The sequence below is a fragment of the Elaeis guineensis genome, chromosome 2, assembly GCF_000442705.2.
Source record: "Elaeis guineensis isolate ETL-2024a chromosome 2, EG11, whole genome shotgun sequence".
Lineage (NCBI taxonomy): Eukaryota > Viridiplantae > Streptophyta > Magnoliopsida > Arecales > Arecaceae > Elaeis > Elaeis guineensis.
This window is the reverse complement of record NC_025994.2, coordinates 76,815,721-76,887,809: the sequence shown is the minus strand read 5'-3', so window position 1 is coordinate 76,887,809 and position 72,089 is coordinate 76,815,721. Positions and strand designations below refer to the sequence as shown.

Sequence of the window (72,089 nt, the reverse complement as noted above, 5' to 3'; positions counted from 1 at the left end):
GCTTCAGGGGTCGACTCATGAGTCGACCTCTGTTTTAAAAACCAGAGAATGCGTTTCTGGAAATTCTTGGCTCAAATTAGTAGGGGTCGACTCATGAGTCGACTCATGCCTTGTGGGTCGACTCATGAGTCGACTCATAGGTCGTGCCAAGCCAGAAAACTAGTGTGCCAAAGAGAATTTTTGCGTGCCAATCAGCTCATAGTGCCATGAGTTGACTCATGAGTCGACTCATGCACTTCAAACCTTCATAACTTCAAAAATATAAGTCCAAACACAATAAAATTTTTACCAATAGATTTCAAATCATTTGTTCTACAAAATGGTACTATCAAATCAGGATTTTAGTAAAATTATGATTTTGCCCTTGAAGAGCATAAGGACTTTTTCATTTTAAAATTATTTGTATTCCTTCAATCTGCTTTGTGATCATCAAAATCAATCTAGGAGCAACATATATAAAGAGTAACTCTCTAAGATTTCTAGCTAAATTAATTTTTGGTTAAAGTTCTCTCTCTCCCCCTTCTCCATGCCTCCTCTCTTCTCTCTCTTCTCTTCCACATCCAAGAGTTGGGCGTTCTCTTTTTTCACATATGCTGCTTTGTCTTCAAGAGTGAAGATCGAGGAGAAGAAGAAAAAGGCTGCTGATTAAGGAGTTGATCCCGCAGTCCAGATCAAGGAGTTGATCAAAATGCTCAAGACTAAAATTTTTTTTGGGAAGAAGAGTCTTCTACGAGAAAAAATCAGTTCGAGATTGATCCCGATGGATATCCGTAAAGGTCAGACATGTATGCGGCTCGAGCGTCTACGAATCTGTGATCATCAGAAATGATGAATATCTACCCGTACCAAGGTAATGAGATCTAATCTCATATTTATTTTTAAATTTCAGATTGTATATATATGTATTTTTTTTTGAACTTGGGTAGGATTAGATTTGATCTTTTGCATGTGGGGTTAAAGAGTTTAACCCATTTTATTTTTCACTGCGTATTTCAAAAATTTTAAAATTTACACATGCTGCTTACCTAGTTTTTTAATAGATTAGTATAATAACTAGCTGATTAATTGAGTGACAATAAAATATCATGGCCATACTATTAGTTAACTGTCACTTATAAGAATTATCTGACAACATTATATGGACCAAGTGGGAGAATGTTGGATACATTATTTTGTAGCCTACATATAGAGTTTTGTTATCAGATATTTTTGGGTGATATATAACTACCCACTAACACTAGTTATGTTTGAGGTAGTTTTTTTGATGGAAAGACACCATTGACATTTTAGTTATCTGATAAGGATCTTTAGCCTAGCCTATTAAAAAAGCCTATGAGATCTATCAGTAAATGGCTAATACAGAGTTATAAATTAGAAGACTCCTTCTACTTCAAGTTTCTTTGTGGATAAACTCTATATAAATACTTAAACAATAATGGTTGGAGATATGTATTGCTAACATTTTCGCTGCATAAGATTATTTTAGTTGAAATATTTTTCTCACAAGACCTTGCATATTGAAAGTAATAGCTGCAATTTTTCATTACTAATGGCAATACAACAATAAATTGGAATGCTACTCAAGGGATTCATTATGACATATTAATCACCAAATCTGGACTGATTCTTGTTCAGTTTCAAAGCATTCTACGAGCAGATGCTATAGGTGTTCTTCTCTAGTAGATGTAGTTTTTCTTTTACATTGTTCTTTTGTCTCTCTGTAGCTACTACTACTGTGACTCTTATGTGTCTTCCCATCTTTACCCAAAATAGAACTAAAAATATCAATTAAGGATAGGTTTTATTAAGTAATTATGGAATATTATGCAAACAGGAAACTATGAGAGGAAAAGGATGGCAGCATGTGAAAATCTTGCATTTAGCCTCATGGTTCAAAACACAATTGGACACAAGATATTCATGAAGTTTTATCCTATCTTTTTGCTTTTTGATATATCAAGCTTTATCATATCATATATATTTTTTATTAACTAATACATTTGGTAATGTTGAATGATTCAGTGCCAAATGCTCATCAGTTAAACTTGTCTCCCTACAAGCATGCATCATGTGTTGAGTTTATGAAAAGCACCATCTGGTGAAAAATCCTCATTCAATCTCATATGGCCATGCTCATGGACTTTTCGCATTACATATTAAAAATGTTGGAAGATATTGTTTCCAAATCCAAAAAACATATGCTTCTCGAGTTCCTTTCTTGACAGTATAGGTCGAGGACGATGGACTTATGATTAAAGAGGATAGTGAATTGCTCAAAAAAAATATAAGTCAATAGAATTATGGGGCTTAACTAATTATAAACTTGCAAGAAGAAGTCTAGGCTCGAATTTGGATTTCAGCACATGCACTTTCATAGTTTGAATATGAATTTGTATTTGATTCAACACACAAAAAAATATCTTGAATTAGGAGATCAAATTAATAAAGTATTTATCTAAATTGTAACAAGCTTAATCTAATTGTACATATCGTGATTTTTTTAAAAAAAATTTTAAGCGAAAAAGTAATTATGGTAACACTAAATGGCATGTATATTGGTTATTGGAATTTGCTTGGATCCAATGATTTTACCTCAGCTAGTATCATAGATTTAATTAGAATTTCAAATACTTCAAAGTAAATGGTTTTGACTAGTATATAGCATGAGCGGCTGTTGAGATAGAGACACTAGATTTGTATGCTTTTAAATAACTTTCTAGCTTTTACTTTTTGGGCCTAGATCTATCATGCTAGTAGATTATATGACATCCTACAAATCTCAGATTCATCCAAACATGAAATTTCTTCAGATCTACCACCATGACTATTGTTGGGGGGTCATATGTCATCCATGCTGAAGACACATGCTAGGGAGGACCCGTGACGAAGTATGTAAGATTGTCACCATAGTACCGATCGGAGATAAATGAGTACTATTATAGTGATAGATATATATTATCCTAGAATGGTGAAAAAGCTATGCTGAAGTCATTCGGTATATAATGAAGCAGTGAAAGATCTCACTTCGAACCTCACCGATCCTCACTCTTTAATTGGCAGACCTTGCCGTTTCCATTATAGCTGCCGATCCTAGCTTTCACTGCCAACCCTTACTTTGGTCGTCAATCCTAACTTCGGCCGCTAAGCGTGGCTTTGGCTGTCGATTTTAGCTTCAATTGTAGGTCCTTAGCCACTAGAATGGCATCCGGATATTGGATGCCAATCCTAGAATGGTCCTGACCCGAGCATTGTCTCTAACTAGAGGATCCCTCGTCGATCCTTATCTCTAGCCACAGGCTGCATTCCCTTCAACTATTATTGGCTGCCATATTTGGAAAGATTAACCCTCTTGCAATCTCATCAAGTCACATCACTCTACATCTGACCATGCCACTCTAATAGCTGGCTGTGTGTCAGGTGAGGATATGTCAAATCATGCTCCTCTAAGAGCAGTTGACAGAGTCTTGGATAAGGTGACGTTCGTCGCTAAAATCCAGACCAAACATCATAGAGTTGTACGATCAGAAAGGCCAGAACGGTCTTCCATCACTTTTCTCCCATGGCTCTCATCCCTTTATAAATAGAGATATAAAAGAGACCCTTCAAGTATGCACAATCATGCCCTCTCTCCCTTTCGCACTCTTTCTCATCTGTTCCAACTTTCTGACTTGTCCGTCGGAGGGTTTCCATTTGAGCCAATGTCGTTCAGGACTTGTTTTGTAGGTCTCGTTGTGCCCGTAATTTTCGACCAACTTCAGCCACTTCGATCGGAGCTAGAAATCTACAGCAATAGATTAGCGTTAGAGGAAGAGCCAACACAATCCATCTTTAAGGAGGAGCGAGAGGTCCACACCATGGCACCGCACAAAGGAGCATCACCATTCCAATGCTGTCAACTCTCGCTCGATGAAAAATTTTGCCAATCAACAGGCTTTGGTGACGCCTTCGGAGGCCCCACCCCCATTGGGAGTGGTGGTCAATGTGAAGCAGTTCAACTTGTTAGTCCAATAGGTCCGAAATTTGGTTGCTGCTATCTAAATAATGTAGTGAAACAATCCCGCACTATAGGCCGCTCCACAATCAGGACAACTTTAGATCCCTTCGCATGGCCCTGAGTTGAGAGGATAGACTTGATAAAACCACCCCTGAGAGCTAGAGCGGAGGATCTAACGATCCTCGAGTCCTCGCTCTGGACATGACTCCACCTCAGGCCGATCCCACTCATTGTATTTAGAAGCATATATTACCCAAGATGCGAAAATTGACTACAGACTTTAGAACATGAACCAACAGATTGAAGTCCTTTATAACCAGGCTCTGGTGTGAGACAATGGCTATAAAACCAATCCACCATTTAGCACCCAAATCATGTAAGATCCACTCCCCAGCTACTTCAAGATGTCATAGCTGGAGAGCTACGATGGGGTTACCGATCCCGTAGACCACTTGGAGAACTTTAAAATCGTGATGCTTCTCTATAAAGCCGCCAATGCCACTCTATGCTAAGCCTTTTTATCTACTCTAAAAGGTGTGGCTTAGCATTGGTACTCGAGTCTGAAGCCCAAGACCATCCATTTGTTTGACCAGATGAGTCATTTGTTCATGATTCATTTCGTCAGCAATAGGAGATAGTGTAAAGGATCGGATTCACTGATTAATATCAAGCAAAAGGAGAGTCGCTGCGATCCTACCTCAACCATTTCAATGTAGCTATGCTAGACATTCGCAATCTGCATCAGTAAATCACCATGACTGTCCTACAGGGTGGACTCCTGAAAAATGGTCTTCAATAGACCTACCCCCGTGACTTCATTGAGATGTTAGCTCGGATAGAGAAGTATGCATGGATGGACGAAGCTTTTGAGAATGAGCCCCCGATGAGTGCGAGCGTTGAAGAAAAGAAAGAAGAAGAAATTAAGAAGTCTCTGCTCAAGGACCATGGAAAGAATTGACGGTGCTCTCAATCTCCATCCAGACATTAGAGGTCTTGAATCTCTCCACAGAACCATTGGTAGAAGAGCCCCTTTGGAGGGGGGCAATGTGCGTCTCCACCAAGAAAATTCACAAACTACACTCCGCTGACCACTCCCCACACTCATGTGCTGATAAAGATAATGATTCAACTGCCCAGGGTAAGGAGGATGAAAGCAAGACCGAGTTAGCATAATCTACATAGGTACTGTCTCTACCACAGCGACCACAGCCATGATATGAAGGAATGCATTCAACTCCAAGATGAGATTGAGTAGCTTGTTCACTGCAAGTACTTGGATAGGCTCATTAGGCGTCGGTGTGAACAATGCGACAAATGGCAAAGGGAGCCCTAACAGCCTAAACCACGACAAGGAGAACCCTTTGAAGATCGGCCCCTAGTTGGAGTAATTAACATTATAACTAGGAGGCATCATGCCAGCGGGATAATTAGAATTGCCAAACCTTCCAAGAGGTGGAGAACTGAAGAGCCCATTATTTTCATTGAAGAAGATGCACAAGGAGTTCAATTCTCGCATAACGATGCAGTGGTTATATCTCTTAACATAAAAAACTATGATGTACGCCACATATTAGTTGATAATGAAAGTTCAGCTGATGTATTATTTTATGAATCTTTCTCTAAAATAGACATACCTTCTAAGTAGCTAGGGTGACTAGACTCCCCCTATGTGGGGTTCATCAGTAACAGAATATCCATTGAAGGAGTTATTACCCTATAAGTGGTCGCTGGACGAGCCCTTCGATGATCCACAGCTCGGTTGACTTTCTTTTAGTTCAGGCGCCATCAGCCTACAATGCCATCATCGGATATCTCGGACTTAATGCACTTCAAGCTATAGTGTCTACATACTACTTGAAGATAAAGTTTCTAACTAAGTTTGGGGTTGGTGAGGTTCAGAGAGATTCGGCCCTGGCCCGACAGTGTTACACCATCGTGCTCCATGGTGTAAGACCTTTTGAGGTGTATCCGGCTGACAGATTGGACACCCATAATGACTGAAAAATATGGAGAACCGATGGAAGACCTCGAGATGATCCTACTGAATGATGGAAACAAGGAGCATATAATCTAGATTGGGTCAAACTTAGACCAAGTAACTAAAAAATGTCTCATTTTTTTCTTATAGGAGAATGCAGACGTATTCATCTGGACCCCAATCGATATGCTGGGCATCGATCCAACGATAATAACACATCGATTGGGCATTAAACCAACCTATCGATCTATCAAACAAAAAAAGAGAAGCTTCGCATCTGAGCGACAAAAGATGATAGCCGAAGAAGTAGACAAACTGCTCGATGCTAACTTCATCCGAAAAGTGACTTACCATGATTGGATCACAAATATGGTTCTTGTGAAGAAGGTGAATGACAAGTGATGCATCTGCATCGACTTTACTGATTAGAACAAAGTATGTCCAAAGAACAGCTATCCACTAACTCTAATCAATCAATTGGTAGATGCTACTTGGGGCATGAACTCCTTATCTTCATGGACACCTTCTTCGGATATAACCAAATTTGGATGGCGTTAGAAGATGCGGAGAAAACTATCTTTATTACTAATCGAGGCCTCTTTTATTATAGGATTATGCTCTTTGGCCTAAAAATACAGGTGCAACTTATCAGTGCCTCATGAACAAGATCTTCTAGGGCCAAATTGAGAGAAATATGGAAGTCTATATAGACAACATGCTTGTTAAAAGTAGGACCTCGCAAACCCACATTGAAGACCTCGAAAAGACCTTCGCCATACCTTGAAAGTATTAAATGAAGCTAAACCTAGTGATATATACTTTCGGAGTCACTTTGGATAAGTTTTTGAGATTTATGGTGTCAAGCCGAGGGATAAAAGCTAATACTAAAAAAATCCAGGCTATATAAGAGATCAACTCATCAAGGATTGTAAAGGAGCTTCAACACCTTATTGGTAGAGTGGCAGTAAGCTTAGCAATGGGTCAGGTTAGGTGCAGGTTTGGATCGATCCGAATCCAATCCGATATCCCAGCATTTTGATCCGAATCCGACTCGTGACCTAACGGGTCAACACTTTCTTTATCCATACCCTATTCGATCAGGTATCGGATTATCCGATCAGATATTCATCCCATCTAAATGAGATTTGTTAAATTAAGATAGAAGTATTAAACAATAGTCCACTATCACTTTTCAGCCCTCGAGACCTTAACCAAGCTTAAAGGCCATAAGATTCACATTTAATATAATTAGCCCACATTTAAATAATATATATACATAAGATCGGATTGGATAATGTGTAGGGGCGGCCACTACCTGTACTCAACCTGATCCGAGATATAAATTTATTGTGTTCGAGTCGGGTTAGGTCAAAACCCGATCAACATGTTGACCAACCCGATCCATTAGGGTCGGGTCAGATCAGGTATAATTATCAAGTCTAAGTAGCAGCACTGAATAGATTTATCTCCAGATTGGTCGAGCAATGCCTTCCTTTTTTTTGAGTCCTGAAGCAATCAAAGAATTTTCAATGGACCGAAGAATGCCAGCACACATTTGAGGAGTTGAAAAACTACCTCATCTCCTCGACCACTCCTCAGCAAGCCAAAGTCGGATGAAGAACTCTATGTATACCTGGCAGTCTCTCTAGTTGCCATAAGCATCGTACTAGTTCGGGAACAAGACAATGTTTAGAAGCCATTTATTATGTCAGTAGAACTCGTTATAATGTCGAGACTAGGTACATCGAGCTAGAGAAGCTTATCTTCACCCTCTTTATTGCAGTTCAAAGGCTTCATTCCTATTTCCAAGCACATGCTACTATAATCTTAACTGATCAATCACTAAAGATGGCCTTGCATCGGCTTGACACCTCCGGTCAATTGGCTAAGTGGGCAATTGAGTTTGTAGAGTTTGGAGTGGAGTTTAAACCTTGACCCTCTATTAAAGTCCAAATCTTGATGGACTTTATCATAGAATGTACTATCCTAGAGGACCAAGAAAGGCCCAAACTAGTCTAGGTTGAGACCGAACCTGTTAAGCAAGGCTCCTCTGGAGAATCGGATGGATCTTGGGTGGTGCACATGGATGGATCATCCAGCTTTGTGGGATTAGGAGCATGCCTATTACTCCTTGGATTAGAAGGATTTGTAGTGAAGTATGCCTTGTGGTTCGACTTCCTAGCCACTAACAACGAGGCTGAATATGAAGCTCTCATCGTTGGACTGAGAATTGCAAAAGAGCTTGGAGTGCAGAAGTTGTGGATCTACACTGATTATCAACTGGTGATGGGATAAGTAAAGGAAGACTACAAAGCACGAGAGGAGAATATGAAGAAGTATGTCCAAAAGATGCCTTGGTGTTCACTAACTTTGACATTCAGTAGGTGTCCCAGTTAGAAAACTTGAGAGCTAATCTGCTGTCTAAATTGGACACTTCAGTGCTAAAGGACCTATCCCGAAGATCATTCTTTAAAATTTTGAAGAAACCTAGTACTGAAGAATCAGTTTTCATCCTGCAGATTGATGACGAATCGAGTTAGGTGAACCCCTTCATCTACTTTCAATGGGATGAGACACTATCCCCAGATTCAAAAAAGGCATGAAAAATCAAATATTAAGCCCTTCGTTATGTCCTCCATGAAGTCAAGCTCTGCAAATGATCTTTCTCCCTTCCTCTCCTCATATGTCTTCACCCTTCTGAAGCAGACTATACCATATGGGAAGTACACGTGGGTATATGTGAAAATTACTTGGGTGGTAGATTGTTGGTCTACAAGATACTTTGGCTAGGATACTATTGACCCACGATGCAACAAGATACAGCTAGCTTCACCTAGTGCTATGATTGATTCTAGCGGAACACTAACATCCAACACCAACTAGTCATTCTGCTAATCCCGATCAGCACCCCTTGGCCGTTTGTGCAATGGGAGATGGACATCTTGGAGCTTTTTTGATAGGCATCGGGCCAGAAAAAATTTTTGCTTGTAGCTATCGACTACTTTACGAAGTGAATAGAAGCTGAACCTCTCATTAACATCATTGCAGTCAAAATAAAGGACTTTGTCTAGAATTTTATCATTTGCCGTTTTGGTCTCCCACGGGTGTTGATCACAAATAATGGCTGCTAGTTCTCTGATTTTAGATTTGTCAAATTCTGTCAAAGCCTTGGCATATTTTATCACTTCACATCGGTAGGGCACCCATGGGTCAATGAAGAAGTTGAAGTTACTAATCGCACCTTTTTGCAAGAATTAAAGATCAGGTTAGATCAAGCCAAAGGGTTGTGGGTGGACAAGCTCCATAATATGCTTTGAGCTAATTGAACCACCCAGAGGATGCTCACGAGGGAGACTCTTTTCAGCCTTTCTTTTGAAATGAAAGCAGTCATCTTGATGGAATTTGGACTCCCATCTCTGTGGATCGAGAATTACGATGATCAAAATAATATAGAGTTGCTCCGAGTCAATTTAGATCTGCTTGAAGAAGTTCGAAAGAAGGCACAAGTGAGAATGATAGCCTACCAGCATAGGGTGGTGTGATACTACAACTCTCACATCCAATGTAAGAAATTCAAAATCGATGATCTAGTCTTACGACGTGCCAAAGTATCGCAACCTATCGAACGAGAAAAGTTATCACCAAAATGGGAAGGCCCCTATCAGGTAGATGAAGTTATTAAATCTGGAACCTATCGTCTAATGCAATTGGATAAGACATCCTTACCTCAGCCATGGAATTGATAAAACCTTCGGATGTATTATGAATAATGTATTAATTATCTCTCAATAAAATGATCCTTTTTCAGGACACTGTCACTCTCCCCTCAATTTTCGATAAAGGCCTCGACAGTCGCGAAGCGTGGGGTCACTCAAAGAGGACCTTTGAAGGCCCCTCGTTCTTCAATGAGTAGAGGCTAAGAAGACCTCGGTTGATCGAGAAGCGAAGGATAACCCAAAGAGGACCCTTGAAGGCCCCTCTTCTTTAACGAGTAGAGGTTACGAAGACCTCGACTGATCAAGAAGTGAAGGCTAACTCAAAGAGGACCTCTGGGGGGCTAACCTAAAAGGATCTCCAGTACCCGCCAATCCAACCTACATGGGTTGAAAAGCACGGTGATCAAGAAGCAAGGGCTAACCTATTTAGGATCCTCAAAGATCCCTTGCTTTTCAACGAGTCGAGTGTCAAAAGACCTTAGTCGCATGGAAAAGGAAGGCTAACCCAAAGAAGACCTTCGGAGGACTAACCTAAAAGGATCATCAGGGCCCATCAACTCAAGCTGCATGAAGAATAAAGGCAAATATTAAAGAACCTTCGGAAGGCTAATCTACAAGGACCTCCTTTCGAGGTTTATCAATCCCAATAGTATGGACCGAAGGTCTCAGAGACTAAGGGGTAATCTATGAGAACCCTCAAAAATCTCATATATCTCAACTAGCTATGCTTGGGGGCTTTGGCCCTTGGCCATCTCCAATACAAAATCAAAAAATATAAAAGTTTAGGCCATCCAAGTAAATGAGCCAAAGAAAAGGAAAGGAACAGGTGAAACAAAAGACTTCAATTTAAAAATATTTCATTAATAAACTTGTTCAATTACAAAAGTAAAGTCACGAAAGATAAGTGACCAAAAAAATAATAAAAAATAAAATATACATATATCAACTACATAGGAGATCTGTCGAAGGCTGATGGAGCTTCGATGCATTGCAAACCTGGAGCATCCTCGATGAACAGACATTCAGAAGTGGTGTCACCAACATCAGGTATCTCAAGAAGGCTGACATCCACTTTGAGGAAGAGTTGGGTAACTTGAATATTGCATTGTCCAAAACCAACTTCAAAGGCTACAATGGATGCCTTCCTGGTTCGGAGGGTCGTCTCAAGTCAGATGATAGCAAGTAGGGACTTTTTGCACTTGATCTTGCCTTCGGCGAACCTCCCCGTTGCCACCCTATCTACCAACTTGATCTGGAGATCCACCATCTCCGATCTCTCTTATGACCCAAAGGAGGTCATCGTTAGCCTTTCGGAATAAAGCAAGTTCACTCTGAAGCTCGATGACTGTTGATCTCTCCTTATTGATCACTCGACTGAGATCATCGATCATCCCTTAAGTCGAACGAAGCTCATCTTGAAGTCAACTTATCCTATCAATCAAACTCCACCGACTTCTTCGACGATTCTGGATGATGCAATGGCGTATTTTAGCTCGGAGACCTTATCCTAGGTGTCTTGAAGCTCCTCTCGACAAAGAATGGCCTTCGCAGCCATGCCTCATCTGGCTTCACTCGCTACCCAGATGAGCTTGTCATGCTTTTTAGTTCCATGAGATGCTCTTTGTGAGTTTGCTTGGAGCATACCCTCAAGCAGTTTATTTCTATTGAAGCCTTCTCACATTCCTCCTTCATTTTTGAGTTTTTATCTTGCTTCGATTGCCTCCTTTTTGGCCTTCCTGATCCCTTTTTGAGGGCTTTGACTCGAGGCCGAATTGGCATGGCTATCATTACAAATGAGGGATCAAAGCAATATTTACATCGGCTAGATTGAGACAAACACATCATAATAACTATAAGTCAAAGAAGGAGGTAAAAAATTATTTTTTTTATTATTAATGTAAAGATGGTCATTATATCGATAGAAAAATAAAAAAAAGAAGTACAAAACTCAAATGTTAACAACCTCAGCCTGAGGATTGGTGGAGGAACTTGGGGTAGCTTCAGTAGGCTCCGACAGTGAGGAAGCTTGGTGGTGGTGGATGTTGGCACATCCCCTGGTGCTGGACCAGACCTTGGCCATTCTCTAACTATAGTAAGGTCAGGACCTGATCTTCTATGGCTCCTTCTTCTTCTTCTCCTCCTCCATCTAGGAAGGTCAGGTCCAAGTCCAGGAAGCCTGTCGCTATCTTGCTATGGCAGTCATCTTGACCGACAGTGTAAGCTTCCTGATCGAACTCCACCTTCATTCAGGAGAATTCTTCCAACTCCCAAAAGGCTTCAACTACCAAACACCCAGCCTCAGAAATTTGGCTCTTTGCCTTCTTCTTGACCTTTATGGCCTTGGCCTAGGCTGTTCGTCGCTTTTTCTTCTCTACGACCAGGTCGGTCTCGACTTTTGCCTTGGTAGCTTTGACCTTGTCTAGCACCTCTTTTAGGCACTTGGCTTTGGCCTCAGCTGACTCAATCCTTGACCAAGCATTGGTCTCCATAGCTTCCATCTTCTTTCGAGCTTCGATGGTCTTTGACTCAGTGATCCTCAGTGAGTTGATGAAGGTAGCGACGTGATGGCCTAGCTATATCTAAGAAAAGAAAGAGTCAACTATCAATACAAAAAAGAAGAAGAAAAGAGAAGAAAAAGGACTCATCCAAATGAAGGAGGTCACAGCCTCCCTTTGTCATCTTCCGATGCTCTACTGCTCGATCCTATCCAGATCGGTGTCAAGGAGCATCCCTTCGATCGTGCAGTGAGTAGTCTTCCAATCCTCAAGGGTCGCATCCATGGGAAATGAGGATGCACCCTCTCTGCACCCGATAGATGCCTTGGTGGAGTTTGGGCTCGACTGATCAGCCTGAGCAGAGGTCCCCTCGAACAAGGGACAGAGAGAGCTATTGGCATCGAGGGATAAGATTGGATCGAGCTGATATAGCTCTCATCTAGGTGGAAGAAGCCAGAGGGAGCGCCTCTCTTTGACCAACTTTGGAGGGCCTTTGTTTCTTCTGGGCCCTGGCAACAGCTAATGAGGATGCCTTCTTCTTCTTCTGCACATTCTTCCTCTTTAGCACATCAAGCTCTTTGGGCCTCATATCTGCAACAAGCTGAAATAAGTCAAAAAAAAAAGAGAGAGAAAAAAGAAGATAAACATCAAAAAACTACTAAATGATTTTTGGGATCGGTTGGACTGAGACCGGCATGAAAGAGGATCTACTCTGACAACAGTTCCTTTAGAGAAAGAATCTTATACCTCCATAAAATTTTAGAGCATTATGTATTCTTTCTTTCCAATTTTGGGATCTGAAAAATAGAATTCCTCGATCGATCCTAGTAGAAAAATCTAAGACTCTCGATGGAAGGATCCGAAATGAACAAAAATTGATCTTTTCACCCATGAATTGAAGAAGGGGCCCCCTCTATCAAAGTAGGGACCCCTCTTGGAGGAGAGATGTACTACAGGAGGAGAGATGTACCATCAATCTGTGGTACATCTCTTTATAGTATAGATGTTAGTTTTTGGTATCTCAAAATTTGATCCATAGCAGAAAAATCACAAGTTCCCACAGACCAGGCCTGCAAACACATTGTAGCGCGTGGCCCAGACATGCGAGATGTGTAGTCCACTGCACGGTCCAGGATAGCACAACGTGCAGTCCATGCATGGCAAGGCAGTCTTTGTCACAGTCTACACGATCTAGGTGCTGTGTTTTGCATGATCGAACGGTTAGGAAGGCGTGTGGGCTTGATTAGATAGTTTTTTGGATGCGATTTGGATCTAGAATCCTAATAGGACATGGTTTTAGAATTTTTTAAGGGGCCTAACGGCCTGTGGATAAGTGAGAACAGCTTAAAGCATGAGCAGAGAGGCTAGCAGCGGCCAAAAAGTCTTCTTGGGGGATTTTGAGAGCATTGTAAGGATTTTTTTGTGCTTCTTATTGAGAGAGATTTTGATATATGAGGGTTGAGAGGGTGTGATCTCCTCTTGTATTTATTTTTCCTCATAGTAAAGCTTGCATGCCCTGTGGAGGTATATCTTGCGCTAATTCACATATTTGATTATATTTTTGTGCACTCTCTTCTTTCTTCCTATTGTGGTATCAACATCATTATCAGTGTTTGCGATCTTGGGTGGGGGGATCCGTATTCTGCACTCGTGAGGGATCCTTTCTAATAAGTGGTATCAGAGTATGCGGTTGTCCATATTATGGCAGTGTTGATCGAGATTGAAGAAGATGAAAAGAATATATTCAATCAAGATAAAGATCAATTAGTATGATGGGAAGAGCAATTTCTTTCTATGGCAAGCGAGGGTGAAGGATGTGCTCATCCAACAAGGATTGATTGATGCTCTTTTGTGCGAGGAGAAACTGACTACCATGGAGAAGAAGGATTGGGAGCGGCTTCAGATGCAGGTGGTGAGTATGATCTGCTTGTACATGATGGATGATGTGGTGATCTATTTACTTAGTGAGACTTTTCTAATAGTGATGTGGATGAAGCTCGAGGAGATGTACAAAGTGAAGTCACTCACCAACGCTCTCTTCCTTTGAAAGTAGTTTTATTAATTACGGATGAGTGAGGGGCAAAGCATGCAGGAGTATCTCAGTAACTTTCAAAAGATTCTCACTGATCTCCTCAGCATTGGTGAGAATGTTAAAGAAAAAAATAGAGTATTGGCCTTGCTTTCATCGCTTCTCCTTTCTTTTGAGTCTTTGATGACTACTATTGTTGTGGAAAAGAGCACCATCAAGATGAATGATGTCACTTTTGTACTTCTCTAGAATGAGATTCTCAAGCGAGAGAATCGAGCTTGGAGTTCAGATGGCGACTCGGCTTTGGTAGTGACTAAAGGTGGTGGTGGCAGCAAAGGATGAAACGATAAAGGATCGCAAGATGGACGGTTCAGATCTAAGTTGAGGGACTTCAGCAAGATCAGATGCTATCAGTACAATGAGTTGGAGTATTGAGTCAGAGATTGCTTATAGCTCAGAGATCGGATGAAAGTTACTATGGTGGCGATCCAAGATAGTGATACAGAAGAAAGTGATGATGTTCTTCTGGTATCTGATGAGATATCTACTTCTTTCCTACAGTGGATTTTAGATTCTACATTTTCACATTATGTTTGTTACAGAGAGAAATTGTTTGACTCTCTAGAGAGCAGTGAGGATACTATTCATCTATCGAACGGATCGAGTTGTGCAATCAAGGGTATTGGGACTGTCAGCTTATAGACTAATGATGGAGCAGTGAAAAAATTAGGTGAGGTCTGATACATACCTAATTTCAGAAGTAATCTAATTTTACTGAGCAGATTAGATTTAAATAGCTACAGATGGAGAGCTGATGATGGAATCCTGAAAATTTTGTACGACAGTAGGGTTATGTTGAAGGAAAAGAGGTATAAAGGATACTAACTCTTGATAGGAAGCTCAGTGCGAGGTGGAGTTTCAGGAGTTAATGGGAGCTTAGAGTAAGATGGAGCTCTAGGTATAGGTGGATTGGATACGAGACGGGAGACTCGGAAAGATGACAAGTGACGTCGCAGGGTAAAGTTCTTATTGCTACAGGAGGCTACCCCGAGCAGATCTCAGGTCAGACAAATCTCAGCATATGATGGAGATGGGATCGAGTGGCCTGCTTCGACTTCTATGTTTACCCATCTATGAGCAGTTAGGTATTTGCCCCAGGGTATGGGGGTGAGATTATTTAGAAGCTCTCAAAGTTATGTGGAGGCCAAATGTCGAGTCGAGATGGAGATTATTAGATTTTGATGCCTTGAAATTTAATCCATAGTAGAAAAGTCCATAGGTTCCTACAGACTAGGCCTGCAGACCCGATCCGTAGGCGCTCGACCTGCAAGCATGTGCGGCCAAGACGCATGAGATGGGTCCACATGTGGTGAGGCGATCTTTATCATGGTCTATACGATCCAAGTACTGTGTTTTGCACGATCGAATGGTCAGGAAGGCATGCAGACTTGATCAAGTGATTTTGGATGTGATTTGGGCCTAAAATCTTAATAGGACATAAATTTAGGATTTTTTAAGGGGCTTGATGGCTTGTGGGTTAGTGGGAGTGGCTAGGAGCGTGAGCAGAGAGGCTAGCAGCAATTAGAGAGTCTTCTTGGGGGATTTTGAGAGCATTATAAGAATCTTTTTATGCTTATTGTTGAGAGAGAGATTGATATATGAGTGTTGAGAGGGTGTAATCTCTTCTTATATTTGATTATGTTTTTGTGCATCTCTCTTCTTGCTTCCTATTGAGGTATCGACATCATCACTAGTATTTGCGATCTTGGGTGGGGGATCCGTATTTCACACTCGTGAGAGATCCTTCCCAACAGCAGAAGGATCAGAAGAGAGGAATTGATGGTTGGACTTTGATCAGGACGCAAATGGCAACCAAGTTGATGATGAAATGGAAGGAATTTGGAATGACGGAGCAAAGAAAGATGTTGAAGAAGCGGAAGATTCTACAATGACGGGATGGATGAGCAACATAAGTCCGACACGAAATGCTTCTTTGTATAAGCTGATCTTATTAGGGGGAGGATCATCGATCCTACCACTAGGCCCAAGAGACTTCAACTCGTATGAAGAAGGAATCCTGTATTGAGCCTATATCAGACTTAGATCTCCTGAGTCCAACACGGATCCAGTGGTGCCTGGCATGAAAGATGGTTTGACTTCGTATCCGACATCGAAACCAACAGGATTTTCCCCCGAAGAAGAGGAGGATCTGGAAGATCAACTCTCACTGGAGCCCTCAGAATCAGCCATGGAAGGGTGGAAAAAGGAAAAGGAGAGAGATGAAGGAATAAAGAAAATAGAGAGGGAGTCAAGAAGAACCGACAGAAAAAGAAGAGAAATCAAAAAATCTATAGGGGAGCAAGGAAAACCACTATGATTGTGTGAGAAATGAGGATAGTTGTCCAGAGAAAGTCGTCGTTGGAGGTCACCACCAAACCAAGGATACTGAAGGAGACTGTCGGAGGAAGAGCTTCTCAAAAAGCTTGGAGAAAATCGGAAACTTGTTTAGGGGGAGAAAGAGAACTCTGGAAGCATAAGTTAGGAAGAGAATGTGATCCCTTTTTATGGCACAAAAATGTTAGTACGGTCCAAATATCGAATCCCCTTGATCCTCGGATGGTTGACAACTGACGCACCCTCGTTGGCCTATAGAAGCCGACAGATGGCTCATTTATGGGCTATGCCTAAAATGAAGTGCACCTTCCTTGAAGTCTCACAAAACTTCTCATTTTTCTCGATCATGATTAACCCTTGACATGACTCTTCCTTTCTTCGAAAAAGCACAGACACATCATTGCAGTTGAGATAGGGGCATGTCATCGACAGCCATGGATCAATGTACTCCCTTCATCTGAATTCTCTATGATCCGAACTTGGGAGTAGGGGGCATGTGTTGGGGGGTGATATATCACCCATATCAAAGACACATGTCGAGGGGGACCTGTGATGAAGTATGCAAGGTCGTCGCCACAAACTGATCGGAGATAAATGAGTACAATCCCAGTAGTAGATATGTCATCTCAAAAATATAAAAAAACTACACTGAAGTCATTCGGTACATAATGAAGTAGTGAAGGATCTCACTTTGGACCTCATCGATCCTCACTCTTTAAATGACAGACTCTGCCATTCCCATTATGGCCATCGATTCTTGCTTCAACCACCAACCCTTGCTTTGGTCGTCGATCTTAATTTTAGCCACTAAGTTTGGCTTTGGCTGTCGATTTTAGCTTCAATCGAGATTTTTAGCCACTAGCATCAGGATGACACGGGACATCGAATGCCAATCCTAGAAAGGTCCTGACCCCAGCTTTGTCCCCAACCAGAGGATCCCCCTCTTATCCTTGCCTCCAATCACCGGCTACATTCCTTTTAACTATTGCTGGCTACCATATTTGGAAAGATTGAACCCCATGTGGTCCCATTAAGTCACGTCACTTCACATCTGACCATGCCACTCTAATGGCTGGCTGTGCATCGGATGAGGACACATCAAATCATGCCTCTTCGAGAGTAGTTGATTAATTGTCGAATAAGATGACGTCCACTACCAAAATCCAGACTAGACATCACACAGTAGTACGGTCAGAAAGGCTGAAATGGTCTTCCATCACTTTTCTCCTATGGCTCTCATCTCTCTATAAATAAAGGTAAACAAGAAACCCTCCAGGTACGCATAATTGCACCCTCTCTTCCTCTCGCACTCCTTTTCGTTTGTTCTAGCTTCCTAACTTGAGCATCAAAGAATCTCCATCGGAGTCAACTCTGATCAGAATTTATTTTGTAGGTCTCGTAATGCTTGTGATTCTCAACCAACTCAGCTTCTCTGATCAGAACTAAGAATCTGTAGCAGTAACTACTATTTTTGGAATGTGAGAAATTCATAAGTGCTGATTTGATAACTTTATGGTCCATAACCAATCAACCAAGAGCATGTTTGGTTAGAGAAAGTTAGACTTTGAAATAGCAACAGAAATGGATAACTTCCATTCCATCTATTTAATTGAAAGGAGTCTTACTCTCATTCTAATTTCAGGAAGAAATGAGAATATGTCTCAATCCACAAAATACAATCCCCACTCTCTCTGGTATTCAAATTCCATTATGATTTCTATATCGGCTCCGGTCATGGATTGCAGGAAGTAGCACAAGCCCAAATAAATGGTCTGGAATGTCAAAACAAGGATCTAAATTTTAAACGACCATAACTTTTGATCTAGAAAGAGTTATGAAACATATAATATATCAATGGAAAGCTCGTTTCGAGCTCTATAATCGTGAATTAGGTTACCTGTTCACCATAGTTTTTGAGCCCAAATTTCATCGTTTTAGTAGGTTTTGAGGCCGTTTTATGTTTGAAAGTCCATTTTTGATTCAGTTTCATATTTTTATCTTTTATTTAATTTTTAGTTGGGTTATTAGTTTTATTTTGATTTTACTATTTATAAAACTATCGAGATACTATAAATACCTTTGTTTGATATTTATTTGATTATTATCACTAAAAATCGCAAATTATTATTTCAATTAGAGTCTAAAGTTTTTTTTTTGATATCTTAAAAATTTTTATCTTGTGTGAATCCTTATTTTTATTCGCCAACACTGCATCACAAACACATCAAGGAATAAAATTATTTCAATTCATATTCCAATCTAATCTGATTTTCATTACGAACCAAGCGCACACGATAAAGATTCGTTTAGGTCACAATTGAAATCAGAAATGGATTTTACTTTTTTTATAGGTAGAAATGGTACTTTAAGCTTAGGATGGTACAAACCATACCTTATGCCAGGGAAATCATGGTGCATGCAAGCAACGGTTTCAATTATTCTCTTCACGTGTTTAGATGCTGATGGGGATAAGAAATATATTTAGATGTTCTTGGGATAAATAGATAAAACAAGAATTTTTTTTACTGAAATTGGATAAGTTTGCCCTTCCAATTCTCACTATTGTAAATCCAACAAGTCAAAAAATATGTTTGGACATTTTTCATGATGGTGGATACACTTCTAAGATAAAACAACATACACATCATGTCAATATGGGTATACCGTTGAAACCTGCTAAAAATCTGCTGAAGTACCATCTCTAATTACCAGCTTACTGATACAACAATTTACCAGTATTATTCTAGTACATTTGCAGCCAATGCACTCGAAAATTTTTCCCAACTTATGAAGCAAGCATATTTCACACGTAATGCAAAAACTTAAGGTGTATGGAAGTCTGTGATGCCTGCAAGCCTTCGACGAATGGCAATCTGCTTATCATACCACCTATGATCTAAATCAGTTAAGGTGTATGGAAGTCTGCAATGCCTGCAAGCCTTCGACGAATGGCAAGCTGCTTATTATACCACCTATAATCTAAATCAGTAATCGGAGTATCGTTTTCTTGGATTATGTTCATCTTCACCAAGCTCAAGAAATCACTGTTAGGCCAATAAGCAGTCATCCAGGCACCAAGAGGAATGCTACATATCATAACAGCTACGAGAATAGCAAGCCACTTGCAGTTGGAGACAACTGCAACGTACACACCAGTTGCAAATGCTACAAACATTCCTCCAAGTGCGACCCACAGCAGTTTCATTGCAGTGATAAGGGAGTATAGCCGAATGTCATGGTCTAGTGATCCTGTGCGAAGGAGTATAATTGCCACAGAGATGGAACTGATCATGGCTAAGCTATCTGAGACCAAAAATGCTTTGAACGCAGCTCTGTTTGCTAATATGGCACTGCCCGCATTAGAGCTAGAATCGCCCTTGTATCCTCCAGGTAGAGTAAATGCTGCAGCAAAAGTGACCGTAGCAATGAGGACTGCCACTATTATAAGATTATTAGCGAATGCCCTGTACTGGTTTATTTCTGCTTCCTGGTTTTTTTGTAGGCAACATGTAATGAGATCCAGTCGTTGTGGACTTAATCGTGAGCCATGATTTATCAACTCTATTACGATTTTGTACTGCAAAATCCCACAATACATTAGCATATCAGGCAAAGGGAAATTCAAAAAAGGCGCAGAAAAGAAATGAACTATGAAACAAATTTGTACTACCACACCAATGCAAATATATGTATGACAATAAAATGTTATTAAGTTGAATGGTAGGACTCAAGCTAGGCAAAAAAGTGCTCAATTTTTGTGTCATAGGTTTGTATTATCCTAAATTTTGAGAAAATTTGAAACCTAATAATGATCTAATAGTGAAAAGATACAATAATGTACAAGGCTTTTCAAGGATGTCATCCACAGTTTCCACCAGTTCCAGCAGGATTGAAGGGGAAGGGAGCACAAGAGAGAGTAGGAGCAACAGAGGGAGGGCATGAGATTGCGATGCCTGGTCCCCACCAATTATATAAAAAAAAAAAAACTAATTTTTTTTTTTTTTAAATTCCACCAGACTGGTCTAACCACTTCCATGACCTCCCTCTCTCTTCTCCCTTTAACTCCCTTTCTCCATTCCAGCACTCTTTTCCCCATTGATCCTGCTCGCTTCGGTGAGATGTTGCCATGTAGGCCCTTGAAGTAAGTCCTAACCAAGTATGACAAAAAAAAAAAAAATTTCTAACCAAGGATAATTAAATTAATATATACCATTCTAAGAGCAATTTCCCAATTCCAATTGCTGGCTAAGGAAGCAAGATCAAGAGGAGTATGGCCCTTGTTATTCATGATGCTGGTGTTTACTCTTCCATCGGATGATAAAATCTGGGTAATCTGCCTGCTTCTTGAGATGACAGCTAAATGCAAGGGTGTATTGCCTTCATTGTCTGGCTCATTTAGAAGGTCTATAAAGACTGCTGATTCAAGCACGTACTTGACAATTTCTAATCTTTTGTTCATGATGGCAACGTGAAGGAAGTTCCTGCCTTGGTTATTTATCAACTCCATGCAATCAGGACAATGCTGCAAAAGCTCTGCTATTATGTTAAGATGGCCTGCACTGGCTGCAACATGAATGGGTGCAAAACCATCTTTGTCCCGTAGATAGGATGCTGAGTTGTCACTATCAAGTAGAAGTTGCACCATTTTACGATCACCGCTGGAGGCTACATAATGAAGAGGTGTGCTGTTGTTGGTGGCATCTCCTCGTTTGATGAAGACTGGCACTTGTTCTAGTATCAGTTCTGTAATATCTATTCTTCAAGAAAAGAAAAGTTACAGAATATCAAATTACTTTTTCCAAAAGTATTAGCAAGTTACTGTGATTAAGATAGTGGCACCATGCATGGCTATCCATCTAACCTTCCCCAATCCAATCCCACGATACGAGTACAGAATAGGGAGATACAAGAAACAAAAGAAAGAAGGGAAGAGAGAGAAACAAGAGTGTTAGATTTCAGATTGATGTTTGACTCTACCCAAGTAAATTAGCATCCATATCGGCTCTCAAATTTAGCAGGAGAGGACTTTGCTTACTGAAGGTTTCCCCTTGACCAAGCATTGACGGGGAGCCGAGCCAACAAGAAACACAGAGCCCCTCTCAAGAAAAGGCTAGAGATAGACAATGAAAGAACCGGACCACCTTAAATGTCATATCTAGTGAAAACTCGCAAATTACCTTGACTATCAACCTAATTGCGATGTCCCTCTTCCAAAAAAAAATTCAACCTTATCAAGTATTTTGGAAAACATCCTTTATGGATTTGATACAAGGACAAAATTTAGAATAGGACTGCTGCTAAGATCATATATAACCTAGTTTCATATTTATTTGTTAGTAATACAAATAGAATGCCATCTCCGAAAATTAAATCTTGGTTATTCTCCCCAGGTGGAGAGAAATATTGACCACTTGCCCTAAGCCCAGCCGCTGATTTCCTGCTATGTTTCTATATGACTATTAATCCAAACATAAATTATTTTTCTTCAACAAAAAAAAATTCTTAGACTCCAAATTGATAGAGCTTGGCCATATTTAGCTTTTTCTCCAGTGACTTATTAACACGAGTGCAATCAGGTCACGTTGGATCTAGATTTTAATAATCTAGACTCAAAATCTGTTGAGGTTTCAAGTCTAAAAGGCTGATCCATTGGTGGATTGGGTCAGGTCGATCTAGGCTCAGGTCAGGTAGAGGTCAAGTTTGGCTTCTACCATGTGTCAACCATTATATCTTGAGGAGTTAGTCAAGCTAAAACAATCTATACGATGAGATGATTATTAATGTGATATCTAGTACATACTATGAAGAATAAATCACAAACAACAAGAACTTGATAATTAATTATATAGCAATAATTGATCAAACATTGAAAAGACATATGCTTTATTAAATTAAAGCCAAGTATAAACACTCAAACATGTTTTAACAAGGCATTATTTTTATTCTTTCTGCCACCTATAAATCATGGAATAAAGTTTCATATGCTTAGAGTTTGGAAATTGAAAGATATACAAATAAACATATAGGCATGTATGTATCTGTGTGTATACACATGTCAAGGCTAGACATAGCTATTAAGGATCCCTGTCGAAAATGTCATTGATTTTACAAAAGTTATAATAGCCATCATTTATCTCAAAAGTAGTATCTAAAATTTTTAGTATTTAAATAATAACTATTATAATGGGTGTTGTAAGCATATTATAATGAAAAATAATAGACAAAAAAATAGAAAATTAATGGCATTACTTTGACTTCACTTTTCAATATATATATATATATATATATATCTTTTGGCCTACATTTATTTCATAGGAATTCTTTTGCAAATTTTGAGAAACTAATATTTTATTTATTTAAAGCCTTTATTTTAGAGCAGCGTACCGTAGCTCCTGAGCACGGCTGCATGCAGCGCTGTCTGCCCGTTTGGTCCTTCGTAGGAGCACGCCTCGGACCACTGCAATGAGCGCACAATGTTGGATGACCCCCTTTCCGCGGCCATGTAGAGCGGAGACACGCCCGCCTGATTCACCACAGCCGCCGAGTCTGGATCCACGGACATGATCGCTTGGACCACCTCCAGGTGGCCGTTCTGAGCCGCCTCGTGAAGGGCCGTGTTTCCCACGCCATTCCTCACCCTGAGCAGCCGTCCACGCTCCTCTCCAACTTGCTCATCAACGATTCGAGTGGAGACGAAGGAGGTGACGATCGCGTGATGCCCGGCCCGGGCCGCACAGTGCACCGGAGTGTCTCCTTTGGAGTTCTGTCTGGTTAACAGTAAGGGCTCCAGCCTGCGGATGGCCTTCGCGAGCTCTGCATGACCCATCTTGGCTGCTATGTGGAGTACGGTGTCCCCCCCCCACCGTGACATCGTTGAGGTGGGTGTTGTTCCCCTCGGCTATTTGTCGAAGGCGAGCAGCATCCCCTGACCTTGCCGCCACCAACAACTCCAGGAGCATTTTGATTCACTTCCTCTCTCTCTCTCGTTGCTATTTTGATCCACCAAAGTCTCGATATAGGATATGCGATGCGGTTCAGCTAAATGAAGGCGAGCAGCATCTCTGATCTTGTGAACCAGGATTTTTCTGGCTTGTTGACTTGATCGTTTGACCTACGCATTTTCCCCGTCGATGTACCAATCCCACCATCGCATTTTTTCTGTTTGATGTTGACAAAAAAAATCAAGCTTTCTTGGAAAACCAGTACCAAATGTCCCACCATTTCTTTTTTTTTTTTTTTGGATAAAAATCCCACCATTTTTCAGGAGGCCCAAGTTGCTGCAAAAATTCCAGCTTCTTAACCTCGGAAACTCACAGGAAAATCTCTCATATGACTTTTTCAAAATTAAAATATACAGATAAACAACCGAAAAAAAAACAACAGATTCCTATTTATATGCCATGTAACATGATCCTACAGGTCAATTTCTAATAAAATACCAAACTGTACATGCAGCATGCGGTCAATGCTGTACCAATATTGATACAAAGCTGTCTTCGTTTGGTTTGGTGCCGACTCCAACAATATACCATGTGTCGGTCGAAGGGCATAACGAACCATGCAACACCAAACTAGAAACGTACCAAGAGGGGCCCGACATTGAGGGTTAAAACATAGCTATGAATTTTAACCCAGATTCCAGAACAACTTCTAGTAAAAGCAAAACGTTTCAGTGTTGGTTATGCACACAAACCTTGAGAAGATTAGTAGTTTATATCAACTAAAAACTTAACCTTTTCCTCCAAAGAGAAAAAAAGGTAGGCAGCAAGTATCTGGTCAAACTTCCAAGATATCACCGTCTTTGCAAATGAAGATCCAAAATGCAACAAATAGCAGTCCTACATGATAGATGTCGAAGGTAGCAACACCTCTCTCAAGAGGAAAATGCAGGGAAAAATTGTATCTTAGCAAAGCCCGAACATTCTTGAAGATAAACCTTTCAAATGGATAGTAGCAGAAAAATAGGAAATTGGATCCTAAGAACAGTCTAGAAACATATTAATATAAATATCAACATGCTGCCTAGAACTATCTACATTCTAGAATGACCGTTATATTCAATAACATGTAGAAGTGGAACTTTAAGAACTTTGGATTTGATCGAACACGTTTAAGAAAGGTCATAAATATACAGATAATTCTTTCAAAATTTTTCAAGGTGCTTTTAAATTACTTTGAAAAAAGAAAAGAACAAATTTTGGTCTTTAAATCTTGAAAGGATAAAATAAACATAGTCTTCATGTCATGGCAAGGTTGAGGCCTTGTCCCTCTTGAAAATTTAGAGGAGCAATACATCATATGGCATGCGCTTGCTCAAAAGTTTCTATTTGAACAGACTAGTTTAATTTTGGATCATCGAGAAGTGGATAAAAAGAGTTACAATTCCAATGCTCAATTTGTTGCATATAAGCAATAAAAAAGACAATCGACTCTGTATGAGGTCACAAACCTAACATACTCCACAACCGGGTAATGACAAATGATAGAGCTAGGCAGTCTTATAAGTTAAAAATCTGTTCCTTTTAAAATTAAATTGCTTTAGAAAACCCATAGTGACAATACCATAAATGCCAGCTTTACAGTATTTGAAGGTGGTTTCACCTCTAATGTTCATAATGAAGATTTTCTGCTTTCTTTTGTTTCAGTTAAAGAGTTTAAACTTCCTTCTTTTAAAGAGAAAAAAGGAAATATATAAGTTTGATTTGATCCCGGCATTTCAAGCAAAACTTGATGCTGGCAAACTCAATCTAGGTTTCAACCAGTCCTTACAAATTCCGGTTTTGATGATTTCTGCAACTTCAGCAGTTCCAACTCTCCAGTTTCTGCAGCTCTGATTCATAATTATAAGGCAATCCAAAACCCATCAACTAAAATTACACCAAACAAGGCAATAAAGAAAACTCAAACAAGTCCAAAAAATTAATCAGACATTATCTAAAAGTAATCAAATGTTGCTTAGGTACTTTGGATGTATTTGTTCCACAGTTTTGCACTTAAACAGTTTTTTTTAACAAAAAATAGTGTTCAAATATCATGTTTGGTGTGCGTTTGTAAATAATCATTTTACTGTTTGATGGCAATCTGGCATATAATAACAAATATGTCTACAACATTGGAGCTCCAAGATAGCTAGATTTATGCTGAAAAATTTACTTTTCTTCTAGACCACTGTGCAATATAGCATTGCAAACTTGCAATGGTTCTTGTCTTCTAAAAACTTACAATATCTAGCTTTAATCTAGTGGAAATGCATCTCAAAATTTAAATGCCTGAGGAAATGGCAAAAAATAGCATAAAAAGTCATCTCTCGAAGAAATTTAGTTTCACAGGTTAGTTTTGGTCAAAATCTAGAACTGACCCCATTTTCAGGTTGGATCTAGATGAAATGTTTTCGTTTTGGAATTTCTTGACAAAATTGTGAACCATTATTGCGAAAAGTTCAACAATAGACTAAATAGAGAACCAGATTTCCATAAAGATAAGATATTTCTAGAAATATCAAAGTTCTATCTCACATTAATGTATACTAAATTTGCAGAGTGTTTGAAATAGGAGCCCCAACAGTTCCCATGTGATTAACACTGATGTTAAAAATTTTATAAAGCATCTAGAATCTTGAATTTTTCTGTATAGGCATTCTTATGAGGCATTTTATAATGAATTAGAAACAATAGCGGGAGGTAGATTAGTACAAGAATGTTTTTGCCAAAAATCCAGAGTGCATGGCCGCAACTTCTGCAGGAGTATAGCTCGGTGCTATTTACACAAAATAATTAAAAAGGACATTAATGTCTACGGTAGGACAAAGAATAAGTATTGTAAAATGCAGACGCACCTCCAGAATAATATGCCACCATCTAATACCATTAAGACCAGGTAATTTCATAAGATCCCCTCTTTATTATATCAATGAAATTATTTGTCAAAAAAAGAGGTCCTGTGAACATAGCATGAACATTCTACAGATGAAAATGCTGAGTTGGACATGGGCTAAGTTTTTAAGGTGACAATAGGACTGATAAAGGGAAGTCAGCAAAAGAACATCTAAAGATGGACTGGATCTATTTGTTTGGATCAATTTACCATAGGCTCCAATGGGGCCAGTAAGGAGCATCATCAGGTCTAGGTTGGTGGGTCAAAGAAAGGATGCTGAAGTGCATGTTTGTTGACAAAGTGATGATGATTTTTTTCATCTCTACTTGTTACTCCATTTGTTTACAGTCCTTCAGAAAAATCTCTAATCAGGATAAAAAGGATAGATTAGTTCTTAATTATTTATTTTTCACTCACAGAAGTACAAAAATTTTCCCCAGGATAAGATAAATTCATAATTTGCTTGCACAATAATTGCATTTGTTTGAAAAGAAGCAATTTGATAAACAGAACGGAAAGCACCATATCGCCAGGAAATGCCATATGACATTACTAAAGACAGGATTTACAAACTACTGTGTCTGATCTAAGCCTAATACTAAATAGAGGCTCCATGTAGTACTGAATGATAAGTGGTGCAATTTTTATTGACTGCCCTTGTTGAGCTTACTTCAGAGAAATGAAAAAGAACCAGTAATAATACTTTGACAAATGAAAGAAGAAGAAGAAAAATGAAAGACAGAAAGGGAGAAAGAAGAAAAAGAAAGGAAGGAAAGAAGGAAGAAAGGAAAGAGAAAGAAGAAGAAAAGGAAAAAAAGAAAGGAAGTGATAAAAAAAAGAAAGAAAAACAAATGGAAAGAAAAAAGATAGAAGAAAAAGAAGAAAAGAAAGAATGAAAGAAAGGAAGGAATAAGGAGAAAAAGATGAAGAATATTTACCGAGTAGCTGTTAAAATGGGATGGGATAGTGGGATGCACCATTCCATAGAGATACTAGGACACCTTTGTCCTATAGAATTTAAAACTTTAATAACATCAATTATTACAATATAAAAAAGTGCAATTTATCACAAACTTATCTTAGACAATATGCAACTAAACAAAATCACATAGAACTTTATTGATAGGTGTGTATTTCCAATAAAACCTAAAGAGAGAAGCCATTGAATATTCTCCCCAACCTTAGCTGAAAGTTAACATAGTGCTCCATCTGCCATTAAAATAAGAGGTAGCTTTTCTGCTGTCATCCAAGGATTTAAGCACTGCAGGCATGGGACCTGCCGGTCAATGGCTCTCACAGCATGGCACAACATATGCTGACACCATAAGTCCATAACCACAAAAAAAAAGGTGTTCTTGAGCCATACCAATCCATGCCGAACTGGCACAGGTTGATATGAGCCAACACCAGTTGATACCCTACAAAATTCACATGCTTGCCCAGTGTGAGCACAGCCCTGCACACAGTGGCAATTCCAACCTTGAAGTTGTTAGGGTCAAAACTTCAGTTAGATGTGTACATAGGACAGAATATTTTAGAAGGTAAAGTCGGCTGTGTTCTAACACAGAGTACATGGTTTTTATCTTTCTCTAAGCAAACATGGCATTAAGACAGTGAAGGAAACTTTAGATGGAACATTCAATCAAACAACCAGTGACAAATGTAAGATAAAATTGTTCTCGAGATTCTCTAAACTGAATAAGCCACATCAAGGTAGTTTCAAGGGTTGTAATTAAGCTGACAATGATCAAGCCTGGATTTGATCAAGCTTGGTTCATTTGTTATTTGTTGAGCTTGATCTAGAGTAATTTCAAATAAAGCCAACCACAAGCCTATTTCAATCAGCTTCATAACCTTAAATTGAGTCAAAATCAATTGATCTTATATCAAATTTCATCCAAGCTCAAGGTGTATTTGCAGGAAAAAAGAAACTACTTTAGTAACTTTTATTGCAAAAACACTTAAAAAAAGTATTTGGTAACATTGCCTAAAATGTGCTTCCACATGAAGAAAAGTCAGAAAAGTGCATCTAGGAGAAGCTAGAAAACCTAGCTTTTGATTCTCCTTTTTTACAAAGCAGAAGCAATACCAAAAACACCCTCATTTTAAGCTTGAACAAAGCTAAGTTCAACCTTGAATTAAAGTTTACCATAATTCTGACAACCTGGATAATCCACTAATCAAAGTCCCAATCTCACCTCAGCATTTCATTTTGCTTCGAATTATTTAGGACCAGAGGATGAAAAAACATGAAAAATAATAATTCAAGGTTAATAAATTAATAAACAAAATCATGAAATCAAGCATCACAATTATGGAATAGTTAATGAAGTGAGGTTAGAACAACACATCGCTAACGTGCTAACTGTCAAATTTATGACATTTACCATATCAATTGGTATTATCAATCTATCTGTGAAGGATATAAGTAAAATTTATAAAACTTCATGCATTGCTGATCAAATTGAAACCGAAATTTCATAACTAAAAGTATAGATATGGAATTATTTTAAGTAATCGAGAATGACTGTTAGGTCATAATTAAGAAGTTTTAGGACTTGGATGCTATACGTATGAAAAGATAAGGAATCATGAAAAATAACTAAAAAAGCACTTTTTAGCTTCTTTACTCCTTTTATGTTTCAGGTGAATCAAAGAGCCTTCCGCAGAAGCAGGCTGAAATGGGAACATACCCACTTAATTGTCTGAAAAATAAAATGTTCTTTGGTTTCAGCCAAAACTTTAAGCTAAGCAATAATTTTTTTTTTTTTTTCCTTTTGCTCTTACCTACATCTATAATCTCTTATTTTCTTCTTTTTCATTATTATTTCTAATCATATTTCCAATTTGAATTTCAATTGATAACCGTGGATCCTAAAATCTGAAATCAGGGTACCACATTTTATTAACATCAGATATTTGCACATGGGTAATTCCATCAGGTACTTGCACAAATTTGAAACAGCGCAGTATGAGTAAAAGGTGTATAATCGAAAGAGATCAACAAAATCTTTTGCAGTTGCTCTCTTTAACAACTATTTTTTTCTTTTTTCCTCTTCAACATTTATCACAATTAATATTTGCAGTACAAGGAATAGTTAAATAATCCAGCAAATTTTGTAAAATTATGCAACAGTACAAATTACGCTTCACATAATTCTAAAGTCTATAAGCATCAAGTAAACAATACAGTGGTAAATAATATCTCAAGTCCTGTGTTCAGGCCCAAGACTGCAACATGCTGTATGTGGTAACATTAATAAGTCATGCATTAATTTAAGGGCCATGGTCAGTTCTACATCCGATTGATATCTCAGCCAGTTTTTTATTAGGCCAAGAAGAATTATGCTTTATTAGTCCATTGAGTAAGAAACAGCAGTAAAAACTAAACAAGCAGGAGATACCTATTCGAGCCATCCTTTACATTTGAAATGCTGAATAAATCCAAGGACTTGTTTGGAAGATCAGAAAAGTCAATATCACGAAGCTGGTCCCCCAAATAATTTACAGGAAGAAGAATACATATTCCTACAACCATGGCAACAGAAAATCCTCTCAAACTGCATTGAAGATTGAGATCGAAAGCTCAATAAGAACAAATCTCCTTAAAAAAGGCAAATAAGATATCAATCCAAAGATAAAGACTGGATAATGCCAAAAAAAATTCCAATTTGAAAAGTGGGATACGAAAGAAACAAGATCGTGTACAATGCATAATAGAGTTTAGGCTAATTATTAGAAAAACATAAGTGCAAAATTTCCTTTCCCATGTTTCCTTGAAAATGACCAACAAGAAGAGCGCATACAAGGGAAGAGGGAGATCAATTTTACAACCTGTTGTGGACGATTACCTCAGCCTCGGCCAACCAGGTCCTCAGGCATAACTGAGGTAGGTAAGGGGCGGCATGGCCAATTTGGAGGAGTTACGGATAATTGTCCGAATTGGACAGGTCATCCCGATCCGGTAAGAAGACTATTTTGAGAAAGCAATCTGCTCGTGGCTGCACAAATAGTAGATAAGGAACCTCAACCACCAAGATCAGATTACGCCCCCAAATGGCAATTACCAGCTGGCTCCATGTCACAAACGTGAAAACACGATCTTTGCCAGTGGGATCAACTCACACTTTCTGGGAATGGCTAGTTCCCCCGATGTATATGACTTTTACTCCCCCTCTATAAATAAGAAAAAAAAGGAGACCCCAGGTAACCTTTCGAAAGGCCTCAAAACGCTCTCTTACTGTTCTCCAATTTCCAACTAACTTGAGCATTAGAGGGTCCCCATCGAAAAACATTCCAATCAAGGGCTTTTTACAGGTCCTATTCTAGCACTCAAGAGTTCCTCATCTCCAAACGAGGTCCTTTCTCCTCGCCCTCTTCCTAGAAGTCTCCAGTCGAGGCATCTGCCAACCAGCTTCCACCTGAGGAGATCACCCACAACCTCTCCCACTTGAAATTTGGTAGCAACAGATTGGCACTAGAAGGACTCTATTTATAGTCACATTCGGAGCTCATTTGAAGATAGAAAAAGCGATTCGTCATGAGGCCATGAAGAGGAGCTTCAAATGCCTCTTGCCGCTTTAACGGCGCACGACCTAATGAAAAACAATAGCAAGCTATTATGCCTGAATCAGTCTAGGTGCCATCACCTCCACAACCTTCTCCAATGGTCTCCAACGATCAATTTAACAGCCTCGTCTAGTAGGTGGAAGCTTTGACTACCATAGTGCAACGAATGCAGCAGGTTGCTGCACCTTAGCCTACTATAGAAGCTCCTCATCGAGATCAAGCTAGACAGATGATATAGCATTCACCTCCTCCAGTTCAAGATAGGGGTATAGTCGACATAGCTAACCTCTGAGCGATGATCAAGGATAATGTAGGCATTCCCCGACCCCACAGTTAGGAAAGGACTCCATCCTGAGCAACCTTTCTCCCTGGCACCGAGAGCCTTACACTGCTCAAGATGCCGAGGTGAAGAGGGGATTTCAAGAGATATAGCAACAGATTGAAGCGCTGCAGGACCGAACTCAACAACAATAGAGCTCGGCTTCAATACTAATCCTCCATTCTCTGGGAGGATAATGGACAAGCCACTATCCCCATAGTTCAAGATGCCACGATTGGAATCGTATAATAGGACCTCGGATCCCATCAACCACTTGGAGACTTCAAAGCTCTAATGCTTCTTCATGAGGCAACTGATAGAATTCTCTGCCAGACGTTCCCATCCACCTTAAGAAAAGCAGCCCAATATTAGTACTCAACCTTTCAGCCTAGCTCAATCAGTTCCTTCAAGCAGCTCGATCGATTGTTTGTGACCCACTTCATCAATAGTCGCTAATAGCGTCGTGGCTCGGACTCACTTGTCAGTATCAAACAGCAAGAAGGCGAATCTCTTGGAGACTATATTAGCCACTTCAACACTGCAACCTTAGAGGTGCATGACTTGGATCAATCGGTAGCAATGACTGCTCTTAAAGCTGGATTGCTTAATGTTGGGTATAAAATACCCACAGCCGGAACCCACGGCGGAACCTCCATCAGCAAGCACAGCTCCGCCCGGACTCCTACGGGAGCCGGGCTCCACTGCCATCGGCAAGTGCAGCTCCGCCCGGACTCCTACGGGAGCCGGGCTCCACCGCCACCAGCAAGTGCAGCTCCGCCCGGACTCCTACGGGAGCTCCGCCCGGACTCCTACGGGAGCCGGGCTCCACCGCCACCAGCAAGTGCAGCTCCGCCCGGACTCCTACGGGAGCCGGGCTCCACCGCCACCGCCATCAGCAAGTGCAGCTCCGCCCGGACTCCTACGGGAGCCGGGCTCCACCGCCACCAGCAAGTGCAGCTCCGCCCGGACTCCTACGGGAGCCGGACTCCGCCGCCAACATCAAAACAGCTCCGCCCGGACTCCTACGGGAGCCGGGCTCCGCTCTCAATATCAATTGCTGGTAAGCTCAGTCCGGACTCCTATCAGAGCCGGACTTCACCCTTGACTTTGTTTGCAGCGCAGCTCCGCCCGGACTCCTACGGGAGCCGGGCTCCACCAACGACATCAGCACAGCTCCGCCCGGGCTTCTACGGGAGCCGGGCTCCACCGCCATCAGCAAGTGCAGCTCCGCCCGGACTCCTACGGGAGCCGGGCTCCACCGCCACCAGCAAGCGCAGCTCCGCCCGGACTCCTACGGGAGCCGGGCTCCACCAACGACATCAGCACAGCTCCGCCCGGGCTCCTACGGGAGCCGGGCTCTGCCGCCATCCGCACTGCTCCGCCCGGACTCCTACGGGAGCCGGACTCCGCCGCCGGCATCAGAACAGCTCCGCCCGGACTCCTACGGGAGCCGGGCTCCGCTCACGACGGCTCCGACCATTGCCGAGCTTCAATCGACAGATCCACACCCCCTGACAGGCCCTCAAAACGGCCGCGACCCTGCTCCACCTCCTGTGGCGGACTCCACGCAGTATCATCATTCCCTGACAAGCCGCAGCGGCCATAGCCGCCCTGCTCCACTTCCTGTGGCGGACTCCGCACAGCTCCATTATCCCCCTGGCAGGCCACAGTAACGGCCACGAACCTGCTCCACCTCCTGCGACGGATACCATGCGATTCTCCTGACGACGGACGCTGCTCCACCCCTCATAACGGATTCCACGTGGCAAGTCGAGGTGATACCCACGTGTCTGCTCCATTATCTTTCGCAATCAATTCCCCTGACCATGGGCGGCCCACTACCAGGCAGTTACACACATCGCCATCAGTCCGTTGCCTCCCCCGCCTATAAAAGGGGGGACTCAGATACGTTATTTTTTAAGCTCTTTTGCCTTATCTCAAAACTCTGCTAAATTCTCCGTTCGAGCACTCCATTCTTGTTGAGGTAGAGAACTGACTTGAGCGTCGGAGGGTCTTGCCGGAGCAACCCCACCTCCGGTTTAGACTTCCCTTGCAGGTCCCGACGGCGACCGCGGCTTCCTCAACTCCAGCTTCTCCGGCGCAGGCGGATTTTTGCACCAACAGGATTGGCGCTAGAAGGAGGAACTTTTTGTGTCTTCGCAGCACCCTTGTTCTTGAAGGAGCGCTCAACGGAGCCACCTCCGGCCATCTCTCCGTCATCTACTCCTAATCCTCCCCCACGAGATCGACACCCGATGCCTCCGCGCAGGGCGTCCACCCGGCGGTCCACGGCCTCCGCGACCAGATCTCAGGCTCCGGCCTCCCCTCCCGTTTCTCAGCCAGCTCCTCCTCCCCCTCCGGCGACGGCGGTCGGCGCGGAGCAGTTTGACTTGCTGGCGCAGCAGGTCAAGGGCCTCGTCGAGGCCGTACAGGCGATGCAGCAGCAGCCGCCGCAGGCGTCGGCGCATCCGGAAGGGGCATCTCCGGAATGCCAGAACCCGGCGGTGGGGCGGGCCACCTGGGCTAGCCGCCCCGTCCTTCCCGAGAAGGCGAATCCAAAGGTGGAGAGCCCTCAGTCGGACCACGACTCCACCCCTGGGAGATCCATGCCCCCGTTCTGCCAAAGGACCCTCGAGACTCGAAGTCGAGAGGATTTCCTGGACCGGAGGCTCCAGGAGATGAACCGGCGGATCGAAGAACTCCGCCATGCGCCTCCCGCTTACGGTGAGGATATCTGCACTGACCCTCCCTTCTTCCAAATGATTATGCAGGAACCGATCCCGCCGAATTTCAAGCTCCCCCAGTTTGAAAGCTACGACGGGACGTCGGACCCGGTGGACCACCTGGAGGCCTTCCGAACGATGATGCTGCTTCATGGTGCCCCCGACGCCATCTTGTGCCGGGCTTTCCCGTCTACTTTGAAGGGAGCAGCAAGAAACTGGTACTCGGCACTGAAGCCGGGTACCATCTTCTCCTTCGACCAAATGAGCCACCAATTCGTGGCCCATTTTGTCAGCAGCCGACGTCCCCGGAAAGGTTCGGAGTCCCTCATCAACATCAAGCAGAGGGAAGGGGAGTCCATACGGGCCTACATCAACCGCTTCAACATTGCGGCGTTGGAGGTCCGGAACTTGGACCAGTCGGTTGCCATGGCCGCCCTGAAAGGTGGCCTTCAGAAGAATGATCTCTTGTACTCCCTGGAGAAGAAGTATCCCAGGGATTTTGCTGATCTGCTGGCTCGGGCTGAAGGATACGCCCGAGCGGAAGAGGCCTTCAAAATGAAGGATGAAGAGACTGCGAGGGAGCGCCAGGCGGGAGATTCTGGCAAGCCCGCAGTTGAGAAGAGGCCAAGGGAAGCCCGGCCTCGCTCCCGATCCCCTCCTGGGCACAAGCGCGCCCATACTCCACCCCGGGCACGCAGGCAGAGAAGCCCGGACAACAGGTTTCGGCGGGGTTCCCCGCCAGGGAAGTTCCGCAGCTACGCCCCCCTCAACGCCTTGAAGGCCCAGGTACTGATGGAGGTCAGGGAGCTGATCCCTAGGCCGGAGAGGATGCGCACGCACCCCGGAAAGCGCAACCCCAACAAGTTCTGCCTCTACCACCGCGACCACGGCCACGACACTGAAGAGTGCATCCAGCTCCAGGACGAGATCGAGGAGCTCATCCGGCGAGGTCGGCTCGACAGATTCATCCGCCGCAGGCCTGAGGGTAGAGGAGACCGGCCAAGAGCCCTCCCACCGCCCGAACCACAGAAGAGGGAGGAGCAGCCCGGGGACCGGCCTCCTATCGGGACCATCGACTCCATCGCCGGAGGGCCTCAAGGAGGAGCGGGAGAACTGTAAATGTATTGCTTACTGTTTCGTTTTGAATCTACTTTTCTTTCTAGCTAACGCACTCCTCCTGCTTAACGCGGATGTATTATGACTGGATATGACCTCTCCAAAAAACAACGGCCATGTCAGGAACAGGAGGAGAACCTCGTCCTGACATGAGCAAAGTCAAAGGCCCGGTTCTTTTAGACCGGATGGGGGGAGAGGCCTTACAACGCCCTAATGTGCCCCCACAGCCCTGTTAGGGACAGGAGGAAAACCTCGCCCTAACTTGAGCAAAGTCAAAGGCCCGGTTCTTTTAGACCGGATGGGGGGAGAGGCCTTACAACGCCCTAATGTGCCCCCACAGCCCTGTTAGGGACAGGAGGAAAACCTCGCCCTAACTTGAGCAAAGTCGAAGGCCCGGTTCTTTTAGACTGGATGGGGGGAGAGGCCTTGCAACGCCCTAATGTGCCCCCATAGCCATGTCAGGAACAGGAGGAGAACCTCGTCCTGACATGAGCAAAGTTGAAGGCCCGGTTCTTTTAGACCGGAGGGGGGAGAGGCCTTACAGCGCCCTAACGCGCCCCCACAAGCCAGGCTGATAACGAGAACCTCGCGACCGGCTCAAGCAAAATGGAAGACCCGGACTCCTACGGGAGCCGGGTTCCGCCGCAAAGGTAAGCTTCACCCGGACTCCTACGGGAGCCGGGTTCCGCCGCAAAGGTAAGCTTCACCCGGACTCCTACGGGAGCCGGGTTCCGCCGCCAAGGTAAAGCTTCACCCGGACTCCTACGGGAGCCGGGTTCCGCCGCCAAGGTAAACTTCACCCGGACTCCTACGGGAGCCGGGTTCCGCCCCCAAGAAAGACTTCGCCCGGGCTCCTAAGAAAGCCGGGCTCCATCCGCCACTTCGCCAGCAAGGGTTAAAAACGGTGGCGAGGCTCGGCCACATGACGAGATCGGATGGAAGGGAAGAGCCCTTTCCCACGACGACCTCTAAGCCAAACAGGCCAAACAACGAGAAAGGGTCAACGAACGACAATATTAGTGCTACGCGCGGACAAGGTAACACAAAATGCCTTTTTCTCATTTCCGATATATGTACTACAGGGTTAGGACGGCCAGAAAAAGAGGGACAAAACGACAAGAAAAGAAAAGGGGGGCAGCTACAAAAAGGGGGTGACTACAAAAGAACTCTAAGGAGGTCCTGCTCCCTCTAACATAGGGTGATCACCTCCATCCCCGACCAGGACTGCCTCAGGGTCTCCACCATTTCCTCTAGTTCTTCCTTCTTTTGCAGCATATCCTGGAGCGCCTGACGAAGTCGCCGGCTCTCAGCCTCCGCTTCCCGATGCCACTTCCGCAAAACTTCGGACTCCGCCTCTGCGTCCGCGACGGCCTTCCGCTCAAGTCCCAGTTGGATTTTTACTTGTTGAAGCTCAGCTGTCTTCTCCCCAAGGGAGACAGAAATCCCTTCGACAGAGCCTCTCAGGGCTTGGAGCTCTTCGTTATCTTGGGCGTTAGCAAGATGCGCCCTAGTAACCAACTGCCTCTGGAGACGGACTACCTCGTCCGCCGCTCGACGGAATCTCCCCTTGTGCTCCTCTACCTGTCGGCACCAGCTGGCCCGCTGCACATCGTGGCTCATCTCGGCATCTTGAAGCTGCTTCTGGAGGTCGGAAACTTTTTGTGACCATATCTGCTCATCCCGCGCTGTGAGCCGGGGTGAGTTCCCTTCCAGCTGGCCGATCCTCCTCTTGGCAGCCGACAGCTCCACTTTAAGGGCGCTGATCCTGGCTTCTTGAGCCCAAGTTCGGTCGCTAGCGCTCTTCGTGCATTCTTCGAGCTCCTTCGCAAAGTTCGCCTTCCTCCGGCTGTAGTCCATGATTGCCTTCACTTGGAGACTCCTAAAGTGGGCGGCCTCAGCGGCGGCCTCGGAATAGCATTTTTTCGCCTGGCAGAGCTCGCCCTCCGACTTTTTCAACTTCTTCGTCAGGTGGAGGACCTCCTTTTTTAGCCGTTGGATAGTTGACTTCAGCGGGACCCCCAGGAGCAAGGGAAGTGCTTCGGCAGGACGCTGCCATCGGAAGATGCAAACGTCAGAGACCAACTCTTTACAAGAAGAAAGGCAGAAAAGAAGAGGCAGGGGGAAGGAAAGGCCATCCACAATAAGAAGTTCGACTTTATTAATTTTGAAGACAAGCCGAAGGGAAATATGGCGACAAAAGAAAGATACAAGATCGGAGGTCTCAGACCTCGGGGGCAGGGGGTGGAGAGCTCGACGCGGGGGGCGCGGCTGCGACAGCAGCGGACGGAGGGGCGGCCTCGTCGTCAGACTCCTCCAAAAAGCCGAGATCAAGGTCGGGATATCTGCTGGCCATCCTCTCTCGGCAGAGCTCGAACCCCTTGGTGAACGCCTCCAGGCCGAACTGGACGTTCAGCTCCCTCATCTCCGCGGAGGTCTTGAACTCCTCCACTGCAAGGGTCCTGGCCTCCGAGACCAGAACCGGAGTTTGCTCGGCCAGATGGGCGACCTCGGCCTCCGCCTTCCTTACCGACTCCTCCAAACTTCGCCTCTCCTCCTCCCGGACTCGCCTTTCCTCTTCCCGGTCTTGTCTCTCTCTCTCCAGAGCCTCCCGGAGGGCGGCCACCTCGGCCGTCTTCGCTTGAAGACGAGCAACCTCGTCTTGGCAGCGCTCCTCCGCCCGAAGAAGATCCCTTCTCATGCGGCCTGACGCCTCAACATAGGCGAAGAGCTGGTGCCCGATCTGCAAAGACAAATAGAGAATTACAACAAAGACCGAGCAACTGAGCAAGTAAAAATCCGCTTACCTCAAGAAAGGACCCCAAGGTGTCCCAGGCCCGCTGCTCGGGATCGGCGCGGTCGATCCTCTCCACGACATCGGACAGGATGCAACCATCGAGCAGCCGGCGGATTAGGGCCTTGTCGTTGAAGGGGTTCTCCGATCCCCCCTCGGAGCAGACGGACTCGTCTGCAGCGGCTCGGTGGCTGCTCGGCCTGCGGGCCACCGATTTTCTCCTCCTCCCCGCGGCAGGCGCCTCCGCGGGGCGGACCTCCGGAATGGGGACCCCAGTCGGTGGGCTCCCTGAGGGAGCCCGGGGGGCCGCTGGCTCGGCATCCGAAGGAATGTCGATTGCCGGGGTCGCCTGGACGGGTGCGGCCAAGCCCGTCTCCTCCACCCTGGCCCTCTTCGCCGAGCCGGAAGTCGTCGCGCCCTTCCTTTTCTGGGCTCTCATGGCCTTGGCGAGCATCCGTGTGGCTTCGGCGTCCATTGCTAAAAAAAAAAAAAAAAAAAAAAAAAAACGGAAAAAGAAAAGAAGAAGGAAAAAGCAGCACCAATCAGTCCGAAAAAAAAAAAAAAAAAAAAAAAAAAAGAGAAGAAGAAGAAAGAAAAAAGAGAGAGAGAAAAGAGGAAAAAAGAGAGAGAAAGGAAGAGAGGGAAGAAGAAGACAAAAAAAGGAAGGATGTATACTTGCTGGATCTTGAGGGCTCAGGCCGATGTTGAAGAGAAGCGGCTCCCTCAGTAGGTTTGGAAGGGAAGGAGCGGGATAACTCAGGAGCTTCTGGGCGGCCTGAAGATCGTCCTCTCCCAGGCCAGGAGCCCGGCGGACGGAATCCCTCAGAGACCCCCAAGGGGACAGGCCCAATTCCAGGGTCGGGCAGTAAATGAAGAGAAATTTCCCCTTCCAGTTGTGAATCGAAGAAGGGGCGCCCTTCAGCAACCCCTTCTTACCGAACTGGGGGGAGAAGTACCACCAATCCTTCGCTGAAGGATGGCGTTTGAAAGTGTAGAAATGTCTGAACAGGGAGAGGGAAGGCTGGACCTCGGCTATGTGACAGAGGGAGAGAAATCCTATCAAAAACCTAAAGGAATTCGGGGCGACAGAAGCGAGAGAAATGTCTAAGAAACGAAAGAAGGCGGCAACAAAAGCTGGGAGCGGAAGCCGGAGTCCGGCACGGAATGCCTCCTGGTACAAACAGAAGCGATCAGGAGGGGGACCGTTGGCCCGGTCGGAGGGGCCAGGAAGCTCCAGATCGTACTCTGAAGGGACCCCGTACCGAGCCCTTATCAGGAGAAGTTCGTCCGGAGTCGACGAACAAGGAATAGCGCCCGGTGCGAAGACCGGGCGAGACCCTGCCCCAAACGCGGGTTCGTCCGCAGAGACAGGGGCCTGGGGGTTTGAAGCAGAAGAACTCCCAGAGCTTACGGGGGAAGAAGAATCGGAAGACATTTTTCTTTGGGGGAGAACCTAAAGGGCCCTAGAAATGCAAGCCGAGAAAGGAGGGGGACGTCGGAAGTCAACTCAGGAGAGGACACGAAAGAAGAGGAAGGAGGAGAGGACCCTAAGCGGTAAGAAGGAGAAGGTGGGCACTAACCTATCTTGCTCTGGGGGCCTGGGGAGCGAGGAACGGAAGGCGCCTACGGCTCGAGAGGGCGTTCGCTAGAGCAGACTCTCGGGGAGATGACAGACGCCGACAAGAAATCAGAAGCAGAGTGGGACGCCTGAAAGGGGGAGGACGGGTCTAAATAGACCCTGGGATCCGGCGCCATAATGATCTCGAATCCCCCAGGCCAGTCCGCATCCGACACGTGTCCCACTCCCCGTGGCAGACGGCTGAAGGCGGCTGGCGGTTGGCAGGGCCATAATTGCGCCGTACCTAGGCCAGCGTACCTGCGGGGTCTTCGAAGCGTCCCCTCGTACCGCCCCAATTCGAAAAGACTCCGGCACGCGCTCATTTAATGCCAAAATATCTGGGAGCGGCAGGGCGCGGGATTCGAAGGGACGGTTCCGGCTGTACTTCTGTGTACTTCCTTCGTTTGAAATTCAAAACTCGGATGTAGGGGGACTGGTGTTGGGTATAAAATACCCACAGCCGGAACCCACGGCGGAACCGCCATCAGCAAGCACAGCTCCGCTCGGACTCCTACGGGAGCCGGGCTCCACCGCCATCGGCAAGTGCAGCTCCGCCCGGACTCCTACGGGAGCCGGGCTCCACCGCCACCAGCAAGTGCAGCTCCGCCCGGACTCCTACGGGAGCCGGGCTCCACCGCCATCAGCAAGTGCAGCTCCGCTCGGACTCCTACGGGAGCCGGGCTCCACCGCCATCAGCAAGCGCAGCTCCGCCCGGACTCCTACGGGAGCCGGACTCCGCCGCCAACATCAAAACAGCTCCGCCCGGACTCCTATGGGAGCCGGGCTCCGCTCTCAATATCAATTGCTGGTAAGCTCAGTCCGGACTCCTATCAGAGCCGGACTTCACCCTTGACTTTGTTTGCAGCGCAGCTCCGCCCGGACTCCTACGGGAGCCGGGCTCCACCAACGACATCAGCACAGCTCCGCCCGGGCTCCTACGGGAGCCGGGCTCCACCGCCATCAGCAAGTGCAGCTCCGCCCGGACTCCTACGGGAGCCGGGCTCCACCGCCATCAGCAAGTGCAGCTCCGTCCGGACTCCTACGGGAGCCGGGCTCCACCGCCACCAGCAAGTGCAGCTCCGCCCGGACTCCTACGGGAGCCGGGCTCCACCGCCATCAGCAAGCGCAGCTCCGCCCGGACTCCTACGGGAGCCGGGCTCCACCAACGACATCAGCACAGCTCCGCCCGGGCTCCTACGGGAGCCGGGCTCTGCCGCCTCTGCCGCCATCCGCACTGCTCCGCCCGGACTCCTACGGGAGCTGGACTCCGCCGCTGGCATCAGAACAGCTCCGCCCGGACTCCTACGGGAGCCGGGCTCCGCTCACGACGGCTCCGACCATTGCCGAGCTTCAATCGACAGATCCACGCCCCCTAACAGGCCCTCAAAACGGCCGCGACCCTGCTCCACCTCCTGTGGCGTACTCCACGCAGTATCATCATTCCCTGACAAGCCGCAGCGGCCATAGCCGCCCTGCTCCACTTCCTGTGGCGGACTCCGCACAGCTCCATTATCCCCCTGGCAGGCCACAGTAACGGCCACGAACCTGCTCCACCTCCTGCGACGGATACCATGCGATTCTCCTGACGACGGACGCTGCTCCACCCCTCATAACGGATTCCACGTGGCAAGTCGAGGTGATACCCACGTGTCTGCTCCATTATCTTTCGCAATCAATTCCCCTGACCATGGGCGGCCCACTACCAGGCAGTTACACACGTCGCCATCAGTCCGTTGCCTCCCCCGCCTATAAAAGGGGGGACTCAGATACGTTATTTTTTAAGCTCTTTTGCCTTATCTCAAAACTCTGCTAAATTCTCCGTTCGAGCACTCCATTCTTGTTGAGGCAGAGAACTGACTTGAGCGTCGGAGGGTCTTGCCGGAGCAACCCCACCTCCGGTTTAGACTTCCCTTGCAGGTCCCGGCGGCGACCGCGGCTTCCTCAACTCCAGCTTCTCCGGCGCAGGCGGATTTTTGCACCAACACTTAAGAAAGATTTTTTTTTCTCGTTTGAAAAGAGGTATCCCAAAGACTTTATTGAGATGTTGGCAAGAGCAGCAAAATATGTGAATGCAGAGTAACGGACTCGGCATAGGGAGCACCCAAGCAATGAGCCTTGGGAAGAAAAAGAAAACCACGAACATAAGAGTAGGGAGCATAGGCGAGAAGGTAGGTGAGGCAACAAGAGGTCGCACTGATCCCGAACACCTCCACGAAATGATCAGACCAGGTCTCCCCCCTGACGCCGTCAATCTAGATCTCCACCTCAAAGATTTAATAGCTATACTACACTTAACGCACCTCAAGCTCAAATGCTGATGGAAATAGAACATCAGTGAGAACTGCTGAGGCCAAGGAGGATGACAACCCCACCTCACATGCGGAATACCAGAAAATACTATCGATACCATCAAGATCATGGCCACAATATCAAGGAATGTTGATAGCTCAAAGATGAGTTTGAGGCGCTCATCAGGTGGGGACAATTAAGATGGCATATCCAAGAATAGGCGAATCAAGAGGAAACCAGGTCTGAAAAACCTCATGCTAATGGTCCCCAAGAGAATAGACCTATGGTGGGCGTGATCCATACAATCTTTGAGAGGCAACTCGACGATCCAAACCTAGAGCCAAGCCAAGCCAAGGAAGAGAAGAAGCAGAAGATCGAAGATGAAGGCATCACTTTCTCCGATGCCGACCTTTAGAGAATAAAATCTCCTCACAATAACCCAATTGTAGTGACTTTGAATATTTCAAACTACAATGTATACTGTATCTTAATTGATAATGAAAGTTCCAAAGATGTTTTATTTTATGATGCTTTTGTAAGAATAGGTTTGGCTCAATCAGCTGAGGAGACTTGATTCTCCTTTAATTGGCTTTTTTGGTAATGTTGTACTAGTAGAAGGGGTTTCTCTCTCTCTCTCTGCCTGTGGGACGAACTCCAAACTAGTCAACTATCTAGGTCAACTTTTTGGTCATGAAATTCTGTCTACTTACAATGCTATATTAGGTTGATCAGGATTGAACACCCTCCGAGCCATGGTGTCAACTTATCACTTATTGATTTAGTTCCCCACTTTGCATGGGATTGATGAGGTCCAAGGAGACCAAAAATTAGTCAAGGAATGCAACATGGCGACTTTACGCGATGAGGCTCTCACAGAAACTCGACCTAGAGGAGAGCTCAATGTTTGGGACGAGCTAATGGAGACCTCATCCCAATTGTGTTAGAAGAGTCCGACCCAACTAGGACAATCCAGATCAATTCTAATTTGAATGATGATGACCACCAACACCTCATCTCATTTCTTCGATTCAACATAGACATATTTGCCTGATCGGCTTCAAATATACCGGGTATAGATCCAGAGGTTATTGTTCACCTTTTGAATATGGATTCGGAGCATCGTTCCATCAGACAGAAGAAGAGCAGTTTCATGCTAGAGAACTAGAAAGCCATAGAGGATGTGGACAAACTCTTGAAGGTAGACTTCGTTTGAAAGGTAAACTACCTCGAGTGGTTAGCCAATGTAATCCGGTCAAGAAGGCAAATGGAAAGTGACGCATACGTATTGACTATACCAACCTCAATAGGGCATGTCCCAAAGATAGAATCTACTGCCTCAGATCGATCAGTTGGTGGATGCTACATCGGATCACCAACTCCTCTCCTTCATGGATGTCTTCTCCGATTACAATCAAATCTGCATAGCCCCTGAGGACGAGGAGAGGACTATCTTTACCATTGACAAGCATCTTTTTTGTTATAGGGTTATGTCTTTTAGCCTAAAGAATGTAGAAGCAATTTAACAGAGGCTCATCAACAAGGTCTTCAAGGAGTAGATTGGGAGGAACATGAAAGTACACATGGACAACATGCTCGTAAAAAGGACCATCGAGAATCATATTGCTGACCTTAAAGAGACCTTTGCAATATTACAATGCTTTCACATGAAGTTCAACCAAGCAAGTGCACCTTGAAGGTTACCTTCGGTAAATTCCTCATCTTTATGGTGTTGCAGCATGGGATCGAGATGAAATTAAAGAAGATTCAAGCATTCCAGAAAATGACCTAACCGAGCACGATCAAGGAGGTGCAATGCCTCATGGGGAGAATTGTAGCCCTCAGTAGGTTCCTTTCAAGGTCAGTCGAGAAAAGTCTACCCTTCTTTGGAGTTCTAAAATGGACTAAGGACTTTCGATGGATGAGAGAATGCCAAGCTACATTCGATGAACTGAAAAGGTATCTCGGATCCCCAACACTCCTTAGCAAACTAGAATTCGATGAGGTCCTATACTTATACCTTGCGGTCTCTCCTCAAGCAATTAGTCGGTGCTCATCCTACAAGAAGGTGCACTTCAGAAACCCATATATTATATAAGCCAAGTCGTCTATGATATAGAGATCAGATACACAAAGCTGGAGAAAATGGTGTATGCAATTGTAATCTCGTAAAGAGGCTATATCCATATTTCCAAGCACATATAATTGCCATCCTCACCAACCAAACTATCAAGGTAGTGGAGTACCGACCTGAGACTTTAGATTGGCTAACCAAATAGGCCATTAAGCTCGAAAAGTTTTACATAAAATACCTCCTTCGGCCATCCATCAAGGCTCAAGCATTGGTAGATTTCATCTTGGAATGCACCATCTCTAAAGAGAAGGAGCTCACACTGAAACTCGAGACCAAAGAACCTGAGTGCTGGGTATTTCATGTGGATGGTTCTTCCAGTATAACAAGATCTGGGGTCGAACTGATCCTCATTAGCCCAAAAGGTGCAATTGCTGAATATGCTATGTGCTTTGCATTCAAAGCCTCTAAAAATGAAGCAGAATACAAAACCTTGATAGCCGGACTTAAAATTGTCAAAAAATTGGAAGTCCAACACCTAAGGATTTACATTGATTCACAACTCATCATCGGCCAGATACGAGATGAATACGACGTGTGAGAACCTAACATGGTTAAGTATCTAAAGAAAGTAAAGGATCTTATGTCTGACCTTGCGTCCTTGAACATTCAGCAAATTCCAAGGTTCGAGAATGTCAGAGCATACCTCTTGTCAAAGCTTGCCGCTATAGGAGTTGTCGACCTCAAGAGAAGCTCATATATGGAGACTTTGGAAAGTCCGAGTATCGAAGAAGCCCAAATGATATATAGACTGATCATGAGCTGAGCTGGATAGATCCGATTATTCAATTTGAGGGGTGAAACTCTATCTACCGACCATGAAGAGGCTAGAAAGTTGAAATACCAAGCACCTTGGTACCTGATGCATGTAAGCTATACAAGAGGTCCTATTCACCGCCACTGCTTCGGTGTCTTCGCCCATTAGAAGCAAATTACACTCTTGGAGAGGTTCATGAAAGCATTTGTGGCAACCACCTGAAAAGCAGAGTTCTTGGTTATAAAGTACTGCGACAAGGTTATTTTTGGTTGATGCTACAGCAGGATGCAGCCAATTTGGTGTGAAGATGTGATCAATGCCAGAGGAATGCTAGTATTCAACGATGAGCTTCAACCCCATGGTGCCAATTACGACACCTTGGCCTTTTGCCCAATGGGGTATGGATATCCTCAGATCCTTCTTGGTCTAGCAGCACAAAGGAAGTTTCTATTCATCACGATTGACTACTTCACAAAGTGGATAGAAGTAGAAGTGCTAGCACCCATCATCGAAGCAAAGGTTTGTGACTTTGTGTGAAAATCTATCATTTGCAGATTCAGCTTTCCATGAGCCATAATCACAGACAATGGGTGCTAGCTCGACAATACGAAATAAGTGGAGTTTTGTAGAGAGCTCGAAATTGCACATTGCATGACCTAGGTCGTGCATCCTCAAAATAATGTTGAGGTTGAGGTGACTAACCAAACTTTATTGCAGGGATTGAGAACCAGACTCGACTGAGCTAAAGGACTATGGGTTGAAGAACCCTACAACATACTTTAGGCCTATCAAAAGATGCAATGAATCTCTACTAGAGAAACACCGTTCAACTTGGCCTTCAGGATAGAAGTTGTAATACTACTTGAAGTCAGCCTACCTTCACTTAGGGTGGAAAAGTTCAACGATTCACTTAGGGTGGAAAAGTTCAACGAAGAAAGCAACTTGCATGATCCAAGGGTGAACTTGGACCTGTTGGAGGAGATGCAAGAGCGAGCTTGACTTTGAATAGCAACTTATCAGTAGAAAATGGCCTGATATTACAACTCAAGAATCAGAGAAAAAATCTTTCGAGTAGGGGATCTCATCCTATGAAGAGCTGAAGTGTCTCGCCCAGCAGAACAGAAAAAGTTATCACCAAATTGGAAGGGCCCGTATCATGTTGATGAGATGGTGTGCCCACAAGCATACCAACTCCATTGATTATATGGAGCACTAGTTCTTCGAACTTGAAATGCTGAAACTTGATGATTCTGTTACCCCTAATGTAATTATATTAACTAGCAATAAAGATTTACTTCTTGCAGATAAAAAATGCTTGCCCAATATTCTCTCATCAATAATGACCAACAGGTGCTTCTCGTCCTCGTACGAGTCCAGTAGAAGCCAGCGACACAGCATGGCCAACGTATGCTGCTTGTCCTCATATGAGTCAAGCAAAGGCCAGCGACATGACATGACCGGGTGCTCCTCATCTTCGTACCAGTCGAGGAGAGGCCAACGACACATCTAACAAATGCTCCTCATTATCGTATGAGTCAAGCAGAGGCCAACAATGCGACACGGCCAACTGGCACTCCTTGTCCTTAGATGAGTTGAGCAGAGGCCAAACATCAGGATCAAACAAGCATATCTCATCCTCAGACAGATGCACTTCACCCCTGGATGAGCTTCACGAAAATTGAGGATGAGGTTGATTGATCCACCGTGGTCCGATTCTTGTGACTTGGAAAATTTTATGGATAATAGAGAAAAATAAAATGACAAATGAAAATAAGCAGTAGAGACGAAGATGAAAATGTATAGTTTGCATGAAACATGAGAAGATTTATAATGGATGGGTTGGGCTGATTACAAAATCAACTCGATCGAAGCTGAGGAACTCATAAGTGGCCCAAGCACAATATCTGCTCAGCCATCATCGAGCTTAAGTACAAAAACAAAAGAAAAATAGAAAACAAGTCCTGTGCATTGGTGGGAGCGTCCGGCTTCTCAGATTAGACATCGGGCTCTGGGAGTACAATCACAAGCGAAGGCTAGGGGCAGCTCCTACATCTTCGACAAGCACATCCTCGACACCTCCCGACCTGATTTCCTCAGCACCTACATCCTCCTCATTAGCATCTAATGGGTTAAGGTTGATGTCTGGAAAAAGGCCTTTGACCTTGGCCTTGCAGTCCACGAAGCCTTCCAAATGAGAGTTAGCAGCAAATTCTAGCTTGGCTGTCATTAATTCTTCCAAGGAGTGAAAGGCCTTGACCACCGCAAGCTTCTCGGATTCCAACTTCTTCTCCCACTGAGCTACTGCCATATGGAGACCCTCGACCAATCGCACTTCAGCCTAGTTTCAAACATCGGCAACTTCGGCCTCTATTGATTTTACCTTGGCCTTTAGGGACTAAATTTTTCTGTCGGCCGCTTGCTTCAACTCTGAGACCTCATCACCTTTTTCTCCGCCTGAGCAGCTCGGGCCTCGAACTGAGCAGCTCTAGTCTCGGCCTCCTTCAAGGACTGCCAGGCTTCCTTCAAAATATCCATGAAGTGGTCCACATGGTGGATGAGTTGAGCAATAGACAAGATCAGAAAAAAGAGGAAAAGAAAAGGAAGAGAATTTTTTAAACTCACCTCGAAGAGAGTCATAGGAATGCTTAATGTAGTATCTAAGACTTTCCACGTTGATTGCCTCGACATCAACTGGAAGAATCATAGCCCGAAGTACTTCATAAGCAACTCAATCATTCGCGAAGTCCCACCTGAGATCCTAGACTCCCCGCCCAGGATGAGTAGTGGGTTTTTGAGAAGTCGAGGCTGGAGGGTCATCTTGGTGAAGAGAAATGCGTATAGAAATCCGTGTAGTCGCATCTCAGAGAAATGAAGATGCAGATGGAGGAATTGGTTCTCCTGGAGTGACTGATTTGAGAGGGGGGACGACTTGGGCCCCTGAGAAGGAACCCCCCTCTTCAACTCTGAACCCTAGATTGGCACCTGAGGAGAGCCGACGGTTGGTTAGGCAAGGATAGCCTCAGCTTGGCCCTACTTAGGGGCAGGAGCATCGCCCAAAGACTTCTTCCTTTTGGCAATGTAGCACAGAGCCTCGATCTCCTTAGGCTTCATGTCTAGAAAACAAGAATCATCAGTAAAAAGAAACTCAGGTGAAACACAAATTAAAGATGACTTACCCTGAGGATCACCCGAGCTCAACCCGACCTTATACAACATCTCCTTGGAAAGGAGCTTACGTAGAGGAGCAGTACAGTTGAAAATAAACTTCTAGGCCTTCTCCTTGGCATCGAAAAGTATCGGAGCCTTATTTGATGACCTTCGAGGTCGACCCTTGAAGTATCAAAACCTCGAGGCTGTTTGATTGAAACAAAAAAAATAATGCTCCTTCCCATGAACCGAGGAAGGAGCACCTCGAAAGAGATGCTGCCCCATCCGAGGAGATGCATATCACCATCCGACCTCCTTGGGGTGTCTCTTAAATGAGAAATACATCTGAAAGAGACAAATGGTTGGTTAGCACCAAGAAGGAAATAATGAGAAAAAAGCTACTATGAGACCATGAGTTTAGTGCCATGCTACAGGGAGCTATTTGAAAAGTTCTAAGGAGCTCTACAACAAAAATATGAAGAGGCAACCTAAGGCTTGCTTTTAAAGACTCTTCTTAGAGTCCAATTCGACATCGAAAAGGACTAACCATCCGATCCTCGGGACTGATGAGCTCCAGCCTAAATTCAGGAGGGATTTGGTATTGGAGGTGGATGACCTCAAGATTCCATGGGTGAGGACAAAGGCCACTCGAAAAGGGCTGAAATTCGACATCTCGCTAACCTCAGAGCTCCCTAAGGAGAGCTCACCACTAGAATAAGGACCCTCATTGGACTGGTCCCGATCAGAGGACCAAGTGTCGGGAGACGAGCTTGATATACTCACCCTCAGCATGATTCAAAGAAGCAAGAAAAAGAAAAAAAGCTAACCTAGAGTAGTGATGACCGAATAACCCAAGGGTTCGACCTTAGAGGTTGGAGGTCAGAGGGCAGAGGTCAGAGTTCGCAGCTTTGCTATAGCCGAAGATGACTACAACCGTTGATGGTGATCAATAGAGATTGCCAGAAAATGCATAAGTGCTCCACTCCTCTCCTGCGATGGCAAAACTATGAACAGTAAAAGTAAAATCCGAGAGATCAACTGCCTATTTATAGAAGCTCAAATGGTTTCGAATTGATGATAATTCGTCTAGCTACCATTGATGATTGCCAAGTGGCAACCCGAGGTCGGTCACAACTGACCTCATATGGATCCATGATTTCACAGTCCAGATCAATAGATCAAGGAGATCAGCAATGCCGATTCGTGACACATGTCCACACCCCTACTAGCGCCTGAGCTCGACTGTAAAAGTATATTCTTCACTACGTTGGTCTTGACTTCGAATTTTTACTCTCTTTGACCAACCTCTATCTGAGCTCGGACTTGAAAGTGGGGGCAAACCATTGTGGATCGTTACTTTGGCGTTGGCCGACCAGGTCCTGGGGCACAATTGAGGTAGCTAAGGATTGGCCACGACCAACCTGGAGGAGTTACGGATAATGGTCTGAATTGAACAGGTCATCCGATCCAACAACAAGACCGTTTTAAGAAAGCAATCTTCTCATGGCCGCATAAATAGCAGATAAGGAAGCTCTAACTACCAAGATCAGATTATGCTCCCAAATGAAAACTATGGGCTGGCTCCGCATCACAAATATGGAACCACGATCTCCACCAGTGCAATCCGCATGCAGTTTTCGCAAATGGCTAGTTCCCCAGCATATGCGACTCTTACTGTCCTTCTATAAATAGAGAGAAAAGGGGACCCAGGTCAGCTCTTAAAAGTCCTCAAAAATTTTTTCTACTGTTCTCCAATTTTCAACTAACTTGAACATCGGAGAGTCTCCACCACCAGAAAATATTTCGATCAGGGCCTTTTTACAGGTCCTGTTCCAGCACCCGAGAGTTCTTCAGTTCCTCATCTCCAGTCGAGGCATCCGCCAACCAGCTTCCACCTGAGGAGATCATTCCCGACCTCTTCGACTTGGGATTTGGGAGCAACACAACCAGCAAAAAATGATTCTTCAATCATACAGAATAAGGTGATTTAACTTAGAAAAAATAGCACAACAAATATCCAATAGATTAATGGAAGCATAGTATGCTTCACTAAAATTAGGGCTCAAAAACTCTAAAAAAAAAAACTTTCCACTATTTCTTGACATCAATATCAAGAAAGGAATCAAACATTGAAATAAAGTTTCGACCTTTTTGATCAAATTATCTCCAAGAGGCATCCTTTATTCAGAAAAGGATGCGCAACGCAGTATGATTAGTTAAAACATTAGTTCAAGAAAAATAAAATTATATCCCTTAGTTTTCGAAAACCAGAATCAAGAAAAGAACCAACATCAAGGCAATGTTTCAATTGTTGAACCAAAGAACTCCTAGAAAGACCTTCTTAAGGAGAAAAAATCGGGAAAAAAATTGGGATGTACCGAATATAAAGATTCTCATGATGACGACGGCATCGAGGCCGCAAGACGTGAGGAGGTCCTCCTCGGAGGGCTCCAGTCCCTTGCGGACCCAGGTGGGCGAGGGGAGGAGGCTCTCGATGTTGAATTCTCTCCACCGGCAGGCCCGCCCCTTGGCGACGAGGCAGGGGACGTAGAACTTGACGTTCCCTAGCTGCTTCTGAATGATGGAGTAAAGGGCGAGGAATAGCCAGCGGAGGCCGAGGTTCATCCCCACCGAGGTCAGCAAAGCCGAGACGATCATCATCCACAACAAAACTAAATGAAGGAAAAGAAGGATGGTTTGGGATTGTCATGAGTAGGATCCCCCGTATCGTTTCTTTTATTTACACAGGACTGAATTCACCGTCATAAGCGTAATAACTTTCCACAGTGGCTCATCATGGGCATAATAACTTTAATCATAGAAGTAGGGACCATCCATGGTTCCAGCTCATCATAATATTAATTACATCTTTAATATTCGGGATAATGGTTGGTTTGTCCCCCCCTCGCCGGGCCAAGAAGAACGCTCGATTGATCTGGAAAGCACAAAAATTCATTTTTATCATTTCCTTTTTTTTTTTTTGATTATTTCTAAAACTTCGACTAATTTAAACATCGGAGAATTTCACATTGGACAACCTTCGACAATTAGACTTTTGGTTCCAGGTTTAGAAACCGTCTACCTCAGACTTTTGATGAATATTCAGCTTGTCTTCTCATCGGACCTTCAGCTCGATCATCCATCGACCACTGAAGTTTAGTAGCAATAGTTTGATGCTAGAGGAAGTTCTTTTTAGCTTTATTGAGAAGGAGAGAGAGTCAGTGATGATAAGAACTAGGGCACAACATGCATCCGCCAGCTCTCATTGATAGTCATCTCAATAAAATGACCAGCTGGATTGATGCCTCAATCTTGGTCTTATTGGAGTAACTTTTTCAAGTTGTGGATGTCAGAAAATAGCAAGGATCATATCATAGAGGTCCTTGAAGGCCAGCAACAAAGCAACATAAAAATAGCCTTCAGAATTTCAATAGCCTTGTAAATCTTGTCGGTAGGATTTTCTTCTGCAATTTGAACCTCTTCTCTACCAGATCTGAAATCTACCTTTTGAGATCTGGAAGCACCCTTGATGAGGCATCCAAAAAATAAAATATGGAGGCATGAAACTCCTCTTGGGCGGCCAAGAGGGGGTGCACAAAAGGGGGCGTGCACAAAGGAGGGCGTTAGAAACCCTGGCGCCTCCTTTCTTTCTTTTTTGGAATTGGTAGCCGAGAAACCCTAGGGTTTCTTGTTGCTAGAATATGGAGAAGATCAGAGATGAGAGGAAGGAAGAGAGAGAAGGTTAGGGAGAAAATAATTTAGTATTCATTCGCTTCATCGAATCAGAATACGATGTATCTTTATATACAGGATCAATGTGATTCAATCCAAAAACTCTCCTGGCTAACTCAATCTATTGCGCTCACCCAAGCCCATGTATACCCATGACTTGATCTAATCTCATAATCTTGGACTCAATCCTAGCCTAAATATAAGTTAGTCCCTCAAGATCCAAAATTTATGAACCTCAAGATCCGAAAGGCTGATAGAGTTTTGCCCTAGGATCCAAATTAGCCCTAGAAACCCCATGACCACCTTATGGAGTTTGGACCTTGACCTTAATCTTGGTCTTTTGAGCCTTGGGAGCACCACATAAGGCCCAACAATCTCCACCTTGGTGCTCTAAAGCCTCAACCAACTCCATCCTGTCCATCAAGTATATTAGTATCACACATTTTCGAAAGCTGTCCCGTGGAAGTACCTTCATCAGTGCATCCACTGGATTCTCTTTGGTGTGGACCTTCACCAGCTCCACCTCACCTTCTTCCACAAGCTCTCTGATCTGATGATACCTGATATTGATGTGCTCCATCTTTGCATGGTAGACAGAGTTCTGTGCAAGTAACAGTACACTCTGACTGTCGCAGTATACCTTGACGGCCTCCTGAAAGAGGCCCATCTTCAATGCTAAGCCCTTCAACCATAGGGCCACATTCACTATCCCCGTAATGCCAATGTACTCCACCTCAGTCGTGGATAAGGCTGTGATGGACTGCAAGCACGATCTTTAAGAAACGGAACCTCCAAACAGGCTAAATACAAAATCTATCGTCGACCATCGAGTGTCCATGTCTCCTCTGAAATCCACATCCATGAACCCTCCTATCAGCCCCTGAGCCTCCTTGGACATGTTGGAGAATCCCTCGGCACCTCCTTGCTATCCGTAACAGATGCCAACTCTAACAGTACCCATCAAGTACCTGAAGATCATTTTCAGTGCTCGCCAGTGCTCCTTGCTAGGCTGCACCATGAACCTGTTGATTTGACTCACTGCATGGGCAATATCTGGCCTACAATACACCATGACGTATATAAGGATCCCCACACCAGAGGCATATGGCACTCTCTCCATCTCCTGAGCCTCCATCTCAGTCTGTGGTGACATCATCTTCAAGAGTCTAAAGTATCCGGTGAGTGGTAGCTCCATCGATTTTGCATCCTTCATCCTAAACCTCTCTAAGATCTTCTTGATGTAACCTCTCTGAGATAAATGTAGCACCTTCTAAGATCGATCTCTAAAGATTTCTATGCCTAAGATTTTTCTTACAGACCCCAAATCCTTCATCTCAAACTCCCAAGACAATGCTGCTTTCAGTTCCTACACAACCTTCCTACTTTTGTATGCTATAAGCATGTTATCCACATACAAGAGTAGAAATACCCTAGACCCATCATTCAAAGATTTAACATAAATATAAAAGTCATACTCGCACTTGAAAAGTTCGATGCTCCTCACATAAAAATCAAACCACTTATACCATTGTCTCGGTGACTGTTTCAGCCCGTTCAGCGATTTTTGTAACAAACAGACTTTTTCTTCTGCTCCTGGCTCTCGAAACCCAAGTGACTATTCCATGTAGATGCCCTCCTCTAAATGCCCATGGAGGAATGCCATCTTGATATTTATCTACTTCAGCTTCAAGTCCTGAGCTGCTATGATGTTCAGCAGCACCCTGATGGAAGTATGCCTAACGATGGGAGAAAAAATTTTGCTGAAATCGATGCCTTCCTTCTGAAAGTATTCCTTAACCACTAATCTCATCTTGTACCTGATACCTCCCTACTCCGAAGGTCCCTCCTTGTGTTGGTAAAACCACTTGCAACTAATGGTTTCTTCCCTTGTGGCAACCGCACCAATCGCTATGTCACATTCTTGTAGAAAGACTGCATCTCCTCGAACTTTGCTTGGACCCACCTCTCTCTGTCCTGGCACTTCATAGTCTCCTCATAGATGTAGGGATCCCCATTCGCTATCATCAGGATATATGACACTGTCTCCTCAAAGCCATATCATTCTGGTTGCCTGATGTTCCTTTTGGACTTATGCAATGGAACCTTGATATCTGTCCTAGGTCTAGTTTGTTCCTGCTGGATCTCCTGACTTTTTTCATCTATTCGAGCTCTCTCTACCTTTGGAGATACTTTTGGAGAGTGCTCCACCTAAATACCAAGTCCTCCCAATGCACCTGTAAGTGGCAAAATAAAAAGGATGTTAGTTGTCCAGCACTACCCTGCTAGACCTCCTGCTGCTCCTCCATGCCATCTTGCCTTTGAAGAACTGAATTTTCATCAAAGATGACATCCTTACTGATGACAATCTTTTTTTTCAAAAAATTCTATAGTCGGTATCCCTTAACTCCTTGTGGATATCCCAAGAATACCATCTTCCGTGACTTGACATCTAATTTGCTCCGCTCACCAGCACCGATGTGCACAAAAGCCGTGCATCCAAACACCCTTAGATGGCTCAGCCCAATCTTCTTTTCAGACCATTTTTCCTCTGGAATACCACCATATAACTTGATGTGAGGTGATTGATTCACCAAATAACAGGCTGCATCCACTGTATCAACCCAGAACACCTTAGGAAAGCCCCACCTGCAGCCTCACGCACCGTGCCTTTTCATAAGGGTTTTGTTCATCCTCTCGGCCACCCCATTTTGCTGAGAAATCTCTCTCATCGAAAAGTACCTTTTGATGCCACACTCCTCACAAAAAATCTGAAACTCCTTGCTGGTGTAATTCTCTCTATTATCAGACTGCAGACATTTCAAGCTCTGACCTATCTCCTTCTCCACCTCAGCTTTCTATACTTTGAATTTGGTGAAGATTTATGATTTCTCCTAGATGAAGTAGATCCATACCTTTCTTGAGAAATCATCTATGAAGGTCAAGAAGTATCTCATCTCATTTCTGACTGAAATTGGGGCCGGTCCCCATGCATCAGTGTGAACTAGTTCCAGTGGGGCTGCACTGTGGGCTGAACTGCTGGTAAATTGTACTCTCCTCTACTTTTTCATCTGGCATGGCTTACATACCTCTGAGATCCTTCCATCCAGATCTAAAATCAGACTATGCTTTCTCAGCTCCTTCATCCTACGATCTCCCATGTGGCCTAGGCGGTAGTGCCACAACTGGTGAGCCCCCTACTAGTCTTGCACTATTGCTGCTGCATCAGATTCTCCGTCATCACAGATCCTTCTATCCTGTAGAGGTTATTCTCTATCCTTCTACCTCTCATCACTATCATGGCTCCATTTGAGATGTTCAACACCCAACTTCTGGCACGACTGCTAAAGCTGAGCCGCTCTGCTCCAGGTAACCCAATGACACGAGAATCTTTTTCAGATCAGGGACATACTTCACATTAGTGAGAGTCCATACCATCCCATCAAACATCCTCACCTGAATACTCTCAATATCAGCAACTCTATATGGGTGATCATCTCCAAGTGTTACGCTCCCTTCATCTGTTCTGATGTATGTAGTGAACCAAGATCGGGTTGGGGTGTAGTGATGCGAATAGGCTGAATCTAGGATCCATACATCTGTATTTTGCCTGTGACCATCTGATACCACTAAGAGGTCATCCTCTATCTTACTATCAGCCACCATACTCAGTGTATCAGATCCTCCCTTATCTTCCTTCTTATTCTTCCACTGCGAGCAATCTCATTTGAAGTGCTCGATCTCGTTGCACTTGTAGCACCGGGCTTCCTTTCTTCTCCTACTCTTTCGAGACTCTGACCATCCCTTTGACTTGCCTCTTTTCCTTCCTCTTCCTGATCTCTCTCCCACAGCCAAGCCTTCCTGGGGAGCACCTTCCTTGGTCAACTTCTCTCACTATTCATTGGACCACAGCACCGAGACCATGTCTTCATACTCTAGGGTCCCCTTGCCGTAGAGCAGCATCGTCGCCAATGGATCATAGGAAAGAGACAGCGAGCATAGTAGTAGCAATAACTTATCTTTTTTCTCTATTTTCACCCTGATGTTCAGCAACTCATTGCACACCTGATCAAATTTTTGGATGTGACCCAAGACATCTCCGTCTTCCTGCATCCGAAGACTGTATAGTCTTTTTTTCAATATTAGTTTGTTGCACATATTTTTTTCCATATACATGGTGTGCAACTTTTACCATAAATCTTTCAAGATCCTCTCTTCTAACACCAAATAGAGTAACATATTTGTCAAACATCCTCTAATCACAAAACAAGCCTTCTTCTCTAGGGACATCTACTGACGATCTATCATCCCTTCAGGCTTCTCTCCAATGTTGATCTAGATCTGTTTGAACCAGGAGATCTTCTACCCAAATTTTCACATAGAAAAATTTTTTTCTCATCAAACTTCTCAAAATCAACCTTCATATTGCTTCCCGTGGTTGGATCCAAACCAAAAACACAACAGAACTCCAAGGGATTTGAGAAATACCTTGACAGGATCTTTACTGAAATTTCAGTCTTTGAAGATTTTCAATTTCTGGAGTCTCCTTCTTTCTCCATACAATCCGTACTCTGATACCAATTATTGGAATAACTTTCTCAGGTTGTGGATGTCAGAAAATAGTAAGGATCAAATTGTGGAGGTCCTTGAAGGCCAGTAACAAAGCAACATAAAAACAGTCTTTAGGATTTTAGCAGTCTTGTAAATCCTGTCGGTAGGATTTTCTTCTACGATTTGAACTCCTTCTTTATTAGATCTGAAATCTACCTTTTGAGATCTAGAAGCACCTTTGATGAGGCCTTCAAAAAATAAAATATGGAGGCATGGAACTCCTCTTGGGCGGCCAAGAGGGGGTGCACAAAAGGGGGACGTGCACAAAGGAGGGCGCTAGAAACCCTAGCGCCTTCTTTCTTTCCTTTTTGGAATTGGCAGCCAAGAAATTCGAGGGTTTCTTATTGCTAGAATGTAGAGAAGACCAAAGAGAGAGGAAGGAAGAAAGAGAAGATTAGGGAGAAAATGATTTAGTATTCATTCACTTCATCGAGTCAAAATACAATGTATCTTTATATACAGGGTCAATGTGATCCAACCCAAAAACTTCCCTAGCTAACTCAATATAAGATTACGCTCACCCAAGCCCATGTATACCTATGACTTGATTCAATCTAATAATCTTGACTCAATCCTAATCCAAATATAAGTTAACCCCTCAAGACTCAAAATTTTTGAACCTCAAGACCCGAAAGGCTGACAGTTTTTCACCCTAGGGCCCAAATTAGCCTTAGAAACCCCATGACCATCTCGTAGAGTTTGGACCTTGACAAATTAGCCTTGATCCTCTAAGCCTTGGGAGCACCACATAAGGCCCAACAGGTCTATCTTAGCTCATTATTGCCACATATCAGCAGCAGGTCTCTGTCCTCGTGCAACAAGTTCAAGCTCTTACAATTATCCTGCAAAGCCTTCAACAAACGACAGACAAACAGCAACAATGGCGATAGGAGGGCCCGACTGTCTTGGCTACCCATTCTCATCATGACTACTGATCTCATCATTGAAGCCCTAATCGGCATGCCCCATGCCCAAGCGAGCTCATCACTTAAAGCCCCTAGCCCATAAGGCACATTCTCGCCAATTAATGGAGCCCAAGGTGAGAGGAACACACTGATATTTCTCAAAGTCTTCAGAGGGAGGATTCAACTCTCGAGTATGTTCATCGAAGGAAACCTCAGGGAGTGGCCAATCTCGATCGTGAGCTTGAAGAGATTGATCATTGGCTGGCAGTCCTCCAAGATAGCACTAAGGGGCAAGTGCATGGAATTAGCTTTGACACATGCCCTCTATTTTCTTGCCATATCATGGACGAACCGATTCCAACTTGATTCAACATGCAATAATTGGAGCCATATGATTGCTCCTCAGATCCACTGGACCGCCTTGAGAGCTTCAAGGCTCTCATGATCATTCAAGGGGCTTTTGATACCCATCTTTGCCTTGCCTTCCCCACCACCCTCAAAAGTCTACTCAGATGTAGTATTTTGATCTTCAACAGGGCTCTATTCACTCATTCAAGTAGTTGGAAAAGAAATTTGTGGTGCACTTTAGTAGTGACATAAGGTAGCAACAAAATTCGGACAGCCTCTTCTCCATCCAGTAAAGGGAAGCGGAGCCTTTGAGAGAGTATGTGGCTTAATTTAATGCCACCGCATTGGAGATTTGTAACCTTGTCCAAGGGGTCTCTATGTTAGCTATGAAGTGGGAACTTTAGATTTCTAGATTTATTTTTTCTCTAAACAAGAAGTTTCCAAAGGATTATGTCAAGCTCCTCGTGCAAGCTCAGAATTATGCTTGTGTTGAAGAGGGACAAGTTGATCAGCATCGATCTGAGGGCAGCTCTCAGGAATAAGAAGCATTCTCAGGAGGAGTGAAGTAGCACATGCACTAAAAGGGAGGTCCCATGTCAGCCTCATAGCTCGAGATCGAGGAGTCCTCCCCATCGGTTTCAGAACTACACCCCCTTATTTATTCCACGGGCTCAAATCTTTATAGAGATTAAGCCCCAAGAGTATCTTCAAAGGCCCCAACTGATGAAGGCCTAGGCAAATAGACAAACAATGCAAAAATATTATAGATTCCATCAAAATCACAGCCACAACATCGAAGATTGTCTTCAGCTCAAGGATGAAATTGAAGCTTTGATCCGATGAGACTATCTCAAGAAGTATGTTTGAGATTGAGAGAATCATCCTATTGATGATCCAACTCCATGCCTAGTTGAAGTGGAGAACAATAATTACCAACAGCCAAGGTTATCAATATGATCATGGGGTGAATCAACAATAGGGGGATAATAAGTCAAATAAAAGATCACTTGCCAAAGAGGAGGCATACCGAAGATGTTGTAATCTTTTCAGATAAAGACTTGCAAGGAGTTTAGACTCCTTATGATGATGCTATCAATCTCTATGACAATAGCTAATTATGATGTAAAAAGAATATTAGTTATCAATATGGTCACAGGGTGAATCAACGATAGGGGGATAATAAGTCAAATAGAAGATCACTTGCCAAAGAGGAGGCATACCAAAGATGTTGTAATCTTTTCAGATAGCGACTTATGAGGAGTTCAGACTCCTCATGATGATGCTATGAATCTCTATGACAATAGTTAATTATGATGTAAAAATGATATTAGCAGATAATGGGAGCTCGACAGATGTGTTATTTTATGATGTATTTCTTTAGATGGAGTTATTTATTGATTGACTAAAGAAAGTAAACACACCTCTAGTTGGGTTCTCCAGACTCAGTCAAAGTGGAAGGAGAAATCACACTTCTAGTTACTACTAACCAAGAACCTCGACAAGTTATCATCCACCTAACTTTTCTTATTGTCGGAGTCCCATTTGTGTATAATGCTATCCTCGGCTTACCTGGGCTTAATATGCCTGTGACATAGCATTGACTTGTTATCTTCTCATGCGATTCCCAACAAAGCATAGGATCGATGAAGTTCAAAGAGATCACAATTCACTCGACAATATTTTATTATGATAATTAAAGGAAATAAATCTATAGAATCTTTGCTTATTGAAGGACTGGACCTCCGAGATGAAAAAAAATGAGGTGAATCGATGGAGCAGATAATTTTCTATTCTGTCAAATGAATATGAGCCGAACAAAACTATCCAGGTCGAGTCTCTTCTGACCACCGACCGTCATGACTGGTTAGTGAAATTTCTTTAGAAGAACACGAACATCTTTGTATGGTCGACTTTAGATATGCTAAGGTACCGGCTAATGTTATTGTATTGTAGAGTAAACATCGATATGATGCATTGACCTGTACGACAAAAGAAACAAAGCTTCAGCCGAGAGTGGCAACAAGTGATTGATGAAGAGATCGACAAACTTTTGGTAGTAGACTTTATCCAAAATGCCTGTTTTGCCGATGGACTAGCCAATGGTGTGATGGTAAAAAAGGCCAATAGCAAATGTAGAATCTACATAGATTTTACCAATCTCAATAAAACTTGTCCCAAGGATGGCTTTCCATTGTCAAAGATTAATCAGCTTGTTGATGCTATCTTAGAACATAAGTTATTGAGCTTTATGGATGCTTTTTTGGATTACAATCAAATTTGGATGGTGCCCGAGGATGAGAAGAAAATAGCCTTCATCACTAAAAAATGTCTATATTGTTATAAAGTAATGCATTTTAGGTTGAAAAATATAGGTGCGACATATCAATGCCTTGCTAATAAGATACTTGAAGATCAAATTGACAGTAATATGGAGGTGTATGTTGATAACATGTTGGTATAGAGCTTAGAAGCCAACCACCAAATCATCGATCTGGAGGAAGCATTCGGTGCACTAAGGCAACACCAACTGCAACTTAATTCAAGCAAGTGTACCTTCAACATAACCTCAAAAAAATTCTTGGGATTTATAGTGATGAGATGAGGGACAGAAGCAAATCTAGACAAGATAAAAGCAATTCTGGAAATGTGGCATCTGACCATAAGGAGGTACAATGAGTGGCAAGTCGAGTAGGGGTCTTTTGCTGGTTTGTTTCTAGATCAACCAAAAAATGTCTTCTATTTTTCAAGTTCTTGTGACAACTTAAGGATTTCATTTGGTCAAAAGAATGCCGAACAGTGTTTGAAGATTTCAAAAAATACCTCGAATTGCTTTCTTTGTTATCAAAGCCAAGCACTAATGAGATTTTATATATATATATTTAGCTATCTCATCTAATGTAGTTAGCTTGATACTCATCCAAAGAAGAAGAAAGTCTCTAGAAGCCTATCCACTATGCGAGTAGGATCCTGCACATGCTGAGACTAGATATTTTCAAGTGGAGAAAATGGTGTTCATTCTCATCATTTTGGTGAGGCAACTTCGGCCATATTTTGAAGCTCACATCATGGTCATCTTGATCGACTAGCTACTAATAATACTACTACAAAGGCCAGATACTTTGGGAAGAATGGCTCAATGGGCAATTAAACTTGGAGAATTTGACATCAATTATCATCCTTGACCCTTCATAAAAGCTCAAATTTTGGCGAACTTTATTGCTAAGTGCACCATTCCCTATGAAGACTCCACCTCAAGCAAGCCCAAGGAGCTTGATATCAACTTTATTTGGATTCTACAGGTTGATGGAGCATAAAATATATCTAAGAGTGGAGCAAGACTTATCCTAGCAAAACCAAACGGAGTTATAATAGAGTATGCACGTTGGTTTGATTTTGAGGCCTTTAATAATCAATTTGAATATAAGGCCTTGATAACTGGATTGAATATCTCCAAAAAATTTGGAGTAAAGAAGTTGAAGGTATTCACTAATTCTCAGTTAGTGGCCAGTCAAGCTCCAGGAGAATATGAGGTGCAGGATCCAACTATGTTGAAACATCTACATAAAGTGAAGGACTTATCCTTAGCTTTTAATTATTCTAAAGTGCATCAGATCCTCAAATTTGAGAATACTAGAGTAGACTTATTATCTTGCTTGGCTGCCTTGGGATATATCGAGATCGAAAAGAAGGTTTATGTTGAGCAATTGGAGAAATCTAGCATTGAGGAGCAAGGCTCGGTTCTATAGGTTGGTCTTGAATGGAGTTAGATAGATCCTATCAAAGACTATCTAACAAGTGGAATGCTTCCGACGGATCCTACCAAAGCAAGGAAGATCGAGTGCCAAGCTCCTTGGTATGCACTCTTGGAAGGAAAATTATATAAAAGATCCTACTCATTGACATTGTTTAAATGCCCTAAGCCTTCCAAAGCTGATTATGTACTTTGAAAAATTCATGAGGGTATCTGCGATAATCATCCAGGGTGCAAGTCACTTGCTTATAAGGTGCTCCAATAAGGATACTACTAGCTGACTATGTAATGAGATATGGTCGATCTTGTTAGAAAATACTATCAATGTCAGAGATATGGAAATATCCAACACCAACTAGCATCTCACCTCACTTCAATTTCTTCCCTTTATCACTTTGCTCAATGGGGATATCCTTGGGCCATTCCTATAGATGATTGGACAATGAAAGTTTCTCATTATTGTTGTTGATTATTTCACTAAATGGGTCAAGACAGAGCCACTAGCATAGATCATTGAGAAGAAGGTGCAAGACTTTATTTGAAAGTCTATTATCTACCACTTTGGATTGCACCAAATAAGTGTTGTTAATGATGGGTGGCAATTTGACAATTCAAAGTTCAAAAAATTTTATTTGGATCTCTATATCTCTATATTGATCACAGGCTCACTTTGGTTGGACACCCTCAATCTAAAAGAGAAGTAGGTAAAGGGACTCTGGGCTGATGAGCTCTACAGCATCTTGTGGGCATATCAGATGACACCTCTGATCTCAATCGGAGAAATTTCATTCACTTTAGCCTTTAGAACTGAAGTAGTGGTCCCTGTTGAAATCATCTTATCGATGACTAGAGTTGAACATTTTGATGAACAAAGCAATTCAAATTGTCTTCATGCCATCTTGACTTGTTAGATGAAATGAAAAATGAGCTCGAATCAGGATGGCCTCATACCAACAATGAGTAGCCCATTACTATAATGCTCTGATTAGAATGAAGATATTTTGACTTGATGATCTCATATTTTGATAGGTAGAAGTGTCGAGACCAACCGAGCAAGACAAGCTATCTCCGAATTGGAAAGGATCCTATAGAATCAAGGAGATCCTTAGGCCAAGAGCTTACAAGATTGAAGATCTTGGTGGAACTCCTATTTTTAGGATTTGGAATGTTGAGAATTTGAGAATTTATTATCAATAATCTTCTCGATCTTGTACTTGTTGAATAGTTAATAAAATTCTCTATCTCTAAGTGTTGAGTAGAGCCCCAATGAAAGCGACTAAGAAAAAGATAGTTGGCATCGCATTATGACTGACTACGATGAAATGATCAAAACCTAATCTAGATTGCAAAAGTTAGTTGAAAAGTATGAGCTCTGACTCGGGATGGTTCTACTTAGTCGGCTAAACACCGACTTAATGAAAAGTATGGGCTCAGACTCAGGATGATGCAACTTGGTCTGGGGAGAACCAACTTATGAAGAGTAAATACTCTTGCTTGAATATGTTCGACTTGGTTGGGTAAAGACCAACCTTACAAATAGACAAGGTCTAGCTCATACTTGTTCAACTTTGAAGAATGCTAATCGTTCGGGTATGTCCTGACTCCATCTATGAGTACCGATTCAATACTCGGCAAACCCGACCACGATGGCTATGACATCACTCAAAACCACATCATGATAGCCTTGCTGAATTTTCTAAGTGTCGACTTCAGGTTGGTGATGATCTTGCTGTTAATATGATCTCAACTCAATAATGAGCTTTATAATACTACCAACCATTGACATCATATTATGGATGACTTTCGGACTTAGCAGAATATCTTTGAAAGCAAGTTTAATGAAGGAGTACTAGTGTTGGGCTACCTAATCATGTCATGCATTAAGGATCAACCTCGATGAAGCCACAAGCTCATGACTTAGAAAATATTAATGAAAGAAGACTTAACAAAGCAAGCCTTTCATGGATGAAAGCTTTTACAAAAACTCAGAAGTGAGATGAGTACAAAAAGGTGACAAAAAGACTACATAAAGAAATAAAAAGAACCTAACTATCAAGCTTGGGAGCAGCTTCCGCGGCATCCTCAGGATTGGCCTCGACGGTAATGGCGTCGGCCTTAGCAAGAGCTTGATCTCCATTGGAGTCTTCACTACCACCTTCGACAGAGAGCCGACTGATGTCAACTTCAGGAAAAAGCTATGCTACCATGGCCTTATAGTGTTAAATGTATGTCCTAGAAGCTAATATAGTTGATACATTGTAATAAATCTAGGATATAATTTTATACTTAATATATTGATATGATCAATAAAAGGATAAGTTTATTTTTTATTTAAGTGTGATGTATCTTTGAATCATCCATAGAATTAGTTTTTGGTATATATTCTCAAGATATTGAGAATTAAAGATATATATTTAATTTCTAAATACTCTCGATCATAGGATTATCATGAGGATAGTGATCGATCCGGATAGACCGACGTACAGATCACTTCCTTCGGGATAGATGAGTTTCTAATCTATAGTGTAGAGATACTGAACGATGAGTAGGATAATTATTAGAGAATAACTAGTACTGAGCGTGACCATATAAGATATCATTTGAATTTTTATTCGATCGTTAGTGATCGTCTCGATACTGTAGTTGTGTGACTGGTTTTTTAATCTAAGATGGCACTGTTACTCGTAATGAGACTGCTGGAGTTTGATTAACACATAAATATAGATCTCAATGAGCCCTTGTAGTGGATATTAGCAATAGTTGGTCTACTGTAAAAGTAGGATGTGCATCAAGATAGGATCTATCGATCTTGATAGAAAAAAGTAGTCCTATAAAATTTGAGAAGCTAAGTTTAAGAATCTTTGACCACAGTAGTATGATTGATAGAAAAGAGTTTCTATTGGAATCACATTTGGACTTGAGCTGATCGAATTTATCATACAACTGATGTGGAGGTTTTATGATTTATCCATGACCTGTCATTTAGTCGGGACTCACGATAGAGAGAATGAACACATGTTAACTACACCTAGAGGTTTATTTCAATTCTACTGAGTTACCACTACATACTGCTAGATGTCATTAGTGGATTGTGAGAGCTCACTAAGATTATTATGGATCGATAATTCTTGATGAATTAGAGTAAAATTATTCCGATCCATTGAAAAGAGTTTCAATAATACTTTGATAGAGATCATTGTATATCTCACTACCAGATAGAATTGAACCTATGGAATTACATAATAAAGAAATTAGACCTGAAATTAGCAATTGAGCTTATAAAGTATCAATTAGGTTTAGAAAAATTTGATTGGGTTCAAGGTAACCTTGCTAGCACATAGTTGGATCCAATTTTCTTTTCATTTGAATTTTTTATTTGATAAGATAATTTAAACTTAATTATCTACTAATAATCTAAATGAATTAGATTCATTGGACTCCAATTGTTGGGTGTCTAAAATTTTGGATCAAATAAATTAAGGATGCAAGTCCCTAATTAATATTTCTTGATAGTTATTATGGGATGCCACCTTGATTGGATCAAGTTGGATGTGTCCCATGATTAGAGGACCTTTTGATTTCATATGGGGCATCCCTTGGGTGCAAAAGCGGGTGTGTTTAATTATGTGCAAGAGCTTCAAGAGTTGGCGCCTAACAGGATTCCTAATGTAAGTTAAATAACTTGAGTTATTAAGAAATCCAATGTAAGTAGGACTTGTATTATGAGATTGAATAAGATTCAATCCTCATGGCTATTTAAAGGGACCTCCCCTAAGGTCTCTAGAGCATCCAACTAGCAAGCCCCATGCCATAAAGAGATCCCCCCATGCCCTCTCTTTCTCTCCCTTCTCCTTTCCCTTGGCATCCCACACGCCCCACACTTTGGGGCGTCCCACTTCTCCCTCATGCGCAAGTTGTTGGGCATCCCCTCCTTGCTGGTTTTTAGTATTTGGTAGCAGCACAAAGTAAGAGAGAAAGGTAAGAGAAGAAGAGAAGAAGAAGATCAAAGAAAGAGATCAAGTGTTGATCGCGATCCAGACTTCGTTCAGATTCAGCAGGCTGAATTTTCTTAAAAAAAAGATTCAACTTGGAAGAACTGTTCTAGACTGATCCTGAGTGGATATCCATAGAGGTCAGATATTTGTATGGTTAGAAAAAAATCTCTTCTCTTTCAGATCCAGATTTGAAGAAAGGGATTGCGAAACAGGTATGCGATTTGATCATAATCTGAATTTCAGCATATGTCAATTTCAACACTTGAACTAGATCCTTATGGTTTTATATTTTTATGTATGCATGATTCAGATTAAAAGTATTTTAATCTTATATTCTACTGTGATATTTAAAAAATAAAATTTTGAAACATACATGCATGCTCCAAAACTCAAATTCCAACATACAATCCTTGAACCTGAGGCCATAAGCAGCAGCCAATCCTTTGGCAGCTTTAGCTTCAAAAACTTTCAAAACCTTGAATTCTTCAACTGCTTAGATTCTGACTTCTCGAATAGCTATTTCTGCTTTGACTGCCTTCTTCTTGATAATAGCCTTCTTTTTTTGCATTTCAAATGGTTGCTATACTAAGTTAGAGCTCCAGTTGGAGCTCAGCAACTCATAAGTTAGAGCTCCAGTTGGAGCTCAACAACTCACTGACAGCACATATCGACCACTGCTTTCTCCATGGCTAGTGGCAGTAAGCTCAGACTCATTCCGAGTAGATGCCTCTCCAGCTATCTTCAATTTTTCTTCAGCTGCCTTCAATTTTTCTTTGGCAACCCTTGCTCGCTCCTTAATTGCCTTGGTTACTTCATTGGCAGTACTGACTCGAGCCTCATCTGCTCGGGCCTTCTCCTCATTTGAGTAGCTAAGTCAGTCAAAGCAAACTAGCTCCTCATGCAGAATGGTTATATTGTTCATCAGCTGCAAAGAAAAAACAAATAAAGTCATAAGGGTAGCCTAAAATAGAGAGAAACATTAACATATGCTAAAACTTACCCTAAGAAGAGTTGCATAGCTGGCATTTAGAATATCTCTAGTGAACGAGACTTCTTCTTCGACCAATCAGTCAGTAATATGATCATCTTCATTAGCTCCCTAATGAGCTAATAGTTATGAGCCCGAAATCATTAATCCAAACTCTGATCCCCAAAGTGAAAGTCTCCTCATTAGCTTGAGAAGAGGGTTCAGGGATGTTGGTTGCAGCAGGCTTCGAGGATGCTTCTGGTGTGGTGGGTATGGCAAGAACTAGCTTGAGTGTTGGCTGACACCATGACAGGTGTAGGAACCAGATCTAGGGTTTCAGAATTAGATCTTGAAATTTTTTCAAGATCATACAGTGAAAGATTAAAATAAATCAAAATTATTTTTTAAAATCAGAGAATCCTAGATCTAAGATCCTATTACATGATTATTACATAGTATTAAATCAAAAATTAAAATATATAAATATAGCATGAACTACATGTTGATCATATCAACATGTTTCTATACTACATCTAATGTATGTATTAAACAATAGATCAGATCTATTACCTTGCAAGTTAGACGTTCTAACCTCATTGATCTGGGCTTGAGGATGATGTTGCAAGCTGCACACGCATCCGGCCTCTAGGAGTCGTCCACACGAGCCCACGAATCTCGATCAGAAGTCCTGCTTCAGAAAATCAGCACAGTATGCTAGTACTGCGCTGATCCTTCTTTGATGGTTGATCAGGTGCCTCCTTCTTCTTGATTTGGACTCTTCCAAAGATGGAAAGTAGAAGGAAGAGTTTTAGATCTGAGATACTCTCAGGAAACTCAAGATGGAGGGAGGAAAGATATGAAAACAAACAACCCTAGAAGAAGACCCTCTTCTTCTTCTCGTTCTCTCTCTAGACACCCTAACTTGTATCTTTTATATCTCCACGACCCAAAGGTCTTTCTATCTGATTTTTGGATGGCCCAAAATTATCTCAAATCTCTATCTTCTCAAAAATTTTATAAAAAAAATCATCTTATATAGAGAGATATGATAGAGTCCTTGTCTAGGTCAAATACCCAGTCAAGGCTTATCCAAACATGGCAAGTTAAGGGGCGCCCAACTCTTGAGCACCTCCTCCTTATTTTTGTGTATGAATCACTAGAAAAGGGTGCATAATATATACCCTAAAAGCCACAAAAATTTTAAAAAAAATTTGGATAGATTCGGTGCAAAATTGAAAGAGTTTTGGATTTCTAAAACTCTATCTCATAGAATTCGAAATCCAAACTTATTCCTTTTTTATTTGATCCAAACCACCTTCTATGTAAGAAAAAAGAGAGGAGACCTTTTGTGAATGTGGGAGAGACCTGGGAGAGGGCTTTTGTCACACAAAATAAGAAGAGATTGGCATTGAATGAGAGAGAGGGCGTGGGGAAGGCTTATATGGTGCAAGGTGGAATCCTAGTCTTACTAGGATTCTATCTTATGACTTGTTTTAATTTGATTTCTCAAACCAAATCAAACCAAAATTAGATCAACCTAATTAAAATAGGTCTTAACCCAATTAAGAATATAATTTAATCAGATTAAATTAGATTTAAATCTAATTTAATTTTTTAATCAAATTAAAAATTAGATTGACCCAAGTCCTAGTTGAACTAGGACTAGTTTTTCTTTGCACTTGGCTTATCCAATAAACCAATTAGACTTGATCCAATCAAGTCCAAATCAAATTTAATTAAATCATATTTAATTAGACTTAATCTCAGCTCATTGGCTTAATCAAATTAAGTCAATTAGCAATCGAATTGTTAATCGATCCTCCTACAACACTTGCACTGGGTTAAATATCAATCGTATTGATCATTTAATCCTAGAACGATTCTTAATCGTTGATCAACCATCCGATCGGATCATGAACTCTAATGTGTGTAACCTCATAGGTCGAACCTAAGCTGGTAGCACAGGAATAAATTCTTGTACCAATCGAAGTGATCATCTAGCAATGGTACCCGACGATCGGATAGATCGAATGTGTAGAACAACATCCTTAGAACCCATGCGGATATAGTTTTCATATAATTCATCCCCTTGACCAAAATGAGCATAGGACACCCCAGAGTTCAACTGTCAACTCTGATCAGGTTGTCCACATTGTATTTCAAAATATCAAATCCATCTGATGGATTACCCTGGCCAAGGTTTTGCTAAATTGAAATACAGCGACTCATTCTTCTCCAACTCTTGGAGTGGTCAATCCCATCTCGATCACACTCTGACTTCGCAAGTACTTGACTGTGCCCAGAAGCCTTCCGTCTCTGAATTAGAAATTCAGTTAGTTCAGTACCAAAGCACAGTGAGTTGCTTGCAAGTCACTGAGGCGATCTCAAGTCTAAGGGACACTTATACCTATATCCCATCAGAGACATTCTCGACAGCAGAATACTCTAGAGTTGGTCACGTTCCATGATGATGTACCAATACATCTCACCTATATGCCATACCAGTGTCTCTACACTCTTTGGTTAAGAGGACAACCAACCCATTTGGCCTACAGCGACCTATGCTCGATAGAAGCTGTCGTCCTTATTAACAACCTATCATTTGATCGTGAACTGTTTTAAGGACTAATCGATAAATCCTCTCTTTATCGAATCTAAATAGTCCTAAGGACTTCATCATAACAACGGAGTTCATTAGAAGATGAAAGTTTATGATGAAAATGCCAAATATATTTTATTTATTAATAAATCAATTACAATATTTGGTTGCTCAACCGTCAATAGCTTGACGATTGGCTTTTTGAGACACATTTCCCAACAACTTCCACTTGTCCTAAAGCCACTCGGTACAGTATCTAATACCCATCTTCGACTTGTGATTGTCGAACTCCTTTATTGCCAAGGCTTTAGTGAAGGGGTCGGCCAGGTTCTTCTTTCCGTCGATCTTCTGAAGGTCGATATCACCTCGATCCACGATCTCTCGACCAGGTGGAAGCGGCGCAAGATGTGCTTCGTCTACTGATGTGCTTTGGGTTCTTTCGCCTGAGCTATGGCACCAGTGCTATCGTAGTAGAGCAGGACCGGACCATCGAGGGAGGGTGCTACTTCGAGCTCGTTGATGAATTTTCTCAGCCACATAGCTTCCTTCGCGGCATCCGATGCTGTGATGTACTCCGCTTCACAAACAGAGTCCGCCACAGTATGTTGCTTGAAACTCTTCCAGCAGATGGCTCCACCATTCAGAGTAAATATATAACTCGACACGCTCTTACTGTCATCATGGTCAAATTGGAAGCTAGAGTCTGTGAACCCCACAAGTTTCAGATCTGACTTGCCATAAACCAACCATTGGTCCTTAGTATTTCTCAAATACTTAAGGATGGCTTTAACCACTTTCCAGTGATTTTTTCCAGGATCAGATTGGTATCTACTCACTACTCCTAGTGAGTATGCCACATCTGGTCTTGTACATGTCATGGCGTACATGATAGATCCCACGACTGAAGCATATGGGACTCTACTCATACGCTCTCTCTCTTCAGGAGTTGTCGGACAATCCTTCTTAGAGAGAGAAATTTCTTGGCCTATCGATAGATAGCCCTTCTTGAAATTCTCCATGCTGAACCTCTTCAGCACAGTGTCTATGTACATGGACTGGGATAACCCAAACATCATTTTAGATCTATCCCTATAGATCTTCATCCCTAGGATGTAAGATGCTTCATCCAAATCCTTCATAGAAAACTGTGATGACAACCAAACTTTTATTTCCTGTAGTGTGGGGATGTCATTCTCGATTAAGAGAATGTCATCCATGTACAAGACAAGGAATACCACAACTGGACTATTTACCCATTTATAGATGCAGGGCTCTTCTCCATTCTTAATGAAGTCATACGTTTTGATCACCTTATCAAAATGCATGTTCCAACTCCGAGAAGCTTGCTTCAATCCATAAATGGATCTTTGAAGCTTGCACACCTTGGACTCATCTGTGGATGTAAACCCCTCAAGTTGTATCATATACACCTCTTCGGTCAGCTCTCCATTCAAGAAAGCTGTCTTTACATCCATTTGCCAGATCTCATAATCCAGATGGGCAGCGATTGTAAGCATTATTCGAATGAATTTGAGCATTGCCATAGGAAAAAATATCTCGTCATAGTCAATACCATAACGTTGATGATACCCCTTGGTGACCAGACGGGTTTTATAGGTCTCCACCTTTCCGTCTGTGCCCCTCTTCCTTTTGAAGACCCATTTACACCCAATGGGTTTAACCCCTTCAGGTGGGTCAACCAATGTCCATACATCGTTGACCTTCATGGACTCCATTTCGGATTTCATGGCTTCAAGCCATTTCTCGAATCAGGTCTCTGCATTGCATCCATATAGGTGATCGGATCCTCATTATTCTCATCAAGTTCGATGGGATCACCGTCCTGGACCAAGAAATTGTAGTATATGTCTGACTGATGCGGTACTCTACCGGATCGTCTTAATGGTGCAGGTACATTGGCTCCGAATCTGATCTAATCATATCCGACTCAGGTTCAGCTATTGGTGTCGGTCCTTCTACCTGTTGAACTTCATCAAGTTCAACCTTAGAGGCAATGGTTCCTTCACCAAGAAACTCCTTTTCTAAAAAGATTGCCTTAAGGCTGACGAGCACCTTTTGTTCGTTAGCATGGTAGAAAAAATATTCTTTTGTCTCTTTGGGGTACCCTATGAATGAGCATTTGTCAGACCTAGGTCCAAGTTTGTCTGTGACTAATCGTTTGACATAGGCCGGGCACCCCCAGACCCTAAGGTGTGAAAGTGCTGGCTTACGTCCCATCCATATCTCATATGGAGTCTTAATTACAGACTTACTTGGAACCCTATTTAACAGATAACAGGCCGATTCGAGTGCATATTCCCAAAAGGATATCGGCAAGCTAGCAAAACCCATCATGGATCGGACCATGTCTAACAGAGTCTGATTCCTCCTTTCAGACACACCATTATGCTGTGCTGTTCCTGAAGGAGTCCATTGGAGAGAATCCCATTCTCTCCTAGATATGTGAGAAATTTACTAGAAGATATTCTCCTCCTCGATCAGATCGAAGAGTTTTAATACTCTTCTCAGTTTATTTTTCTACTTCACTTCGGAATCGTTTGAACATTTCAAATGAATCCGACTTATGTTTCATCAGATAGACATATCCATGTCGGGATAGGTCATCCGTGAAAGTTATGAAGTAGAAATATCCACCTCTAGCACTGGTGCTCATGGGTCCTCATACATCAGTATGTACTAGGCCCAAGAGCTCAATAGCTCTCTCACCTTTTCCAGTAAAAGGTGACTTGGTCATTTTATCAAGAAGACAGGACTCACAAGTTGGAAGTGATTCACAATCACTGACTTCCAGGATTCCCTCTTGAGTCAACCTATTTATTCTGTACTTATTTATATAACCTAGCCTACAGTGCCATAAGTAGATATCTGACACACTATCTAATTTTGGGTGCTTGCCAGTAGAATAAACTCTTATCACGCTTGATCTTTTTGGTCTGGCTCTGCACTGATGTCCCAGCCTGAACTTGCACCTTCTTCACTTTCTTCTTCTTGTTCTTCTTTCCTTTCTTAAAAGGTCGAGAATCAGAAGACGAACCTCCCACTAAGTTCACCGACTCCATATGGAGTTGGTGATCTTTCTCAAAGTTCTGAAGCAACCCCAGTAATCCGTGGTAGTTTACTTCAGGCTTTGTCATTCTATAATGAATGAGGAATGGGAGATAAGACTTGGACAGCGAGTTCAGTATTGCATCTTTCCCAAGCTGCTCATGCAAGGGAAAGCCGAGCTT

The 72,089-nt window shown here is 43.0% G+C and overlaps 2 protein-coding genes across 6 annotated transcripts; both read right to left on the bottom strand.

The window, feature by feature from the left end:
• Window positions 1-19,250: 19,250 nt before the first annotated feature.
• Window positions 19,251-50,663, bottom strand: LOC105057711 (protein ACCELERATED CELL DEATH 6). Of its 5 annotated transcripts, none has more exons than XM_073251870.1 (5): window positions 50,315-50,663; window positions 29,884-30,039; window positions 22,991-23,883; window positions 20,817-21,358; window positions 19,251-20,183 (listed from the first exon to the last, which is right to left on the bottom strand). In XM_073251870.1, the coding sequence occupies exons 3-5, from the start codon at window positions 23,475-23,477 to the stop codon at window positions 19,512-19,514; spliced, it is 1,701 nt and encodes a 566-aa protein (XP_073107971.1). In that variant the 5' UTR covers window positions 23,478-23,883; window positions 29,884-30,039; window positions 50,315-50,663; the 3' UTR covers window positions 19,251-19,511. The 5 variants fall into 5 exon arrangements, with proteins under 5 accessions (XP_073107971.1, XP_073107970.1, XP_073107973.1 ...); XM_073251869.1 differs by having other exon boundaries at window positions 22,991-23,764; XM_073251872.1 differs by having other exon boundaries at window positions 29,884-30,007.
• On the bottom strand, window positions 37,428-46,295 carry LOC140855275 (uncharacterized). Its single transcript, XM_073251143.1, has 5 exons — window positions 46,085-46,295; window positions 44,892-45,007; window positions 43,314-43,403; window positions 38,011-38,253; window positions 37,428-37,946 (listed from the first exon to the last, which is right to left on the bottom strand). The coding sequence occupies exons 1-5, from the start codon at window positions 46,293-46,295 to the stop codon at window positions 37,428-37,430; spliced, it is 1,179 nt and encodes a 392-aa protein (XP_073107244.1).
• Window positions 50,664-72,089: the final 21,426 nt, after the last annotated feature.

What these genes read in the sequence shown, in the direction of transcription:
- LOC105057711 (XM_073251870.1), bottom strand. Translation starts at nt 23,477, where the DNA reads ATGTCACGGTGGGGGGGGGACACCGTACTCCACATAGCAGCCAAGATG. An exon ending in AGCCGTGCTCAGGAGCTACG is followed by an intron (nt 21,359 to 22,990) that starts GTACGCTGCTCT and finishes CTTGAAGAATAG; the next exon opens with ATATTACAGAACTGATACTA. An exon ending in GGGAAATTGCTCTTAGAATG is followed by an intron (nt 20,184 to 20,816) that starts GTATATATTAAT and finishes GGGATTTTGCAG; the next exon opens with TACAAAATCGTAATAGAGTT.
- LOC140855275 (XM_073251143.1), bottom strand. Translation starts at nt 46,295, where the DNA reads ATGTGTCGTTGGCCTCTCCTCGACTGGTACGAAGATGAGGAGCACCCG. An exon ending in GTATAGCTTACATGCATCAG is followed by an intron (nt 43,404 to 44,891) that starts GTACCAAGGTGC and finishes TACATTCTTTAG; the next exon opens with GCTAAAAGACATAACCCTAT. An exon ending in CCTTGGGGTCCTTTCTTGAG is followed by an intron (nt 37,947 to 38,010) that starts GTAAGCGGATTT and finishes TTGTCTTTGCAG; the next exon opens with ATCGGGCACCAGCTCTTCGC.